At 28.7% G+C, this 72,089-nt stretch overlaps 4 protein-coding genes and 1 long non-coding RNA gene across 8 annotated transcripts in view; 3 read left to right on the top strand and 2 right to left on the bottom strand.

Annotated features, from left to right (window-relative positions):
* Positions 1-2,519: 2,519 nt before the first annotated feature.
* On the bottom strand, positions 2,520-5,672 carry LOC107073084 (uncharacterized). The gene is made up of 3 exons (XR_001476686.2): positions 5,246-5,672; positions 4,977-5,164; positions 2,520-4,816 (listed from the first exon to the last, which is right to left on the bottom strand). It is a non-coding gene; the product is annotated as an uncharacterized LOC107073084 (long non-coding RNA).
* Positions 5,673-9,509: 3,837 nt separating this feature from the next.
* On the top strand, positions 9,510-11,297 carry LOC149032799 (uncharacterized). Its single transcript, XM_089171831.1, has 2 exons — positions 9,510-10,002; positions 10,660-11,297. The coding sequence occupies exons 1-2, from the start codon at positions 9,708-9,710 to the stop codon at positions 10,695-10,697; spliced, it is 333 nt and encodes a 110-aa protein (XP_089027957.1). The 5' UTR covers positions 9,510-9,707; the 3' UTR covers positions 10,698-11,297.
* A 3,446-nt stretch (positions 11,298-14,743) lies between these two features.
* On the top strand, positions 14,744-27,519 carry LOC107073083 (nose resistant to fluoxetine protein 6). The gene is made up of 11 exons (XM_089171681.1): positions 14,744-14,835; positions 20,016-20,275; positions 20,346-20,516; positions 20,647-20,740; positions 21,051-21,170; positions 21,290-21,455; positions 24,243-24,418; positions 24,517-24,646; positions 25,174-25,491; positions 26,262-26,443; positions 27,047-27,519. The coding sequence occupies exons 1-10, from the start codon at positions 14,744-14,746 to the stop codon at positions 26,385-26,387; spliced, it is 1,653 nt and encodes a 550-aa protein (XP_089027807.1). The 3' UTR covers positions 26,388-26,443; positions 27,047-27,519.
* A 12,430-nt stretch (positions 27,520-39,949) lies between these two features.
* Positions 39,950-42,362, bottom strand: LOC149032800 (uncharacterized). Its single transcript, XM_089171682.1, has 5 exons — positions 42,002-42,362; positions 41,611-41,805; positions 41,201-41,395; positions 40,879-41,080; positions 39,950-40,162 (listed from the first exon to the last, which is right to left on the bottom strand). Exons 1-4 carry the CDS (start codon positions 42,360-42,362, stop codon positions 40,881-40,883), a joined length of 951 nt encoding a protein of 316 aa, XP_089027808.1. The 3' UTR covers positions 39,950-40,162; positions 40,879-40,880.
* Positions 42,363-49,766: 7,404 nt separating this feature from the next.
* LOC107073328 (uncharacterized) overlaps positions 49,767-72,089 on the top strand; it is a 70,058-nt gene continuing 47,735 nt past the window's right edge. Inside the window, exons 1-2 of one of the 4 annotated variants that reach the window (XM_089171725.1) lie at positions 49,767-50,223; positions 50,950-51,354. The gene's annotated coding sequence lies outside the window, so the exon portion shown is untranslated. The remainder of the gene's footprint in view (positions 50,224-50,949; positions 51,355-72,089) is intronic. The other 3 variants (XM_089171726.1, XM_089171727.1, XM_089171728.1) reach the window with 3 other exon arrangements.

The following is a 72,089-nucleotide window of genomic DNA, read 5'->3' on the forward strand; positions in this document are numbered from 1 at the left end:
AATAACAAATTGCTTTTGAATGAAAAGATTATGTAAAAATGTAACTATTACAGTTGCTAACTTGATTTTTTTGGAAAATGGAGTCAGGTCACTTTGAAAACAAACTTTTTCATCGCTTCATTAATCAGCAAATTTTGATGATTTTGTAATATATTAATAACAAGTTGCTTCAGAATGAAAAGATTATGTAAAAATGTAACTATTACAGTTGCTAACTTGATTTTTTTGGAAAATGGAATCAGGCCACTTTCAAAACAAACGTCTCATGTATTGTGGTTAATTCAAAAGTATTCAAGTATTATGTCAAGTATGAAAATTGATTTACACCACTTTTAAAATGAGTCAATCGTTACAGTCGTTTACTTTTAATTTTGAAAAATCAAATATCAAAACAATCCTGTAGTGTCTACAGGAAACTCTGTTTTCTTTTTCTATGGAAATTGGACTTTGCTACACTTTTATAATTTATGATTAAAAAATTAATTTAAATATACAAACTTATATTCTTATATGCTGGATTATATCCTGCACCTCCTCTTATTTAGAGGGAAAGGAACATTTCTTTAATAAAGTTTTTTAATTTGTTATGGTTGAATGAAAAGAAAATTCCAAAGTAAGGTTATAAACTGTGAACTAATAATTCAAGAAATTTATATTTTTGAAAGTGGTGCACAAGTACATTTTTTGCTGTTTCTTTGAGAAAATTAATTGGTTATATGTTCTGGTCAAATTAAAAGTATTCAATTATTAATGTTAAGTTTAAAAATTGATTTACACCACTTTTAAAATTACTCAATTGCTTAAATTGTTTGATTTATATTGGAAAAATTAAACATCAAATATCAAAATAATCCTGTGGTGTATGCAGGAAACTTTATTTTATTTTTTCTATGAAAATTGGACGTTGCAACACTTTCATAATCTATAATTAATACTAGACATACCATCATTTTCAGTATACTTATTTCTACCACACTAGTCAGAATGACTGGTGTATAAAAAAATGCTTTTTGAAGCTTTCAATCTTTATTTACTCTTTAAAAATAACAAAAAATATTTAACAATAATAATTTTAATAGATAAATGGATTTATAGACATTTTAAAATTATTTACAGAAATCAAATGTTACATGAAGTAGACATTTTGAATTAAAATGACCCGACTAGTCAAAATGACTGGTCTGCTATATCTAGTGTTAAAGAATTAGTGTTAACAATAATAATTGTAATAGATAAATGGATTTATAGATATTTTAAAATTATTTACAGAAATCAAATGTTACATGAAGTAGACATTTTGAATTAAAATGACCCGACTAGTCAAAATGACTAGTCTGGTATATCTAGTGTTAAAGAATTCATTTAAATATCATTTAAACTTATATTCTTATATGCTGGATTAAATCCTGCACCTCCCCTTATTTAGAGGGGAGGAAATATTTCTTTAATAAAGTTTTATTAATTTGTTATGGATGAATGAAAAGAAAATTCCCAAGTAAGGATATTAATGATGAAATAATGATAAAGGAGATAAAAAATAATAATAATAATAATAATATAAAAAGACAGAGTAGTAGGGTAAAACGCTAGATAAAGCTCAATTTAGCTTCCATAATGGATTTCTACTATATACGAAAGATAGTAACCGCAGGGAAAACTAAGTTATGAGCGCTCATGCAGATTTAAAGCCCCACATCCGAAGGGAAAAATGAATCTTTCATCGAAAATATACCTTCAGGGAATTATCTTTTTGCTTTTAAATTGACGTAAAAAATCTAGAAAGATGTTTTGAAAAAAAAAAACACATTCTCATCATCATCATCATCATCATCATTAACAACAACATTAGTATTATTAATATTAATATTATTATTGCATACTTATTCATAAGATGTAGATTTAAGATTACCATAACGATTTTATCCCATGACTCTGACTCCGAAGAAATAACAAATAATGGTAGCACTTAGAGAAACAGAAGCTTTACAGTGTTATTAAATACATTCGAATAAGCTTGAAAGTTTAAACTTAGTTGCAGCCTAAAGTAAATTCTCTTCTGTTCAAGAGAAAGTAGTAAGTTCCTACGTTAACGATAATCGGCTTATGCAACTCTTTATATTTTTAAGTTCTGTTAAAGGTAAGATTATTAGCGGAAGGAAAAAGATAAGAATACGTATTAAGAATAAAGAAGATAAATAAATTCGAAATAAAGTTTTTCATATAATTCTTTATTAAATAACTTTTTAATAAAATAACAAAGAAAAGAATATATATTATCTTAGTTATCAATTTTAATTATATTATATATATATATATATATATATATATATATATATATATATATTAGGTCGTCCCAAAAGGTTCTTCCTTTTTTTTAGATTAAATAATTGAAAATATAGAAAAAGGTAAAATAGGTTAGAATCGATATTGTTTAATAAAATAATATAAAATACAACAAACAAAGTATATTACGTATGCAACATTGTTTAACTTGTCATCAAAAAAAGAACGACCTAATATAAAATAGAATAATATATTATTTATGTATATTATAATAAATACATTATTTATATTACAATATATAATATTTTTGTTAACATTTTTTGAATCGAAAAAAGTTAATTAAGGTTATTGATTTCTCGTTTGATTTTCAGCCACGACAAGTATTTTTGGGTTTATGCTTGCCAAGTTCGTGCGATCGACAATCCTTGACTTCGATGTTAAGAGCCAATGCAGATCGAGTCGAATTAGAGGGTAACTTTACATATCGATCGGTTGGCCCGAAGATTCACATTTTCACGGTGAAACCAGTGCCGTTAAGCGACTACACCGTTTGGCAAGACCCCAAATTTTACGTGCTAACGTGAGTGATGTTAATAATACTCTTTAGTGTGATACCTAACTAACAAAGTTGTTTGATATTGTTTAGTACAATGATAATCTTCCTTGGATATTAGTTATTCCTTAAATTTAAATTACCCCTTATATCCAAAGTAAGATTATTCGAACAAATGTGATTCATTTTTTGATATTTTATAATAATATCAAATTATTTGAATATTTATTTATTATACGAGAGTTATTATAATTGCTTATTTGAATAATCCTTTATTGAGATTACCTATCAATTTATATTTTTCCTACATCGCAAGCAATAAATTTTGTAGATGCAATTACAGTAGTCACTAATTGATTGGTTCTATATACCTGAAAATTATTACCGATCGTAATGTGCATTAGTAACACGTGCTCGTTAGCTTCGCTACACTTTCTCTTCCTAATTATTTTTACAATCAATCCAATAAATTTCTTAATAATAAAACAGATAATCTTATTAGCCATTGACATATTTCGTAGGAATTCGATACTTGGACTATTATAAAATGATAAATTAATGAGATACATAATTATGTTTAACCATTGATTGACGTTTCATTTCATCAATCATATTTTATAACAGGGTTATTGAGTAATTGGATAACCCATCATCTCTTTTATTTTTTTACCCTCATTGGAAAGTTATTTTAACGATATCGGAAAAATGAAATAATCGTCTAACTTGACCGATTTTTATAATTAATGACTACGGTTAATTTTATTCAACCAAAAGTAAAACAATTCTTCATTTACATTAAGATAATTCAATTAACTTTTCATTTTGTTCGTTTCTAAGTTTATCTTACATTGTGTTGCAACTTGCCGGAGATTGTAATTACATTTTCTATGAGTTTGCATATTATGCATATTAGATTACCGCAATTATTAAAAGAGAGAGAAGTCAGAAACTTTTCTAATAAATATAAAGTCTACTGGAAATTTTGTCAGTTCAAACAAACATTAGTTCAATTTTTCGTCACTAGGGGGTAAGGCCCCATTTCTTAAAATGGAATATATACAAATTGCCACCATGTTGGCAATAGTTCAAAAGTAATTAAATTAATTAACACTATGCCGTCCGCACGTCTAATCTAGATTTTTTCGTGTCGCGCTGGTATTTATATTATTATATATTATTATATATATATAAGTATATCGCAGTTACGCAATAATTTCTGAATAGCACCAAAGTGGAGCCAGCGGCTCTTATCCAAAAGTTTTCGAATGGCACCAACGTGGAGCCACCGGACGCCATAGTATTAATTGTTTAAATGATGAATAATTTATTATTTTATTTCATTTTCAAAATGGACAGTATTTTCCAGTAGATCTAATATAACAATGGCACATGTATTAAAACGAAATCTTTCAAATATTATTAAAAATAACTTCCAAACTATATTCTAAAGTAATTCGTGTGCTTATCTTTCTAATCTTACGAAATCTAAATAGACATTTTAATTTTGCACACATCCCGAAAAACTTCTGCATAAACAAATTTAAAAATAAGAATTAAACTTTGGTGTAAAAATATACAATCGCTGGAAGTGTCACCTAGTACCAGACAGATTTCACTTCGAACAACTAGCACCGCAAATTTTTAAATCATCCGGCATCGATCACATATGATGAACATTCAGAAATGTCTGCACATGCTTCATGAGCTTACCAATACCAGTTGTAACGCTGTATACAGTCTTCGTCGTAGTTCGCTAAGCACACTACGCAAATAGTTCTTTCAATTTCAGATATCTCAGACAGTGGCTGTTTTTTCTTATCTCTATCTCCACTTTTTCCCTCAGCTTTTACTCCTTTGACTTGTTTCCCCTCTAGTTCACTTCTTCCTTTAGCCTTCACGTCTTTGGTTTGTTGCTCGTACTTTTCTTTTGCTATCTTCAATGCAGTTTTCACTGTCCAGCGTTAAGGGACTGTTTTTCATCTGTACAAGGAGATAGGATGATATCAACATTACGTGAACTATACCTAATTCATTTTGAAAATCAACAAAAAATTCATATACAACGAATAATAATAGAGTCCTTTACAAATAAACAAATATCATAAAGACTTAAACACAGAAATGTAGCTGTAAAAAATACCTGAATCTTGGAAGATGCAGTGTTTTCCTGCCGAAACAGAAATCAGCTGGTCCTGATATTGCCTTAAACGTCATTGATAAACTGGATCGTATGATCCTGTACCACACGTTTCATCTGTTTTGGATTATTATTTTTTAAGATATATGAGTGGCTAGTGCTAGGTGCCGTCCGAAGTTAGTGAATTCCTCCTATATATTAAATATAGTAATAATATATATATATAGATTACTGTAGTTGGCATTAGTGACAAGTAGACGTCGAATACATACATTATAAACGGCTTGAAGTACTCTTTAACATTTTGTGATCATAACTTGATAGCATCAGTAGTTGACTTGTGTTTACATCATATAGTTATTTCAAATTAGAAACGTCAGATTATAAACCAACTACTCGTCATTGGCGGGAAGTGTTACTTTATTATTTTAATAGTAAAAAATCAGCCGGTGAGGCCCACCGAATACTCTCATACGTTTATAGAGTGGATATTATATCCCGTCAAACATGTTATAAATGGTATCAAAGCTTCGAGAAAGGTGATTTCAACTTAGACAAACCTAATGCAAGACAACTAAATAAAGAACGGGTAATTGAAGAATTAGTGCGTTTGACACTTGAAGACCCGGGTATTACTCGAGAAGAGATGGAAAGAAAAGTGAAAATAAGCCAAGTTAAAGTTTCACAGTACCTAAGCAGTCAGGAATTTCAAAACAAATTAAAAGAAAAAGAGCAGGAGCAAAGTTCTATACCTCTTGGTAATATATATATATATATATATATTTTTTTTTTTTTCATGTATTTATTTTTTGGAAAAAATTGTAAAATTCAAGAAACAAAATTTAACGATTGGAAAAATGTGTGATATTTAATATATATATAAATATATATATATATATATATGTGTATATAATAAAAATAATATTTTTTTCTCGAAAACTTTGAGACGTCAGTCAGTTTAAAATGAGAAGAATTTAAATAAAAGTTTTATTTTGTTGTTTGTCTGTTTGTTTGAAACATATTTTGAAACTTTTATGATCATTGTCAAAGTTTATTTATGATTTATTTCTTCAGTATATAATATTATATTAACCGTTACTAAACACTGCAAATTATATTGATTTACGAATATTCGTTTCAAAGAATTCATTTTAAATTTGACGTACCGGATACAAATGATTTAATATACGTAATTTCTTTTTTATCATTTATTTGAAATAATATATTTTTCTTAGAATAAAATATTCTTTAGAAAGTAATAAAATATATCTCAATCTATTCATTAAATGAATAAATAATTTTAAAATAGATTTTCCGTTTATTGAAATGAATTTAAATTTGAAAAGACTGTTTATCAACTAATGTTTATAAACTGTGTCCTAATGATATATAGAACAATTCTGTGCCTCACTGTGTATATAAATATTTGACCTTATTTTTCTGTTGCTATTTTGAATTTAGATTTGAATTTAAAGCGTAAAAGGACTAGTTCTGATTGATACTAAGGGACAACATAATAAAAACATTACGTGATTAATATCTAATCCGTTTTGAAAATCAAGACAAAAATTCACATATAACGAATTATAATGAAGCTTTTTATAAATGAACAAATACCACATTGACCTAAGCACAGAAATGTAGCTGTACTACTTACACGAATCTTAGACGATGCAGTGTTATCCTGCCGAAAACAGAAATCAACCGCTCCTGATGCTGCCTTGAGCGTTACTAGATAAACTGGATCGTATGACCCTGCACCCCTTTCACCTGTTTTGATTATTATTTTTAAAAATATTTGAGTAGCTGACGTTAGGGAAAAACTCGAAAGATAATTTGATTTTTTTGTCTATGTGTGGAATCACGAGTTTTCCATATTTTACCTATCTAATGAACACATCAACCGTTCCCGTATCATTAAAGTATCATTAAAGAAGATTTACCTACTGTACAAATATTTTTACGTCAAATAATAATAAAATAATTTCTTGATACTTGTCAGGGTTTCATAAAATTTCACTGTACATTTAAATGTACCTCAAATATAGATATGCTTATCATAAAATCTTTGGACAAACATAATATTATCATATCTATTGTAAATTTATTTTATAAATTGTAACAATATTTAAGTGATTTCTTGACTGTTTGATTATTATACTTCATTTTATATATATCTAAAATATAAATTATGTTAAACATTACTGTTGTTCTATTAAATATCTTGTTTATAACTGTCATTAATTTGCACATTACTCAAATATAATTTGCAGAATAAATGATTTCCTCACTTATATTTTGTTACAACAAACATAATGATATTTCTTTTTTCATTATATATATATATATATTTGTTATATATTGATTTGTGTTATTATTAAAAAAATAAATTACCACCTCTGTTAAAAGACGATCAGTCGGCTTATAATCTGACGTTTCGAATTGGAAACAACTATATGATGTAGGCACAAGTCAACTACTAATACTATCAAGTTATGCTCACAAAATATTGAAGAGTATTCCAAGCTGTCTTATATATATGTATTCGACGTCTACTTGTCGCTAATGCCATCTACAGAAAAGCTATATATATATATATATTATATATGTATATAAAAAAAATGTTTTACTCTTATTGAAACTTTGGAACATCGGTCAGTTTAAAATTGGAGGAATTTAAAGAAAAATTTTATTATTCTTTTGTTTGTTCGAAAAATATTTTGAAACTTTTATGATCATTGTTAAAGTTTATTTAAGATTTTTTTTCTTCAGTATATAATATCATATAAACCGCTACTAAATATTACGAATACTATTGATTTCCGAATATTCGTTTTATATTTGATGTATTGGTTACAAATGATATAATATACCTAATTTCTTTTTTTTTTCATCATTTATTTGAAATAATATATTTATTTTAGAATAAAATTTTCTTTTGAAAGTAATAAAATTAATCTCGATCTATTCATTAAATGAATAAATAATTTTAAAATAGATTTTCCGTTTATTGAAATGATATGAATTTGAAATGAATTTGAATTTGAAAACACTGTTTATCAACTAATGTTTATAAACTGTGTCCTAATGATATATAGAATAATTCGTTGCCTCACTGTGTATATAAATATTTGACCTTTTTTTTCTGTTGCTATTTTGAATGTAGATTTGAGTGTACAGCGTTAAAGGAATACTTTTGTTCGTTACTAGGAAACATGATAATACCAACATTACGTGATCTATACCTAATATGTTTTGAAAATCAACAAGAACATTCAAATATAACGAATAATAATGGAGCCCTTTATAAATGGGCAAATACCATAAAGACTTAAACACAGAAATGTAGATGTAACATTTACCTGAATCTTAGACGATGCAGTGTTTTCCTGCAGAAAACACTTGAGCGTCACTGATAACCTGGATGGTATGATCCTGTACAACACGTTTCATCCGCTTTTGATTATTATTTTTTAAGATATCTACAGTTTATTTTGAAAGAGGTCAAAGTCCCATTTCTATTGTAAAAAAAAAAAAGAGTAAAAATATTTGCTATATAAATCACAGGATTATTATGATTTAATAAAACAATATAAAGAAATAATAAATTCATTTTACATGAAATGAAATGAGAAAATTTCATTAAAAAAAAAAATCTTCAAAACACAATCAAAAAACAGATAAGAAGAAACACTAATGAAGAAAAGGTTAATTGCTTGCCAATATGATGGATGAGGTTTATTAAAATTGTACCATATACTATTTTATTTAAAACATCGATTAAAAACAAAGAATTTAAAACTGTAAATTATCTACATATCCTAAAACATCGCTAAAATTGGAAAAAATAGCCGTGGCGGCTTTGTACCAAGACGTTTGACCTATTAGTTAAGAAAAATATAAACATTTCAAGTAGTTATTACCTTATATACCTCCTGTGTATCATAAATATTTCAAAAAACTCTCATATACAGAGAATAAGTAAATACTACCAATATATTGTATTTTTTACAATGTAATTAACGTCTAAAATTAAAAATACTACTTCCATTTTATATTTTGTCATTATTGGGATACAAAATTTGGTTAATATAAAACAAACTTTAAATGATATTTGATTTTTCAAAATTAAAATTAAACGATTTTCACAATTGTTTCATTTAGAAAGTGATGTAAGTTTAATGCAGTAAGTAAATATACGTTACTTTAGTCAAATTCGCGTAATACAAATTTATATAATTAAATGGCATATTGATAAATCTGTAGAAATATTGGCAGACTTCATATAACTAGCCTAAATTTTTTAATTACCAGATATACAAACCTTTAATTTTCTCGAAAAAAGAAAAAGTGGATTAACATCATTTTGAAAAGAAACGGTTAATATATGAGTTATCGGCGCTAGGTGATGTTAAATGTTACGTGAACTCCCCCTACATATTACATAAATATAGTAGTAATATATATTAGGTATGGACATATACATATGTATATAGATTACTGTAGATGGCATTAGTGACAAGTAGACGTCGAATACATACATATAAGACAGTTTGGAATACTCTTTAACATTTTGTGAAGATAATTTGGTAGTATCAGTAGTTGACTTGTGTTTACATTATATATAGCTATTTCAAATTAGAAATGTCAGATTATAAACCAACTACTCGTCATTAGCGGGAAGTGTTACTTTATTATTTTAATAGTCAAAAATCCGCCCGTGTGGCCCACCGAATGCTCTCATACGCTTATGGAACAGGTATTATATCCTTAACAACATGTGTAAGGTGGTATAATTACTTCAAGAGTGGCGATTTCAACTTAAACAAACGTATTACAAAAACACTAAGTAGAGAACAGCAACTTGAAGAATTAGTGCGTTTGAAGCTTAAAAACCCGGGTATTACTCAAGGAGAGATGGCAGCAAAAGAGAGAATAGGCAGATTGAAAGTTTCAGAACTCGTAAACAGTCAGGAATATCAAAACAAATTAAAAGAAAAAGAGCAGGCGCAAAGTTCTATACTTCTTGGTAACATATATATATTAAATACTAAAATAATATAATATATATATATTTTTTCTTGCATTTATTTTTCTGAAAAAATTGTAAAATTAGAGAAATGAAATTTAACGATAGGAAAAATGATATTTCATTTATATATATAATAAAAATGTTATTTTCTTTTTGAAAACTTTAAAATAAGAGAAATTTAAAGAAAAGTTTTATTCTTTTGTTTGTTTGAAACATATTTTGAAACTTTTATGATCATTGTCAAAGTTTATTTGTGATTTATAATTCCAGTATATAACATTATATAAACCGTTAATAGGTATTACAAATAATGTTGATTTATGAATATTCGTTTCAAAGAATTCATTTTATATTTGAAGTAGCGGATACAAATGATATAATATACCTAATTTATTTTTTCTTATCATTTATTTGAAATAATATATTTTTTTTAGAATAAAATATTCTTTAGAAAGTAATAAAATTGATATTAATTTATTCATTAAACTAATAAATAATTGTAATATGGATTAACTGTGTATATGAATTTGAAAAGACTATTTAAAAATTATTGTTTATAAACTTTGTCAATAATGATATATAGAATAATTCTGTGATTCATTGTGTATATAAATATTTAACTTTACTTTTTTTCTGTTGCTATTTTGAATGTAGATTTGAGTTTAAAACGTAAAAGGACTAGTTCGGATTGATACTAAGGGACAACATAATAAAAACATTACGTGATTAATATCTAATCCGTTTTGAAAATCAAGACAAAAATTTACATATAACGAATTATAATGGAGCTTTTTATAAATGAACAAACACCACATTGACTTAAGCACAGAAATGTAGCTGTAACACTTACCTGAATCTTGGACGATGCAGTTTTTTCCTGACGCAAACAGAAATTGACCGCTCCTGATGTTGCCTTGAGCGTTACTGATAAACTGGATCATATGATCCTGTACAACAGGTTTCATCCATTTTTTAATTGTTCACATTATTATTTTTTAAGATATATAAGTGTCCAGCGTTACGTAAACTCCCTCTATATGTAATGATAAGAAAAGTTTGAAAATTGCTATCAGTATGCAAGAGTTTCAGGACGTGAGACAAATTTCTTGAGTTACAACTTTATTACGCGAGTGAAATTTACATAATGGCAAATACTCGAAGGCATTAATTTCAACTAACTTAAATATAATAGATACTTTTAATAATTGCACATTAGAAATGAAAATGCAAACGGTATTAGTAGAATTTAAAAAAAAAAAAAACCATCTTATCGTCTCTATGTTCTTTTATAACACATAATAAATATTATATGTTGAAAAGAAAAACAGTATTGCATACGCTTACATTCATAAACATACATAACATTTACATTCATAAAACATACATAATATTACGCTTACATTCATATCCGTTTGATCGAACAGGTCATACGATTTCTTTTATTTTTATTTTTTTTTTTTACAATACTTACGAAACGATAATATTACTTTTATAGCGTGCAATCGAGTACACGTATGTCTTCGAAGTGTTTTCTTTTCAAAAAGGTTCATGCACTATGACGTGTAAAAAAACAAAAAGATATGACGCGCATGATATAACAAGAAATAAAATGATCGTGTATTTTTTATGTTCGTATGCAGATATAACGATTACTATTGGTACTGCTAATTAAGCTTTTATTTTTACGGTTAATTATCACCTTTTGATCCTTCGAATCATATGATTGCAAACCTATCCCTTTTTAAATAATTTAATTATTAATGATGATCGTGTATTTCGTACTACGTTAGAATGCAGATATCACGATTAATGCTGGTACTACTAATTAAGTTTTTATTTTTACGATTAATTGTCACCTTTTGATCCTTCGAATCATATGATTGCAAACCTATCCCTTTTTAAATAATTTCTTTATTTAATTTAATTATTAATGATTATCGTGTATTTCGTACTACGTTAGAATGCAGATATCACGATTAATGTTGGTACTACTAATTAAGCTTTTATTTTTACGGTTAATTGTCACCTTTTAATCCTTCGAATCATATGATTGCAAACCTATCTCTTTTTAAATAATTTCTTAATTTAATTTAATTATTAATGATGATCGTGTATTTCGTACTACGTTAGAATGCAGATATCACGATTAATGTTGGTACTACTAATTAAGCTTTTATTTTTACAGTTAATTGTCATCTTTTGATCCTTCGAATCATATGATTGCAAACCTATCCCTTTTTAAATAATTTCTTAATTTAATTTAATTATTAATGATGATCGTGTATTTCGTACTACGTTAGTATGCAGATATCACGATTAATGCTGGTACTACTAATTAAGCTTTTATTTTTACGGTTCATTGTCACCGTTTAATTCTTTGCAATCATATGTTTACAAGCCTATTATCCTTTTTTAGATAATTTCTTTATTTAGATGAGAGTTAACATAAACAGTTTGCGTCATTTATCTAATTCCCAACGTAAAATCTCCTAATATGTATTTAGAAACCTGTTCTTTCATAGGTTTGCCAATTTTACTTTATTTATTCGAATGCGAATTTTAAGATTGAAATTGATTTATTTAAACATTGTTATTGGAAAATAAATTGTAATGAAAATGTTTCGTTAGTTCGTTTCCAATAATTTATGGATAGGGTTAACAGTTGAAAACGAAATAATAATCCAAACAAAATCGTGTAACTTAAATTATAATCTAAGCAACGTTATGATTCTAAAAGTTTTAAACAGGGGTGGGGTGTCTCATTTAAATATTCTTTTTTATTGGAGTTTCACGCTAATATTTACGAAAGTTCTTATTCGTGCGTTATATTTGGTACACGATGGTACGAGAGAGAGTTGAAAATTGTTCGAATAATTCGTCTTTAATTCCTGTTGAGTGTTAGTTTGGAAAATTTGAAATCAAGAAGTATATGTACTGAAAATTTCTCAACGAACTTTCCAATTTTATTTTCTGTTTTTTTTTTTTTTTTTTTTTTTTTAAATATTAAAATTATAAACGAGAAAAACATCGCATCGGTTGGTGAATATTTTTAGAGTTTATTTCTAATTGGAATTCGAGGAACGATGAATTTTCTAATAATTAATAATAATAATTTTTATCCTTTTATCCTTTTTAAACCCTTTCTCCTAGTTCGTTCAATTACGTTTTGTTGGTAGTCGTGTAATCGATCGTTTAATCTTCCTGACTATTTCACATTTTTAATAAACGCTTATCTCTTTGATTTTATATTTTTTTTTTTCATTTTCTCTTTTACTCATCACCATCGACGTGCAAAAGCGTTCGACCATTTTTTTATCATTATTATTATTATTATTATTATTATTATTTATCGTTCCATTTTTTTTCATTAATAAACGACGATTAATAATCCCGTTTATCTTGGAAAATACACAAATGAACGATTTCATATTCTCGTATATTCCGTCGGATTAATTTTAATCCTATGAAAATTTTAAATTACGTTTCATCACTACACGATACTCTCAATTTTCTATGAAAACACGATCAGTTCAAATTTATATCTAAATTTATTTTAAACTCATGGATTTATTTATATCAAACATTTATCAATGATAATGAGAAATTAATTTTAAAAATACGAATTGTCGAACGCTAAATTTGCACATTGAAGTGTTTTATTTAGTTAATAATTCAATTGTAATTCTTAAGAAAATGGAACTTAATTCGAATTAATTGACGAAGAAATATTTATTCTTATTATTAAACTTATTACAATTGATTACTATGAAATGTCAGATTTTTAAATGAATATATGATATTACATATCTTTTTACAAAAACTGTTTATTTAACCCTTTTATTAACCAGCAACACGAGACGATTTCGGCCAAATTAGGGAAACATTTAACATGTACTTTAAAATCATTGATAAACAAATAAATGTATACAAATAATCAAATTTAACAAATTTATTTATTTTTATATCATAAACAATAAAATTTGAGAAATATTATACTCTGTAATTAGTTTTTGTATGATATTTTGCAAACCAATATCCAAGATGCATCCTAGGTTTATCAAGACACGTATCATACTAAAATGTTACTTCCTTCCTACTTCCAGGTGTATTACAATCAGAGCAAACCTTACAGTCCCTTTTCGGCCCTTTAAGTATTATCTTTAAGTATATCTTAAAAGAAATATCTTATCACATATCGTAAATAAGCAGATAGATTAACAAAAGACTTCAAATCAGTCGGGCGCCGTATCAGCGCCACTCGAGTTGTCACTTAAATCTGCCGGGCGCTAATTCATCATTAATCAAAATATGCTCCATTCGCTTCAATACACTTTTTCCAACAAAACTTTAAAGCATAAATGAATTTCTTAATTAATTTCTGATCTTTAGAATCAATAAACTCTGATATTGCATTGTTTAGCCTGTAAAAACAGTTCCAAATGATTCACAAAATGATAGTCCGGTGAATAAGCTGGGTGCGGCTAAATTTCATATTTCAATGCATTTAATTATGCAATTGTTTTTTGCTATATATGCGGCCGAGCATTGTCATGGAGAAGTAATGGGCCTTGCCGATTAACAAGTGATGGAAGTTTCATTTTCAATTTTTCATGAATCTGATTAATGTACTGGCAGTACTTTTCTGACGTAATTGTCTCTCCTGTTCGAAGGAACGATTAATGAACTACACCAGTCACATTCTATCAAACTGTGATTCAAATCTTCCGTGGATGAAGTGATGGCCTTGGAGTATGAGCACAAACCTCATCCCTATCAAGCCACCGAGCACACCTTTTTCTGTTGTCATAAAAAATCCATTTTTCATCACAGGTAATAATCCGATCGTAAAACGGCTCTCGATGAAATCGGGTTAGTAGTGACGAGCATACGTTCAACCGATCCAGCTTATTTCGTGCGGTATCCACTTATCCATTTTTTTCACCTTGTCAATTTCAGAAAGGTGTCGCATTATCGTTATATGGTCAACTTTCATACTGATAACAAGTTCTCTCGTGGATACAGTTGGATTCACTTTCACCAATGCCTTCACATCATCATTTCTCATGATCGTTTTGGGTCTTTCTCACGGTTCGTTTTATAGTGAAAAATCACCAGATAGAAATTTTTCAAACCAATGCTGCACTTTTCGATTGTTAATTGTATTCTCCCCAAACGCCATGTTTATGTTTCATGCAGCTTTTGCAGCATTATTATCAAGTTTCTACTCATACAAGAATATTACACAAATTTCAGTACAAAATTCAAAAGAAATAACAAGAAGGAATACTTTAGAGAAAATCTCCTATGTTAAAATGTTACTCCGGCAATGGACAGTACAACTATAAAAGAGGTTATGTCAAAAACAAAAGCCTAACGAAAACATGGAGAGAAACGTTTGCATGTAAAAAAAGAAACAACATTTTATATGTACCAACCTAATATTATTATTTATCATCATTTCCATCTTGAATTTAACATCGCATGAAGCATCTTGGTAATATTTTATTATGTATAAGTATTTGTACTAATCATCAATAAAAAAAGACTAACCTAAAAATGAATTGACCTCAACTCTACACGTGGCATCGTTTCGTTACGAAAATGAAAAGTAGATTTAAGCGTATTAGGATCAAGTTCGTTTTGCAAGTGAATGTAATTCGAGAAAAAGATTGATTTAAGTCTCTTCGATTATACCATACCATACACGATTATTTACACTGGTCTCTCTTGCATTTTCTCGCTTGCAGCAGTAACAGTAGCACCACGGTAACAGCAATAAGAGTTAAATATTACGTAAGATTGTAGAAAGCCTTTAAACATCCAACTCGTGAAAGTGCCACGTTTATCGTTTGAATTCCATTGATCTTATATGCGTTTTTTTATGAGATCGAATTGTATTTTAATGTAGTCAAACGTTAAATTAATATGTATGATCAATTAAACACCATTTTTATTTAACTTTCAATTATTTTCTTAATTTTTTTTTAACATACAATTAAGGTGAACTAAAAATTCTTACCTTTATTACGTTATAAACTGTATAACGGATTGTTTATATAAAATTTAGTTAAATAAAACAACCACACAGGATCATTTAATTCACCCTAATGTTAAAATATTGAAGAAAGTAATTTTTTTTTGTGCGTTTCTACTTTTAACTTGTCAATACATTTTTCAAGCAACGTTGCAATATGAATTTGCTTCCATTAGCGGGTTAATTATGGCACGGTGATGCATAAATAACGATAGTACGGGATATCGATTATCGAAGATCAATCTTAAAAAGATTATTAAGTTAAGAAAAGGAAACATAAATATCTATGGTAGATATATCGTAATAGTTTTCGATCGTTAAAGAAAATGGGTTAATCGAATATTATTCTTTAACCTTGGACTATTACCTTATTGCGTGTCATACTTACATTAGACTAATTTTCTTATTTTATAGTATAATAATCGTAGATATTTATTATTCAAGTCTTCCAATCAAATAGAATATTTCTATAAAATAAATTCGTTTTCGGATACAAGAATATTTAATCGAAAAGATAAATTGAGAAATTGTTTTAATAAAAAAAAAAGGATCGTTTGTATATTTTTAGTTTTAAATTTCTATCTGAGTAGAAATTTAATAATTCAGCTTTTTTTTTTTTATTGTAATAATACGTTGAACAAAAAAATTGGATTATCAAAGTTTTAAAATTGTCTCCAACAAGTGGAAAATATTTCAATCGAAATTTTATTCATCCAATCATCTGGTGAAAGTAACTCGTACATTTACAATGAAAGGTAATTTTGCGAATTGAGATGCTGGGATTTTATCTCTCTCTCTCTTTCTCTCTCTCTCTCTCTCTCTCTCTCTCTCTCAGGTAACACTTCTAATTTGGTTTCCATCTGTTTCTCCGCAACGATGCATAGGATACGAGAAATTTACTGTATAACGTAAATTGCATCTTACCGGATCTTTCTTGAGACTCTCCCAAGAGAATGAAAGAGAGTGAGAAAGAGAAGAGGAGATTGGGTGGGGGATTTAAACAGTTGAATCCAAGGAAAATCTAATACAAGTATGAAACAAACACTTTCGGAGAATATTAATGAAAATCTTTTGCCATTTTTCAATGATTTAAACAATTTATTACTTTTTACAAATTACAAAAATTCATTTCATCACAAAAATGTATTTATTCATTATTTTTCAACGGTATAAACAAATTTATCATATCGAGAGTTAAAAGAAATAAAAACAACAAAAAATATACACCGTAAATACTCGTTGAATTTAAAATCAAATTTTATTTACAGCTTGAAATATTCATTTCGTTTTCTTAAACAAATTTGTTATACCTTTTATAAAATGATTACACAATATTTGAAAATGTGAAAACATTGATTTTTACAATTAATTCATGATATCGAATTATTTGAAATGTGACACTGGGTATATGGCGTGGTTTATACAAAAAATATAAGAAAAATGCATTCGTCTTTCGAAATCAACGATTTGCTCTCTTGAAAACAAGAAGTATTCTTACTTTTCGATTTTTCATTCTAGTACTTCCGAGATATAGATAAGAACTAGTTCTAGTAAGTAATTGCGAAGGTCGACTTACAGTAAAACGTTCACCTACCTATCTACCGAGTGAGAGTTTTATTTCAACTTAAAAGGAAATTCATGTTAGTTCAAATATGGTACCATGAATAATTAATTACAAATCATTCGAACAATTTTTACTCGAAATTATTTGTTTACATTTTTTCGAATACTTTGAAGTATTTAATAAAATTCAATTGCAATTGATACCACGAATTATTAATTACAAATCATTCGAATAATTTTTACTTGCAATTTGTTTCAATATTTTCGGATACTTTGAACGATTCAATAAAATTCAATTGCAATTGATACCAGATACTTTGAACGATTTTCGAATCCTTTGAACTATTTAATAAAGTTCAATTGCAATTGATACCACGAATAATTAATTAAAAATCATTCGAATAATTTTTACTTGCAATTGTTTGTTTCAATATTTTCGGATACTTTGAACGATTCAATAAAATTCAATTGCAATTAATACCAGATACTTTGAACGATTTTCGAATCCTTTGAACTATTTAATAAAGTTCAATTGCAATTGATACCACGAATAATTAATTAAAAATCATTCGAATAATTTTTACTTGCAATTGTTTGTTTCAATATTTTCGGATACTTTGAACGATTCAATAAAATTCAATTGCAATTGATACCAGATACTTTGAACGATTTTCGAATCCTTTGAACTATTTAATAAAGTTCAATTGCAATTGATACCACGAATAATTAATTAAAAATCATTCGAATAATTTTTACTTGCAATTGTTTGTTTCAATATTTTCGGATACTTTAAACGATTCAATAAAATTCAATTGCAATTGATACCGGATACTTTGAATGATTTTCGAATACTTTAAACGATTCAATAAAATTCAATTGCAATTGATATCATGAATTATTAATTACAAATCATTCGAACAATTTTTACTTGCAATTGTTTGTTTCAATATTTTCGAATACTTTGAACGATTCAATAAAATTCAATTGCAATTGATATCACGAATTATTAATTATAAATCATTCGAATAATTTTTACTTGCAATTTACTTGCAATTGTTTGTTTCAATATTTTCGGATACTTTGAACAATTCAATAAAATTCAATTGCAATTGATACCACGAATTATTAATAACAAATCATTCGAACAATTTTTACTTGCAATTGTTTGTTTCAATATTTTCGAATACTTTGAACGATTCAATAAAATTGATTTGCAATTTGCGTTAAAAGAATTTCCACTCTTTGATATTTATGCAAATACTTTTCTTAAAGTATCTATTGAAAGTATCTACTTTAATGTAAGATAAGAGATTGCTTCGATCTAATTTTGTTAATAGTTTTTACGTGCATACATGGATATTGGAAAACGCACGTAATATTTTTCTCACATAAACTAGAATAAACTAAAATTCATTGAAAATGAAAAATACATTTTTTTTTCCAATTTACTCATGAATTTTTCATTCGTTCAACATCATTAAATTGTAATTCAAAAGTATTGGTAGTGAGATCATTAAAATTACTTCTAAAATAAATAAATTAGTATTCTCCGAAGTACGATCTTCATTTATTCAACTCGACAAGTAAAATTGTTAGTTTATCTTTGACCTAACCAAGTCTCGTATTATTCAAGGCTAATCGAAACGTTTTCTTCTTACTCAAACATACACACTCATACAAAATTTATGAATCCTGAAAAATATTCAAGAATAAAGAACAATACTCTCTACGAGTATTTGAAAACTTTGAACAAGTTAAAATATGAAAATCCTTTGATAAGTAATAGATTTATGGCAAGAGGTCAGGAGACATTAGGTGTGTCTCTTTAAGTGAAAAGAAAGAAAATCTGAAGAAACTTTCCCTTTCGAAATACCACTTGGAATAATAATAAAAACCTATGAAAATGAAATTTTATGTGCATGGTACAGAATATATAAGCAGTTTATTTTAAAAGTGACTTAACTCCATTGGTGTTGAAAACGAGATATTGAAGGGTTTGCATTGAAATGTGATTAAAAATATATTAACGAGTTATACTGCTTAAATGTATCTAAGGGTATTAAATTTATAGTTCCTATTAACATTATGACGTCCGGTGGCTCCACGTTGGTGCCATGCGAAAACTATCGGGTAAGTGCCGATGGCTCCACGTTGATGCTATTCGGAAATTATTGCGCAAGCGATATATATATATTTTATATTATATATTATATATTATATATGTATGGCAATTATTAAGTGAATAATATGCGTTTTCTTACCAAGAATGGAGTTAGGTCATTTCTAAAATAAACGGCTCATATTTAGTTTAAAAGTAACATTATTTAATTTAAATATTAATTGTACATACTTAATTACATAATAATAAATATTAATAATATTTCATTGTTTTTGTTTGTTTGTTTAATTTTAGTACCATCGGAGGAGGTATAGTTCTTTTAATGATATGTGCAGCAATTTACGAACAAAATATTGTCATAGAAAGCATTGATATCGAATCTTCAAGTGGAACGAACAATAACGAAAAAGTTATTAATTTTGTGGATAAAAATTTAACACAGGACAGTTGTATTTCTATAGTACAAGAAAATGGTGAAGAATTGATCGACAAAGTATCGAATAATATACAAAAAAAGGATTTAAATACTCAGATAAAGAATATTAACGAGAAAGGTTTGATTGAAATGAAAGTATTTTTTGAAAAACATTTTCTTCTTGTAATTATTGAAAATGATTTTTGCAGAATTTTGGGTGAAGTGTCTATTAGCTTTCAGTCCAACTATAAATGGTGGAAAAATTATCAGCACCGAACCAGCTGCCAGAGACAGTTTGACCTGTCTTCATGGTCTTCGAGTCTTTTCATTAGGTTGGGTCGTAATGGTTCATACGTATCTACAAGTTTTTGCTATAGCAGGTGAACCAATTAATTTTATCGTCGAGTCTATTTTCTAACACCTTTTACACATTTGTTTCAACTAACGTCAGCAAAATACTTTTTGCCCTTTTCTGTTACTTCTTTCTTTTTTCTCTTTCTTTTTTCTTAGATAATAAAACGCTGCGAACCATCACCGAGAGGAACTTTATGTTTCAGACGATCAGCAATGCTACTTTTTCGGTTGATACGTTTTTTTTCATCAGGTAAATATTTATTTTATTTACTGGATGAACCCATTAACACGTTGAGCGCCACGCGAATTTTTAGGGAAACTCTCGTCAGGCCACAGGCGTTAGTTTGTATTGAAAATAGCTGAACGTGTCAGTCATTTGTGACGGACGCGGCCTAAGCGGAAAGTCTAGGTGTCAGTCACCGATGACTGACATGGCGCTCAACGTGTTGAAGTTGAAGAAAAATTTGACAAAAATAAATGTCAGGTAAAAAAGATAAAATAATATTTACAAAAAGTTGAAATTTAACAAATAAAAAAGTTCACCTCATTTTATTCTACAGCGGTCTTTTGGTTACAATATTGTTCTACCGATCATTGGGTAGTTTGAAAATCGATAAAAGCGATTTCTTCAAAACTAGCACAAGCAAGTTCATCGTCATGATTCTTTACAGATTTGTTAGGTGAGTAGAAAGTATCCAATGGAGAAAAAGATAAAAATAAAGAGATGACTTTTTTTTTTCTTTTTGTGTCACGATTACTCCTCGACCTATATTACGTTACTTTTTCCTACTTCACGTAGATTGACACCGGCTTATCTCTTCGTTCTTGGGATAAACGAAATCTCTATAAAACAAGTTGTAGCAAGAACCGTTTACACACCGGAAAATGCTAATCATTTGAACTGCGAACAATTTTGGTGGAGAAATGCACTATACTTGAATTCACTTTATCCTAGAAAAGAGATGGTAAGTTTTTTCTTTTTTTTTTTTTTTTTATTATAACACAATCGATTACGTATAATAATAGTTTCGTCATTAAATAATTTTCGTCATAGGATTAACCGTAAGAAATAATAATAACCGTTTAATACGTTCTCGTAGATTTCGTAATAGATCAACCTGTTAATCTCATTACATTTTTTTTTATAACATATTGAATCATTTTAGAAAGGTATAACATTATCGAGTCTACAAAAAAAAAAAAACGACACGATACTTCAGATTATAATAACAATGTTGTAGAAGTAAAAAAAGAAAAAAAAACTCGATTACCTTGCAAATCGCATTGTGATCTAAAAAAAACATGGGTTAACGTTTAATCGATCGTTCCTATTTGCTAATTGTTATCTCGATCGATGTAATCCTTAATTGATTCGAACGAGATTATCGTTCTAGGTTAACATACTTATGTCAGGGTGGAAAATGATGTGGACCGTTTATTTGGAAATTGATGAACAAAGTCCATTTTCTGTTTTTTTCTAGAAAATTATATTGTTTAATTTATTTATTGGTTTATTGTTATAAATTTATTATTTATATCTCACAGATGACACATCATTTAGGTTATGTAACGTTCCCATTCAAATAGGTTCAATTATTAATTATATTAATTATACAACTTTGCTCCCGCAGTTTTCCTATAGATGGCATTAGAAACAATTAAACGTTAGAGATCCTATAGAAGGGTCGTATGGACGCATCCCTGTCGATATGGGTCGTAGGAGGGCGTATAAATTGTAAGGCTGAAATCGTGGGGGGACAGCTTCCGTTGCATCGAGCAGCCATGTTTATCTTTAGTATGTATTAATGGCTGTGGTTAGTTTAAGTTTGGAATATTTATAGTTTTTATTATGATATTTATGTTTAATTGTTTTTTTTTTTTTTAGAAGTTTTCTATAAATGTAAGTTTAATTTCTCATTTAATAATTACAAATATAAATGTACAAACCTAACCTATAACTTATCGTTTGAATTATTCGCGCGCAATCACGTGACTACATAAGTTCCTGTCCCCCAAAATTCTTTGGCGCGTCCCTCCTACAGAGTCCCTATTAAACATCGAATACAAACATTATGAATTTATAAATATATGCTTCCAATACTATTTAGCATCTAGTGAACATAACCTGATAGCACCAGTAATTGATTTGTGTTTACATACTCATTAAAAATGTCAGTTTATGAGCCGAATCCTCGTCCTCCTCGTAAAAAATCCAGCATAGTAGTGTAAGACCAAAAGTTTTTGAAGATGAGGAATTAGAGCATTTGCTCGATGAAGACTTATGTCAAAGTTAAGAGGAGTTGGCAGGATTATTGGGAGTGAGTCAACAAACAGTTTCAAAACGTCTAAACAGTCTGGGAATGATCCAGAAGCAAGGATATTGGGTGCCATACAAGTTGAAGCCGAGAGATGTTGAACGGCGTTTCTGTTTCTGTGAACAACTGCTTAAAAGAAAGAAACGGAAAGGATTTCAGCATCGCATTGTAACTGGTGACGACAAATGGGTTTTTTACAATAACCTCAACATTATGGGGTTATCCCGGCCACGCTTGTAAGCTGATGACTAAATCGATTATTCACGGATCCAAGGTAATGCTCTGTATTTGGTGGGACTAGCTCGATGTAGTATTTTATGAGCTGTTAAAACCGTCTGAAACAATCACAGGTGATCTATATCGAAGGCAATTAATGCGTTTGAGCCGAACATTGAAAGAAAAACGGCCGCAATACCTCGAAAGACATGAAAAAGTTATTTTGCAACATAACAATGCTCGGCTTCATGTTGTAAAATTTGTCAAAACATACTTGGAAACGTTGAAATGGAAAGTCTTACCCCACCCGTTATATTCTTCAGACGTTGCTCCCTCTGACTATTACTCATTTTGATCGATTGCACACGGCCTGGCGAACCAGCACTTTCGGTTTTATAAACAAGCCCAAAATTGGATCGATTAATGGATTGTTTCAAAAGATTATCAGTTCTTTCAACGCTAGATCCGATTGTTGATGGAAAGGTGAAAAAAGGTAGTGGGAAAACAATGGACAGTACTTTAAAACCTAAATGTAAAATCAGTTTCTTACAATAAAGGTTAGAATTTAAAATAAAAATTGCGGAAGCAAAGTTGTATTCCATAATAAAATGAATCAAAATAATCCTTTAGTTTATACAGAAAATTCTTTTTCCTTTTTATGTTCTATGGAAATTGGATTTGCACAATTTTCAAAATAAATGGTCCATATTGCGCAATGATATTTATTAAAATTTTTCGAGCAAAATTCGTTCGCAAAAAAATTCGAATGTGCGTGGTAGAAAATTTCTTGCTAAGCGCGAATAAATCCGATCGAATGCAACCCACTGATCGGTGGAACGTAGGAAATGAGGGGAAAGGGGTGGTTAGAGGCGCGTTTCAATCGTTTTCCAATAATTAATTCTATCGGTGATGGGAAAGTTTTGGAGAAACGAATGAGACACGATCTAACGTAACAACGAGTGATCACAACAAAAATCATCCTAACGAATAATCAATGAAGTAAAGTTAATTAGTTTCTTCTTCTCCTTCTTCTTCTTTCCCCCTCCCTTTCAATTCTTCGACAGTTTTGGAAGATATTTAAACTTGTGAATTCATCTTTTGAACTATTGTAACTTGAAACTTCTTGTACAGTTTCTATCAAAATTACGAAACTTTAATTTTCAAATAATAATAATAATAATAATAATCATCATCATCATCATTCTCATATTTAAATTTCAGTGTATGCTTTGGAGTTGGTATATGTCAAACGATACTCAATTTTACGTACTTGGTATAATACTTCTTTTGTTATCAGTGAAGTATAAAAAAATGGCAATCAGTTTGGTGATATTTCTGATAATATCTTCTTGCTTCACCACCTTCTCCGTAGCTTATACGAATGATTATGTTGCAAGGTAAATCAAAAAAATTACGTCACGTTTTATTTTTTTTCTCTCCTACCTTTCGATCGAATGTTTTTTTGTTCAATGGATTTAGTTATTCCTAAATGTAGGATTCAAGAACCGTTTGCACTGTTCGATGAACTCTACGATAAACCATGGTTAAGAGCTGGACCATATTTCATCGGTACGATTACGGGTTATTTATTGTTCAAGACCAACTGCAAAATCGAATTATCTTTGGTAAGTAAAATGGACATTAATAAAATTATTATTATTAATTTTTTTATAATACAATAATAATAAAAAGTAAAAATAGTCGAGTTTCAAAGTCACCCACATCATAATATCGTGAATTCTAATTGAAGACAATTCTATAGGAACTATTATTAAAAAAAAAAAAAAAAAGTAGAAAATAGGACATTGGTAGACAGAATATTATCGGGACATGTATTATGTCCCGTATGAATGGCGTATGCCTCTCTTCTAAGAGGACGACGGCACCAAACGTGGCCTCAATTTACCAAATCGATCTCTCATATTCCAACGACAATTATTTTCTATTCCATTTTGTTATAACATAAAATATTATAAAATATTATCAATGATCTTCTCAAATTTTTCTTTCACATTTCAATTTTTTAATCCATCCGAGTTGATGTAACCCATCAAACATTTCTCATTTAAATGAATGAAAAAACAAATGAAAGAAATAAAAATAAATATTATTATTATTATTATTATTATTATTATTATTATTTTATTTTCAGTATATTAAGTTGACAGGTTGGTTGCTGTCAGGATTGATAATGTTCTCAGTTGTGTACGGCTTATATCCAGCTAATTTAACGGTAGCGGTGAGTTCCATTTACGCGGCCTTGGGTCACACTGCTTGGGCACTTGCAGTGTCCTTCATCGTGATACAGTGTTGTACAGGCTCAGCTAAAATGATAGACAATCTTCTGTCCCTGAGGTTGATGTATCCTCTATCGCGACTAACTTATTGCGCTTATTTGATTCACCCTGTCATCATGATGATCACCGCTGGTCAAATGGATGGCCCGTTGCACCTTCATAATGGGATTGTGGTAAGACTTGTCTCATTATTTTTACATTTTTCTTTTATCTTTTTTCTTTTTTTAACCTAACTTAAGATATTTCTAAGAACAAATTTTCAGTTAAACCTTTTTATTTAATATAAATCTAATTTTTATTATTATAAAATTATATAAAATTATAAAATTATTGTTACGTTTTGATAGAAATTATGTTTCACCAGTTAACTGTGCATTGACGAGTATACTCGTCATGGAGAAGTGTATTGACGAGTATACTTGTTATGGAGAAGTAGCATGATTTTGTATATCGACGAGTATACTCGTCATGGAGATATATATTGACGAGTATACACGTCACGCGTATAATCAATCAACGCGCCTAATTGTCAATTTTACAAAATAAACCCATCTTTTTGATCCAATATTTTAGCAGTGCAACTTGCTTTGTGATTAACGAGTATACACGTCATGGAGAAATATATTATTGACGTGCATACTCGTCATTGAGAAATGTATTGACGAGTATACTCGTCATGCGTATAAAGTAGTGACCATTGGCCATTTCAATTGTAATTTTTGAAAAAAACAAAATATATTCTCAAATTTCAAGATATTTCAAGCGGAACTTACTTTGTGATTGACGAGTATACACGTCATGACTTGATTCTGGCGACAGTTAACTGGTTAAAATCTTTCAGAGTTTTTGTATGGGATGAAACTAAAGAAAATGAAAATCTTTTGATGTAAAAAAAAAAGAGCATATTAAATTCAGGCAAGGTTATACGTTTGTGCTTTTATAGCTCATCGTTTACTTTGGCAACCTTGTCGCATCCTACCTCGTGTCATTTTGCATTTCCATCGCTTTGGAGGCACCCGTTGTAAGCCTTTTGAAGATTTTCTTTACTGGAAAAAGACGGATGAGATAGAAGAGGGTCACATACAAATTTTATTGGTCGTCGGTCCTCGTCAGCTGTGACATTTGGTACGTTATTAACATATTATCGTCGAGAAAGTCGTGAGCTTGACTCACGCGTGTAGCGAGCAAAAATGAGCGAAATATGAAAGCAGTGCACTTTTTAGAAAACATGTTGTATCTTCACATCTAGTAGTAGGATTTCAATGAAATTTGAAAAATAAGTATCAAATAGTATTTCGAAGATGTAGAAAACTTAAACTCAATGCTATCAAAATCAATCAACTGAATTTATGCTACTTTGTAAGCACGAAACTTGCAGTATCAAAATAGCACATTTCATCAAATTAATAGTTTTTCTTAAAAATTAATAAATTTAGGACTAAACACTGGTCAGGCTTTACAAAAAAAAAACAACCAAAAACATCATTCCTGCTCAAAAATTAGTGACAATGAAAAAAAAAAACAAGCATTAGTAAGTGTTTTACTGAAACTTTGCTTACGTTCTGCATAAAACGTATTAATACGTGACCCGCCGACCAGTGCCAGTCTGTGGAATGGGTAGAAAAACCCGATCCTCCTATAGTGTGTTAACGAACAAAAGAAAAACATAATATTATAATAAAAAAATATAACTATTCTGTTGTTTATCAATTCATTTCAATTTTTCAGAATCAGAAGAAGAAAACGATGAAATAAAAAAAAGTGAACTGACGTATACTTTAACCCTTTGATTGCTATGGGCGAATATATGCGTCCAATAGAATTTCTTTTTCTTTTATTTTATTGAAATAAACTAAACATTAACAGATAAATCATTCCGTCTCAATGCGATTGCAATCGTCAGACGTGTTCCACATTCAAAGGGTTAAACGAAAGAAAGAAAATAAAAAACATTTCCGTCAGATGTTACAAAATAAACGTATCAAACGTTTATCGTTGAAACGTAAATGTCGAATGAACAGTTTTTTTTTTCTACGTCAACCGTGTATGTATCGTTAGCCCTTCGACACTCGTAAAAAGGGTTGTTGAGTTTCCAATGTATCCTGTAAATAATATATATATATATATTTTTTTATATATATCACAAGTTTATAACTGTAAAATAAATATGTCAAATGATCTGGAAGTATGAGTGAATAATTTTGGAGAACATAATAAAACGATAACAAATAAAAAAATGGTGAGAAAGAGAGAAAAAGAAATATTATTGCATTCTTCCCTATAACCCATTCGTTATTGTGTATCGATAAAAATAAAATGAAAGGAAGTTATATATATACTGTGACAAACAAGTCGATTCTTCGGAAAAGAACTACTCTCTTTTTTTCTTTTCTTTCTTTTTTTTATTTTTATACCCCATCCTGTGTGTTTCGTTATTATATCTGTCGATAAAATATAAACGATCTAGAAGAAGAAACATGTATAGGATACGTTCAATTAATACTTTTCGTTTATTTTAAAAGGTTAAAAGTGAAATTCATTTATCGACAGGTTAAAGTTTATTTCTTTGAAAAATTGAAAAAACATGGATAGCAAATAATAGACGAAATAGAATAGAAATGGAAATGTTTCTTTTTTTTTTTTTTTATGTACACTGGGATACGTTCGAATTGGATTTTTCACCCAAGAAATGGGATATGTAATAAAAAGGTTTTTTTTCTTTTTTATTGAATTCCATTTTTAAAATTTGAAGATTAATTTTTACAGCATTTTTTTTTTTTATAGATCATTCGTATAGTCTCAGATAAAAATGTTTCATCATTGAGGATTACTTGTGATATAGATGAATAAGATTTTATTAAATAATAAGATGGTTATTTCGTAAGAGATATACTTACACTTATCATTGTAACACACTTTTGAACTTATAAATCATGTCAATGCATTACATCAGAATAAATTATAATTCTCGGTTGAGAATAAATTATATATTCCTATATTAATAAAAAAACATGTGTGCATATCATACAAGTTAGAAGTGAAACCTTGAAATAAACAAGTTTCGAGAATAATTTATTATATAATACTATTATAATATTATTTGTACTTTTAATTTATAATTATTTATTTAATTATTAATTTAATTATAAAAATGCGCGCCTGTTGGTATGCAACCCTCCAGACACACTTTGAAAATGTTGTTTGCGAGCGTCATCTACTGAGACGACATTTTTTTGCAATTAAAACTGTTTATACACTTATGTATGACGGGTTGCTTAATTTTCGGGCAGAACAAAATTTCGTCTCGACAGATGGTGCTCGCAAGCAACATTTTCAAAGTTTGTCTGGAGGGTTGCATTCATACAGGCGCGCATTTTTATAATAATTACAAAGAAAGTAAATAATAAAACACTTTAAAAAATGTTTGCAAATCAAATATTTTTATAAATAATGATAAAAATTGAACTCTAATATTGTAATTAATTTATGCATATTTTTAGAATAATATTTAGTATTTTATATGAAATAAAAAGAAAAAATCATGCATGCAGTTGCACACAAACACACACATATACAACGCTAAATAGCCAGGAGTGTGGACTACGAAGCAGCGCATAAAGAGAAGACCAAGATAATAAGAAACATATGAATACTACTGTCTTCTATCTCATTCTCTCGAAGGTTCAATCCTATGTTTGTCTCTCTTTCGAAATATTTCGTCGCATTCTTCGTTACAGCGTTTCATAATTTTCAAATTATTCCAATTCTACAGAAATTTTTTTCATTTGAAAAATCATTGAGATTATGTACGTTGGATAATCCTGTTGAAATATTTTTAATAATTATGTATATATATATATATATTTAAATATTATATACGTGTAAACATACTCAAAAAAACGTATAACATTTATTGAAAATTGATTTTCGATGCTCCGACTATACACACACGAATATTTTACGTTCTTATATTTCTATTTGGTCTTATATATATATATATATATATATATATATATATATATATATATCACATTTTATGTATATTTTCTACGAGACAAACGTACCTGGAATGTAGCAACAGAACCAAACGATATTCTACGTCGATTCACATCGACGCTTATCGAAGATGGAAATATTGGTATATTTCATACTCATATATAAATATGTATATATATATTTATTTATTCTGGAGACAGAATATTTTCAGAGAAATAAAATATTGCTTCATGAAATGTCAGAATTTCGTTATTTTTATACGTAAGATTAAACGTCAAACTTTATAATTAATTTTCTTTTTCATTTTAAAAATAAAAAAAAAACGAATATAAAATTTCATCTACTATTATATCATGCAATCAACCTGCTACATGTTTTTTTAATCATATTTATATATACATGTATATATATATATATATATGGATCCTTGAGTGACGCGTTGTTTTCTTATATCCTTGACAATTTACTTGTCAAATAATGAGTATACATAAATGTATCGGATTTTCTGACAAGATAATAGACTAACTCAGGAAGAAAGTAAATAAAAATCGGAAATGAGGACTATCGATTTTACGTCTTCCTCTTCATTTTAAACGTCCAAATGAAAATTGATTTTTATAATATTTCCTCTCTCGAAGTTTTATAATAAAAAAAGACAACAAAAAGAAAAAAGAAGTAAAATGTTTCCATAGATATTTTTCAAGATCGAATAATGATATTCTATCTCTCGACACGGTTACACCGTTCTTAGATTATTTTTCTTATCTTTTTCTTCTTTTTCTTCGTTCTTTTTTCTTTTCTTTTGTATTCCTATGAAATTACGTTTCGATTCCAACTTAATGTAGATTTTCATGGCGTTCGTTCAAACGGAAATCCGATATCAGAAATTGATGTAAACTTTACAATTGGCTCACTTTTTTATCTATTTGTTTATCTTTTTCTATCTCTTTCCATTTATCTAATTATTCCAATTTGATGTCTTTCATTATTACATTCGCACGAATTATTATTATTCCCGTTAAATTTCATTGACGAAACTAACGATCTCCCACAGACAACACATCATTTAAATAATGTGATGTTACCATTTAGTTAGGTTCAAATTCAATCATTCTTCATTAATTCAATTCAATTATTATTTATATTAATTATACAACTTTGCTCCCGCAAGTTTCCTATAAATGGCATTAATGGCAAGTAGACGTCGAATACATACATTATAAACAGCTTCCACAATATTCTTTAGCATCTCGTGAACATAACCTGATAGCACCAGTAATTGATTTGTGTTTACATCCAAATTAGAAATGTCAGTTTTTGAGCCGAATCCTTCTCATTTACTGAAGGTTTTCATTTATTTTTTTAATATGAAAAAATCCGAGGCTGAGGTTCACCGAATGCTCTCAGACACTTATGGTGAGGCTGCTATGAGTGAAAGAACATGTCGTGAGTGCTTTCAATGTTTCAAGAGCGGTGATTTCCGCGTAAAAAATCCAGCATAGTGGTAGAAGACCAAAAGTTTTTGAAGATGAGGAATTAGAGCATTTTCTCGATGAAAACTCGTGTCAAAGTTAAGAGGAGTTGGCAGGATTATTGGGAGTGAGTCAACAAGCAGTTTCAAAAAGCCTAAACAATCTGGGAATGATCCAGAAGCAAGGATATTGGTTGCCATACGAGTTAAAGCCGAGAGATGTTGAACGGCGTTTCTGTTTCTGTGAACAACTGTTTAAAAGAAAAAAACGGAAAGGATTTCAGCATCGCATTGTAACTGGTGACGACAAATGGGTTTTTTACAATAACCTCAAAATTATGGGGTTATCCCGGCCACGCTTGTAAGCTGATGGCTAAACCGATTATTCACGGATCCAAGGTAATGCTCTGTATTTGGTGGGACTAGCTCGATGTAGTATTTTATGAGCTGTTAAAACTGTCTGAAACAATCACAGGGGATCTTTATCGAAGGCAATTAATGCGTTTGAGCCGAACATTGAAAAAAATGGTTGCAATACCTCGAAAGACACGATACAGTTATTTTGCAACATGACAATGCTTGGCCTCATGTTGCAAAAGTTTTCAAAACATACTTGGAAACGTTGAAATGGGAAATCTAACCTACCCTCCGTATTCTTCAGACGTTGCTTCCTCTGGCTACTACTCATTTTGATCGATTTCGCACGGCCTGGCGGACCAGCACTTCCGGTTTTATAAACAAGCCCAAAATTGGACCGATTGGTGGATCACCTCAAAAGGTTATCAGTTCTTTCAACACGGGATCCAATTGCTTATGGATAGGTGAAAGAAGGTAGTGAAAAACAATTGATAATACTTTGAGACACAAATGTATAATCAGTTTGTTTACAATAAAGGTTTGAATTTAATAAAAAAAAACTGCAGCAACAAAGTTGTATTCTTAAATAAAACAATGAAAAGTATAAATGAAAAAATATTTAATAATAGGTAATGTTAGAAATAAAATAAATCTAATTATAATTGAAAAAGAGGGAATAATTTATATCAGTGATAAAAATTAATGTGTAAAAGTTATCGATTAGGTTCATATCTTATTTTTGAAGAAAAATTCTTTATCGTTCGAGGATCTAGACAAAGGTAAGACATCCTTTATCGTACCTTTTACTTTTTACTAAGGTAGAAAATGTCTTCTTTTTTTATCTTAAAAGCAGATTTTCTTGTCAGGTCCGATAAGTTATTCTTTGTTTTATTTCTTTCGTTTCATTTTTTTTTTGTACGATACGAGTCTAGATTAGAAGGATGAAGACAAATGGATGCACAAAGATCTGATAATGACTTTGGTAGGAAAAGCTAAAGAACGTTGAAGGAACGTTGTTTTGATCAACTCGTTTGGTGAAATTAACAAAAACAAAAAAAAAGAAAAAAGAAGAAGAAAAAATGAGAAAGGTAAAGTTAATAACACCGTTGGAATATCAGTACCTATTAAAAGGTTTAAAGGAAAAATTACGAGGAGTAATTTAAAAGGTAATATCAGTGACGTAATTCTCCCTGTAAAAAAACTCACGACATAATTTGGAACATAAAAAAACTGATCAACGAATGACATTATCGTTACGTTTCACTTTTTTAACTAACCAACTTAAAGTAATCTCGTTATTATATTATTCCTCTTTGTCGTTTTAACTTTTCTTTCTACATATTTTTAATGGTTCGTCAAACAAATCGAAATATGTTTTAATATTATATACTGCGAGATTTAATTTTGTTAGAAGAAATCAACTCACCTTTGATGAGTTGCGTTAAATTTATAATGATTAACAGTAATACGATTTTAATTAAAAATATAATATTACGGTTATATAAAACTTTGATATCATATTTTGTTATTAAAACAAATATATATATGTTTCGTTAATTTCGAGAGTGGTGCAAAGTGCATTTTTTTATTATTAAATAAATTTATCTCATTGTTCTTGACACAAGTCACTATTATAATTAATCCCTGAGAACAACTTTTATTTAAGTATGAAAAATATTTATAAAATCATATTTATTTTGTTCCAAACAATATACAGACTTCAATTGAAAATGATTTTCAATTAATTTTTGATTTAAAATCACTTTCAAAATAAACGAATCATATATATTGTTGGAAAATATAGGAAAATAATTAAAACTCGGATAATGAATTACTGTGCAATTATTTAAACTGTGAGTCAAAGGGTAGAGAGATCGTATTCAGGAAGGAGACAAGTAAGTCCATTTTGGTCGTCTACCTAATTCGTGAAACCTTGCATGTCGGTGTTTCCTAAGCGACTGTTCTACGATGTCCTCCTCTCTTGACCTAATGGTTTCTGACACGTTTGCTTCGATAAGGAATTAGGTCCAATGTGCATAGTACTGTTTGTGATTCTCCCCGTTATCGAAATTCTCTATCCAAAATTCTTATAAAGGTTTTTTGAAGTAAAAACTTCTTTAGAATCGGGGGTGATTTGAAAAGGGATGTGACGAAAGAGAGAGTGAGATAGAATATAGTCTACAGTTTTTCCTACTCTCGATTTCCTCTTTGTGCAATGCTTCGTTGCCTCCCCACTACTAACTACTAGGCATTGTATGTATGTGTGTTTGTGTTCGACTGTATACTACAAAGCGTATTAATTACAAAATTAAAATTAAATTGTTATCATTATTTATAAAAACATTACGCCTGTAAGAATGCAATCCACTAGACACATTTAAAAATGTTGATTGCAAGTGCCATCTGTTGGGACGAAATTTGTTTTCTACTAAAACTGTTTTATACAATTTTGAATAACGGGTTGCCTAACTTTCGGACAAAAAAAGAAATCCGTCTCAATAAATGGCGCTTGCAACAAAAATTTTCAAGAGTGTATGGACGATTGCATTCTCAAAGGCGCGAATTTGTATAATTAATAAATAAATAATTACAACAAAAGTAAAAATAAAATATAATAATATTATATAATAAATTATCTTATTTCTGATAGTTTTCATTCATCTCATTCTTTCGAAATTTGCTTTTTGAACGTTTCACTTCTAACTTCATTTGTAACCTATTTGATTAAAATACAAGTTTCTAAAATAATATTGTTCAATGATGAATAAAAAAGCTTCCCGCTCCTTCTTACCCCATTCCCACCCATTTACCACCCTTTTCCTACATTTAATAAAACTATTTTTATAGAAGATAACGTGTCAGTCTGAAGATGAATTTCGAATAAGACCGTGCACAGAACATATATTCCATTCTGTAATTAACAATTATTTTAATACTCCAATGCACTCCAATTATATTTAAATAGTTATAGTACAAGAGTTATATACAAGGAGTTAAAAAATACCATTCAATATTTATATGGTATATAGAATATACTGTCGTGTATATTTGGAAGAAAGAAGAAGAACAAGAAACATTTTTGTTTGCTCATATACGATACTTTAATCACATGGAAAACGTTAATATGTACATTACTTAAGTAAAGTGCGAAAACTTCTTGATTTTGTACGTTAACAGAGATAATTATTTTATCTGCAAATTAATAAAGTTTACAAGCTTTAGTTATAGCATGTAGAGGGAGTTCACGTAATGCTAGACACTTATATATTTCAAAAAATAATTATGTGAACAATTCAAAAACGGGTGAAAGAGGTGTGTAATCATACGATTCAGTTTATCGGTAACGCTCAAGGCAAAATCAAGATTGGTCAATTTTTTTTTTCTGCAGGAAAACACTGCATCGTCTAAGATTCAGGTGAATGTTACAGCTACATTTCTGTGCTTAAGTCTTTATGATATTTGTCCATCTATAAAAGGGCTCCATTTTTATTCGTTGTAGATGAATCTTTTCGTTAATTTTCCAAACAGACTAGGTGTTGATCGCGTAATGTTGGTATTACTATTTCCCCTAGTACCGAACAAAGATGGTCTCTTAACGTTGTACAGTGAAACCTACATTCAAATTAGCAAAAGAAAAAAAAAGAAGACAAATATTTATATACACAATGAGTAACAGAATTATTCTATTTATCATTACTGACAAAGTTTATAAACAATAATTGATACACAATGTTTTCAAATTCAAATTCATTTGAAGTTCATATCATTTCAATGAACAGAAAATCTATTTTAAAATTATTTATTCGTTTAATGAATAAATTGAGATCACTTTTATTGCATTCAAAAGAATATTTTATTCTAAAAAGACTATATTATTTCAAATAAATGATAAGAAAAAAAAATTAGGTATATTATATCATTTGTATCCAGTACGTCAAATTTAAAATGAATTTTATGAAACGAATATTTTTAAATCAATATTATTAGTAGTGTCTAGTAACGGTTAATATGATATTATATACTGAAGTAAAAAAAAGCATAAATAAATTTTGACAATGATCATAAAAGCTTCAAAATATGTTAAAAACAAGCAAACAAATACACAAAATTAATAAAATTTTTCTCTAAATTCTTCCCACTTTCCACTTTCTGATGTTCCAAAGTTTTCAAAAAGAAAATAACATTAAATTTCACTTGTTGAATTTAACAATATTTTCAAAAAAAAAAATATATATATATGCATATTCTATAATAAATATTAATATTTATTGTATATACATTACTATTAGGTATAAGATTGCTCCTGTATTTTGTCTTCCAATTTCAATAGTATTTCCAGATTGTTTGTGCGCCTTATAACTGTAGATACGCTTATTCCCAGTTTTTTTGCCAACTTCCTTTGAGATATATCCGGGTCTTCATGGATCAAACGCACTAATTCTTCATCTTCCCATTCTCTACGTTGTGTTTTTGAAGTAAGTTTTTCTAAATTGAAATTATCTTTCTTGAAGCGTTTATACCACACACAACATGTACTTAAGGATATAATATCCTATATATATATATATATATATATATATGTATATAACTATTAGGTATAAAACTTAGCTTACGCTTTTTTTCTTTTAATTGGTTTTGTGTTACCGGACTGTTTATGCGCTTATTAACTGTACGTCGACGTATTCCCAATTGTTTTGTCAATTTCCTTTTATTTATATCCGGGTTTTCATTGATCGAACGCACTAATTCTTTATCTTCCCTTTCTCTACGTGGTGTTTTTGAAGTAGATCTTTCTAAGTTGAAATCATCTATACAATAGCGATTATACTACACACAACATGTACTTAAAGATATAATATCCTATATATATATATTAATTATATATCATTTTTCCAATCGTTAAACTTCATTTCTTTAATTTCACAATTTTTTCATAAAAATAAATAGAAGAAAAAAAAATATATATAAAACTATTAGGAATAAAACTCTGCTTACGCCCTTTTTCTTTTAATTTTTTTTGTATTTCCGGATTCTGTCTGCGGTTATAAAGTGTACGTTTGCTTATTCTCAATTGTTTTGCTAACTGCATTCGAGTTATATTCGGGTTTTCATGGATCAAACGCACTAATTCTTCATCTTCCCATTCTCTACGCCGTGTTTTTGAAGTAGATCTTTTTAAGTTGAAATCATCTATACAATAGTGATTATACTACACACAACATGTACTTAAAGATATAATATCCTATATATATATATATATATTAATTATATATCATTTTTCCAATCGTTAAACTTCATTTCTTTAATTTCACAATTTTTTCATAAAAATAAATAGAAGAAAAAAAAATATATATAAAACTATTAGGAATAAAACTCTGCTTACGCCCTTTTTCTTTTAATTTTTTTTGTATTTCCGGATTCTGTCTGCGGTTATAAAGTGTACGTTTGCTTATTCTCAATTGTTTTGCTAACTGCATTCGAGTTATATTCGGGTTTTCATGGATCAAACGCACTAATTCTTCATCATCCCATTCTCTACGTGATCTTCTTGAAGTAGGTCTTACTGAGATGAAATTACCTTTCTTAAAGTATTTATACCTCACTCAAAAACTACTTAAGGATATAATATCCTATATATATATATATATCGTTTTTCCAATCATTAAACTCAATTTCTTGAATTTTACAATTTTTTCAAAAATAAATAGAAAAAAAATATATATATATATATATAACTGTTAGGTATAAAACTTTGCTTACGCCCTTTTTCTTTTAATTTGTTTTGTATTTTTGCACTGTTTAAACGCCTATTAACTGTATCTACGCTTATTCCTAGTTTTTTTGCCAACTTCCTTTGAGATATATACGGGTCTTCATGGATCAAACGCACTAATTCTTCATCTTCCCATTCTCTACGTTGTGTTTTTGAAGTAGGTTTTTCTAAGTTGAAATCATTTCTCTTAAAGAGTTTATACCACACACAACATGTACTTAAGGATATAATATCCTATATATATATATATATATATATATATATATATACATTAATTATATATCATTTTTCTAATCGTTAAACTTCATTTCTTTAATTTTACAATTTTTTCATAAAAATAAACAGAAGAAAAAAAAATATATATATATAACTGGTAGGAATAAAACTTTGCTTACGCCCTTTTTCTTTTAATATGTTTTGTATTTCCAGACTCTTTAGGCGAATTGAAACTGTAGATTGGCCTAATCCCAATTGTTTTGCCAATTGCATTTGAGTTATATCTGGATTTTCTTGGATCAAACGCACTAATTCTTCATGTTCCCATTCTCTACGTTGATTTCTTGAAGTAATTTTTTCTAACTTCAAATCACCTATACGGAAGCGTTTATAGCACACATAACATGTACTAAAGGATATAATATCCTAAATATATATATACATAACTATTAAATATAGAACTTTGCTTACGTCCTTTTTCTTTTAATTTGTTTTGTATTTCTACACTGTTTAAACGCTTATTAACTGTAGGTCGATTTATTCCCAATTGTTTTGCTAACTTCCTTTTACTTATATGCGGGTTTTCATGGATTAAACGTACTAATTCTTCATCTTCCCATTCTCTATGTGGTTTTTTTGAAGTACGACTTTCTAAGTTAAAATCACCACTCCTAAAGTAGCTATACCACTTTTTAATTGTTCTTAAGGATGCAATATCAGCTCCATAAGCATATGAGAGCATTCGGTAAGCCTCAGAGACGGATGTTTTACTATTAAAATAATAAATTATCACCTCCCTCAAATGACGAGTAGTCGGTATATAATTTGACATTTCTAAATATAAATAACTATATGATATAAACACAATTCAACTACTAATACTATATCAAGTTATGCTCACAAAATATTGAAGAGTATTCCAAGCTGTCTTATATATATGTATTCGACGTCTACTTGTCGCTAATGCCATCTACAGAAAAGCTATATATGTAGGAGAGTTTTAAGTGTAGCAGAGGTAGACAAAAGCTAGTATTCAGTTCTTTCTGTAGATCTCATTTTATTTGAAAAAGAGAAATCTATCCAGATTAAAAGAAACGATTAGGTGGGCCATAAAACCATAAACGAACCTTGAGGGTTATTAGGCTATTGGTGTAATAAAAAACCATGTGTGCAGTGTAGGGACCCTTTGAAGAATTTCCGATATGCGATGCCATAAAAAGGTGTAACATTCCGATGTGCTAGATTAAGTTTCTGTATGCATAGTTCCCACTACCGAAAACCATAGGCTGTACCTGTCGGTGGACTATGGGGTGGATCCTTATGCTATTGGTCAGTTAGATTTGTAAGCTTCTTCCCTCTCAAAAAGGGGTGTAGGTGATTTCTGATATAAAAGACATGGAAAGGAATAAGAAAAGAGAGTCTCGGTGGTAGAAGCAATGGAGTGTCAGTCGTAGAAGTAGAACAGTAGCAGTCGTAGCCGTAGTTAGATATCAGTTGTAACAGTCGCAGTTTTATCAGTTGTAACAGTCATAAGAATTCAGTCGCTCATCTAAGTTGTAACCGTAAGATTGTGAAATTAATATTGTACCTTTTCTAATACCTGTTTTAAATAAATCTTATTAGTAGGATTAAACTGGGTGTATGTTCACCTCGCACCTCTCACCCTAAATAAATTAAATCCCTACATATATATATGTTCATGCAAAATATATTACTATTACATTTATTTAATGTGTAGGGGAGTTCACGTAACGTCTAACATTACCTAGCGCCGGCCACTAATATATAAACCGTTTCTTTTCAAAATGGTGTCAATCTACTTTTCCTTTTTTCAAGAAAATTAAAGATTCATATATTTGTTAATTTAAAAATTTAGGCAAATTTTATAAAATCTGGCAATATTTCTACTGATGTATCAATGTGTCATCTAGTTATATAAATTCGTTTTAGGCAAATTTGACTGAAGTAACGTATATTTACTTACTGCATTAAACTGACACCACTTTCTAAATGAAACAATTGTGAAAATCGTTTAATTTCAATTTTGAAAAATCAAATATCATTTAAAGTTTGTTTTATATTAACCAAATTCTGTATCCTAATAATGACAAAATATAAAATGGAAGTAGTATTTTTAATTTTAGACGTTAATTACATTGTTAAAAATACAATATATTGGTAGTATTTACTTATGCTCTGTATATGAGAGTTTTTTCAAATATTTATGATACACAGGTGGTATATAAGGTAATAACTACTTGAAATGTTTATATTTTTCTTAACTAATAGGTCAAACGTCTTGGTACACAGCCGCCACGGATATTTTTTCAAATTTTAGCGATGTTTTAGGATATGTAGATAATTTACAGTTTTAAATTCTTTGTTTTTAATCGATGTTTTAAATAAAATAATATATGGTACAATTGTAATAAACCTCATCCATCATATTGGCAAGCAATTAACCTTTTCTTCATTAGTGTTTCTTCTTATCTGTTTTTTGATTGTGTTTTGAATATTTTTATGAAAATGAAATTTTCTCGTTTTATTTCATGTAAAGTGAATTTATTATTTATTTATATTGTTTTATTAAATCATAATAATCTTTTGATTTATATGGGAAATCCTTTTTCTCTTCTTTTTTTTTTACTATAGAAATAGGACTAAGACCTCTTTCAAAATAAACGTTCCATATCTATGAAAAGAATAATAAAAAACCTGATAAAACGTGTTGTACAGGATCATACAATCTATTTTATCAGTGAAGCTCAAAATAATATCTGGAGAGGTCAATTTCTGTTCTCAGCAAGAAAAACACTGCATCGTCTAAGATTCAGGTAAATGTTACAGCTACATTTCTGTGCTTAAGTCTTTATGGTATTTGTCCATCTATAAAAGGGCTCCATTTTTATTCGTTGTTGATGAATTTTTTTGTTGGTTTTCAAAACGGCTTAGGTGTTGATCGCGAAATGTTAGTATTACTATTTCCCCTAGTACCGAACAAAGATGGTCTCTTAACGTTGTACAGTGAAACCTACATTCAAATTAGCAAAAGAAAAAAAAAGAAGACAAATATTTATATACACAATGAGTAACAGAATTATTCTATTTATCATTACTGACAAAGTTTATAAACAATAATTGATACACAATGTTTTCAAATTCAAATTCATTTGAAGTTCATATCATTTCAATAAACAGAAAATCTATTTTAAAATTATTTATTCGCTTAATGAATAAATTGAGATCACTTTTATTGCATTCAAAAGAATATTTTATTCTAGAAAGACTATATTATTTCAGATAAATGATAAGAAGAAAAAATTAGGTATATTACATCATTTGTATCCAGTACGTCAAATTTAAAATGAATTCTATGAAACGAATATTCGTAAATCAATATTATTTGTAGTGTCTAGTAACGGTTAATATGATATTATATACTGAAGTAAAAAAAATCATAAATAAATTTTGACAATGATCATAAAAGTTTCAAAATATGTTAAAAACAAACAAACAAATAATAAAATTTTTTTCTCAATTCCTCCCACTTTCCACTTTCTGATGTTCCAAAGTTTTAGAAAAGAAAATAACATTATTATTATATACATATATACATATATATCAAATAAATATCATTTTTCCAATCATTAAATTTCACTTGTTGAATTTAACAATATTTTCAAAAAAATATATATATATATATGCATATTCTATAATAAATATTAATATTTATTGTATATACATTACTATTAGGTATAACATTGCTCCTGTATTTTGTCTTCCAATTTCAATAGTATTTCCAGACTGTTTGTGCGCCTTATAACTGTAGATACGCTTATTCCCAGTTTTTTTGCCAACTTCCTTTGAGATATATCCGGGTCTTCATGGATCAAACGCACTAATTCTTCATCTTCCCATTCTCTACGTTGTGTTTTTGAAGTAAGTTTTTCTAAATTGAAATTATCTTTCTTGAAGCGTTTATACCACACACAACATGTACTTAAGGATATAATATCCTATATATATATATATATATGTATATAACTATTAGGTATAAAACTTTGCTTACGCTTTTTTTCTTTTAATTGGTTTTGTGTTACCGGACTGTTTATGCGCTTATTAACTGTACGTCGACGTATTCCCAATTGTTTTGTCAATTTCCTTTTATTTATATCCGGGTTTTCATTGATCGAACGCACTAATTCTTTATCTTCCCTTTCTCTACGTGGTGTTTTTGAAGTAGATCTTTCTAAGTTGAAAACACCTATACGGAAGCGTTTATACCTCATACATCATGTACTAAAGGATATAATATCCTATATATATATATATATATATATATACATTAATTTTATATCATTTTTCCAATCGTCAAACTTTATTTCTTTAATTTTACAATTTTTTCATAAAAATAAACAGAAGAAAAATATATATATATATATATATATATATAACTATTAGGAATAAAACTTTGCTTACGCCCTTTTTCTTTTAATTTGTTTTGTATTTCCGGATTTTGTCTGCGGGTATAAAGTGTACGTTTGCTTATTCCCAATTGTTTTGCTAACTGCATTTGAGTTATATTCGGGTTTTCATGGATCAAACGCACTAATTCTTCATCTTCCCATTCTCTACGTGGTGTTTTTGAAGTAGATCTTTTTAAGTTGAAATCATCTATACAAAAGCGATTATACTACACACAACATGTACTTAAAGATATAATATCCTATATATATATATATATATATACATTAATTATATATCATTTTTCCAATCGTTAAACTTCATTTCTTTAATTTCACAATTTTTTCAAAAATAAATAGAAAAAAAAATATATATACATAACTATTAGGAATAAAACTTTGCTTACGCCCTTTTTCTTTTAATTTGTTTTGTATTTCCAGACTGTTTAAACGCCTATTAACTGTAGCTCTGCTTAATCCCAATTGTTCTGCCAACTTCCTTTGAGATTTATACGGGTCTTCATGGATCAAACGCACTAATTCTTCATCTTCCCATTCTCTATGTGGTTTTTTTGAAGTAGGACTTTCTAAGTTAAAATCGCCACTCCTAAAGTAGCTATACCACTTTTTAATTGTTCTTAAGGATGCAATATCAGCTCCATAAGCATATGAGAGCATTCGGTAAGCCTCAGAGGCGGATTTTTTACTATTAAAGTAATAAATTATCACCTCCCTCAAATGACGAGTAGCCGGTATATAATTTGACATTTCTAAATATAAATAACTATATGATATAAACACAATTCAACTACTAATACTATATCAAGTTATGCTCACAAAATATTGAAGAGTATTCCAAGCTGTCTTATATATATGTATTCGACGTCTACTTGTCGCTAATGCCATCTACAGAAAAGCTATATATATGTTCATACAAAATATATTACTAATAAATTTATTTAATTTGTAGGGGGAGTTCACGTAACGTCTAACATCACCTAGCGCCGGCCACTAATATATAAACCGTTTCTTTTCAAAATGGTGTCAATCTACTTTTCCTTTTTTCAAGAAAATTAAAGGTTCATATATTTGTTAATTTAAAAATTTAGGCAAATTTTATAAAATCTGGCAATATTCTACTGATGTATCAATGTGTCATCTAGTTATATAAATTCGTTTTAGGCAAATTTGACTAAACTAATGTATATTTACGGGCTGCAAATAAACTTACATCACTTTCTAAATGAAACAATTGTAAAAATTATTTAATTTCCATTTAAAAAAATCAAATATAACATTTAAAATATGTTTTATATTATTCCAATTTTGTTTACAAATAATGACAAGATATAAAATGGAAGTATTATTTTTAAATTTAGACGCTAATTACATTGATACAAATACAATATATTGGTAGTATTTACTTATGCTCTGTATAGGAGAGTTTTTTCAAATATTTATGATACACAGGAGGTATATAAGTTAATAACTACTTGAAATGTTTATATTTTCCATAAAAAATAGGTCTGATACCTTGGTACAAAGCTGCCAAGGCTACTTTTTCAAATTTCAGCGATTTTTTAGAACGTGTAGGTAATTTACAGTTTTTATTTCTTTGTCTTTCATCAATGTTTTATATAAAATCGCGTATGGTGCACTTTTAAGAAACCTTATCCAACATTCTTGACATCAATTTATCTTTTGTTCATTAATGTTTCTACTTATCTGTTTTTTGATTGCGTTTTGAATATTTTTATGAAAATGAAATTTTCTCGTTATATTTCATGTTAAACGAATTTATTATGTTTTTTATATTGTTTTATTAAATCATAATAATCTTTTGATTTATGTGGGAAATCCTTTTTCTGTTCTTTTTCTTTTTTTACTATAGAAATAGGACTAAGACCTCTTTCAAAATAAACGTTCCATATCTATGAAAAGAATAATAAAAAACGAATAAAACGTGTTGTACAGGATCATACAATCTATTTTATCAGTGAAGCTCAAAATAACATCTGGAGAGGTCAATTTCTGTTCTCAGCAAGAAAAACACTGCATCGTCTAAGATTCAGATAAGTGTAACAGCAGCATTTCAGTGTTGAGGTCCTTAAGATATTTGTTCATTTATAAAAGGCTTCATTAGAACTCGTTATGGGTAAATTTTTTTCTTGATTTTCAAAACGGATTAGATATTAATCACGTAATGTTTTTATTATGTTGTCCCTTATTATCAATCAGAACTAGTCCTTTTACGCTTTAAACTTAAATCTACACTTACAATAGCAACAGAAAAAAAAATGAATATTTATATACACAGTGAGTCACATAGTTATTCTATATATCATTACTGACAAAGCTTATAAACAATAATTGTTAAACAGTCTTTTCAAATTCATATACACAGTTAATCTATATTAAAATTATTTATTAGTGTAATGTATAAATTGATATCAATTTTATTACTTTAAAAAAAATATTTTATTCTAAAAAAAATATATCATTTCAGATAAATGATAAGAATAAAATAATTAGGTTTAATATATCATTCGTATCCAGTACGTACAATATAATATGAATTATATCGAAAACGAAAACTCGTAAATCAATATGATTTGTAGTGTCTATTAATGGTTAATATAATATTATATACTGAAGTAAAAAAAATCATAAATAAACTTTGACAATAATGATAAAAGTTTCGAAAAATGTTTTAAACAAACAAACAAACAAAAAAATAAAACTATTCTTTAAATTCCTCTTATTTTAAACTGACTGATATTTTAAAGTTTTCAATAAAAAAAAAACCTTTTTTTATATATATATAAATGAAATATCATTTTTCCAATCGTTAAATTTTGTTTCTTGAATTTTACAATATTTTCCGAAAAATAAATAGAAGAAAATTAATATATATTATATTATATTAGTATTTAATATATATATTACCAAGAGGTACAGAACTTTGCTCCTGCTCTTTTTCTTTTAATTTGTTTTGATATTCCTGACTGTTGTGGTATTTCCAAACTGTTGATACACTCACTCCTACTTTTGCTGCCATCTCTGCTAGAGTAATACTCGGGTCTTCAAGTCTCAAACGCACTAATTCTTCAATTAGCTGTTCTTTATTTAGTTGTTTATCAGTAGTTCTGCTTATGTTGAAATCACCTTTCTCGAATCTTTTATACCAATTGTAACATGTTGTTTGTGATATAATACCCTGGCCATAAGCGTCTATGAGCATTCGGTGTGCCTCAACGGCTGGTTCGATACTATTAAAATAATAAAGTATCACCTCCCGCAAATGACGATCAGTCGGCTTATAATCTGACATTTCTAATTTAAAATAACTATTTGATGTAAATACAAGTCAATTACTGATTCTTTCAAGTTATGTTCACAAAATGGTAAAGAGTATTCCAAACTGTCTTATATGTATGTATTCGACGTCTACTCGTCACTAATGCCATCTACATGATAGCTATATATATATGTCTATACATAATATATATTACAACTACATTTAATATATAGGGGGAGTTCACGTAACTTCGGATGGCACCTGGTGAAAGCCACTCATATATTTCAAAAATAATAATCAAAAACGTGTGAAAGGGGTGCAGGGTCATACGATCCAGTTTATCAGTGAAGCTCAAGGCAACATCAGGAGATTCAGATAAGTGTTATAGCTACATTTCTGAGTTTAAGTCTCAATGGTATTTGTTCATTTATAAAGTTCTAAATTTCGTTGTATATGAATTTTTTTGTTAATTTTCAAAACAGATTAGGTATAGATCACATTGTGTTGGTATTATCGTGTCTCCTAGTACAGAACTTAAATAGTCTCTTAATGCCGGACAGTGAAGACTACGTTGAAAATTGCAAGAGAAAAGTACGAGCAACAAACTAAAGACGTGAAAGCCAAAGGAAGATGTGAAGTAAAGAAGAAACAAACCAAAGGAGTAAAAGATAAGGGAAAAAGTGGATATAGAGATAAGAAAAAGCAACTACTGATTAAGATATCTGAAATTGAAAGAACTACTGGCGTAGTTTGCTTAGCGGACTATGACGAAGACTTTATACAGTGCTCCGGTTGCCATAGATAGGCTCATGAAACATGTGTAGACATTCCTGAATTTTCAGACCTCTACATATGTGATCAATGCAACTACTACGACATATATCGTGATTTCTTCAAATCCCTTTCACACACGCTAAATGTAAATGAGCAGTAAATTGTTTTGTAATTGTTGTAATTAACAAATGTTTTGAATCTCATAAATTATGTTTCTGAAGTGTTTTAGAGATATGTAAAATAAATTGAGTATTGTTTTTTTCAATTTGAAGCATCTTAAATTATGTTGAATGGACTCGGGCTCCTTCAAATTTTACAATGAATCTGGTTGTTAATTTTGAAAGTAGCCTAACTCGATTTTTGTTAATAAAACGCATATTAATTGTCACTATTTTAATAGGAACTATAAATTGAACACCCTTAGATACACTTAAACATTATAATTCATTAGTATATTTTTAATTGCATTGAAACGCAAACTCTTCAATATCTTGATACATAAATGAAACTCCATTCTCCAAACTCGGCCAGTTTCAAAATATGCAACTTAATTAATGATATCCTTTATGTGAGTTTCTCTGATACTTAATATACACATTTGTTTGCATTAGAACAACAGCAAATTCATGACACATCATTACGAATACCGACTAATCTACCATTAAAACCGATTATTAATTACAGTAGATAAATACAGATTATCCATACTTCTATTTCCTACTCACAACAAATATGTATGAATTTGTTCATGCTTATGTGTGTATATGGGTAATGTGAAGTTTTTTCAATGTCGACCTTCTCTGATGTGAAATTTTTGTGGTACGTAGTCTCTTTGTAGTTCAATGCATGTATGTTAAATATATGTGTGTGTATTGTATATGGTTAAACCGCAACACACATATATGTCTATTATCTGACTTGTTTTATGTGTGTACCGAGTAGCCCAAATGTTTGCTCGACCATGCATAAATCATTTCGTACAAATATGTTTGGTCAACTTAACGGCCCAACCGAACTGCCAAGATTTCATTTCGATGAATCATCTTTAATAAGAAAACGATTTTGAATGAAGATGGTAAGAAAAAAAAAATTTCTAAACGCACATATGAGTCTTTAGTCAACACAAATTATTTTCATTAGAGAGATAGCATTCAAAAGATTAAATGACTTAGTCGACAAAATGATATCTTCTAAAAAAAAAAAAAAAAAGTAAGAAAAACTTTTATCGTTGGTTGGTTTTATTTTCTTCCGGATCATGATACATTTCAGTTTCCTTTATCATCATCTTCCTCGACATTCTTTCCTCCAGATACATTCCCATGCAGATATAGATGTTACGCAACGGTTTTATGGTGTTACGTGGATTATGTTAGGATTATACGAGCATATCGTGTATTGGGAAAAAAGCAAAAGGGTAGTAGTAACATTCGAAATGGTCCGGAAACTGTGTTCAACCACATTTTGTTGGGGAAAAAAAAAATCTATTCAGTATAAAGCCACCGATTTTTCGTACGAGATAAAATGTAAAATGAAAAATGAAAAATGAAATAGCTTATATACTTGTATACTAAATCCTATAAATCTATATTGTATATGTTAATAAATAGAAAGTATAAAACATATATTTACATTTACATATTGGACGTTATACGTGATATTTCAAAATAGTTTATATTGAAACCACGAAGAGCCATACTATGCGAAGGTATTCTAGTTGATGGACACGTAGGAAAGTCAAATCATGTTTCGTGTACTTTCCACAAAGTTCGACCAGTATACTACACATAGAGACCTAAAGTAAAAGAGAAAGAGAGAGATAGAGAAAGAGAGAGAGAGAGTGAGAGGAATTGATATACCTTATCTGTGTATATTATAAACGAACTTCCTTTTACGGTAAAATCTTCACTATTTTGCATCTTCAATTTTCCTGGTTATGTATACGCGTTCTAAAACGAGCTTAACGTAACCTACTTTCCTTTCCGGGAGGTTGAGAAAAGGTTAAGAGCATAGAAAGGTAGTGGTGGTTTCCTTGAAATTAGTAGACAGCAATACGTATCACGATGCTTTACTCTTTTTCTTTTTTTTTGGGTTGGAATACATCACACACATACATAGAAAGAGAGAGAGAGAGAGAGAGAGAGTAGATTAACATTTCTAGTTAGAACTCAAAGTAATAATATTCCTGAGTTATTTGACATTCCTGTGCCTTCGTAATTATGTTTGCCATTTTCTAGGCCACTTTGTTCCACGAATATATTCGATATGTCGTTAATATTTCAGTGACATTTTCAGCTCTATTGTTAATCTTGAAGTTTCACTTAACAAAAAATATCAGACACTTAAATGTTATTGATGAGAATCATAAGATTAATTGCTGCTTCGTTTTTATTTGTATGAATGGAAATAGGAAAAGGAAAAACTGTGAACCGATTAAATTGTCAGATGGTATAATGATCTCTAAAAACAAGAAATCAATTAGAAGGATAATGGTACAACTCACGAATAAGTTGTTAATTGTGGTAAGATTAAGAACACCTGTGGTATGAATTATTATATTAATAAAGATTTTTAATCAGTTGATAGTACTAAAAGTTAAAAGATTCATTTCTTTGTTTTAATTGTAAGTGAACAGTGAACCATAGATGAATTGTTTCCTAAAAGAAAGAAATCAATTAGATGGATAACTGTAGAACTCACGAATAAATTGTTAATTGTGGTAAGATTAAGAACACCTGGTAGGATTTTTATTATTAATAAGATTTAAAATAAGTTCACAGAACTCGAAGTTATAAGATTAATTGCTTCGTTTTAATTGTAAGTCGGGAAAAGTGACCCAAATATTGAACCATAGATGAATTGATCCCTAAAAGAAAAAAAATCAATTAGAAGAATAACTTGAATGAAATATTAATTGCGGTAAGACAAAGAACACCTGATAGAATTTTTATTATTAACCAGTTAATTATGGAGCCCTCATTTGAGACCGCGCACTGTTTTGTGTCGCCAGAATAAGGCCATGACGAGTATATTCGTCAATGAAAAAGTAAGTTATGTTTGAAACATATTGAAATTTGAGTATATGTTTTGTTTTTCTCAAAAATTACAAATTTAAATGGCCAATGTGGTCGTTACTTTATACGTATGACGAGTATATTCGTCAATACACTTCTCTATGACGAGTATACTCGTCAATTACAGAGTAAGTTATGCTTCAAACATATTGAAATTGGAGTATACGTTTTGTTTTTCTAAAAAATTACAATTTAAATGGCCAATGGTGGCTACTTTATATTCACGACGAGTATACTCGTCAATGCACTTCTGCACTCGTACATCACAGTAAATTGATTAATAAGATTCCGAATAAGTTGACAGAACTAAAAATTACAAGATTAATTGCTTTCTTTTTAATATTAACCTGTTAATCGGGTGGGACGTATAAATACGTCAAACGTATTGTTTTAAAGCTAAAAGTACAAATCTTTGTACTTAATATATAAATAAATGAAAAAATATGTATTTCCTAGTCTTTTCATTTATTTTAAGCATAAATAATAATAAATAATAAAAAAAGGTGCGTAATTAAAAGGGGTTTCCCCGATTAACACGTTGAGCGCCACGTCAGTCATCGGTGGCTGACACTAGACTTTCCATTTAGGCCGCGTCAATCATGGATGACTGACACGTTCAACTATTTTTTTAATACAAAGTAACGCCTGTGGCCTGACAGGAATTTCTCTAAGAATTCATGTGGCGCTGAACGTGTTAATAGGTTGAGAATCGTAAGAAATTAATTAGAAGGATAACTATAGCACCTACGAACAAGATATTAATTGAGATAAGATATAGAACACACACACACATATGTACATGTACATAGAAAAACGTGGTATGATATTTATATATAATTAAAAAGATTTGATATATAAGTTGACAGAACCTAGAATTGAATTTTTTTTTTTATCTCGTTTGTCCTATTTCTCGAGTCAAAATTTGATTCGCGTTTTTATTCAATATGCGCATGTGCGCGAATAATACCGTGGCGCGCAGTGAAAGACCGCGAGAGTGGTCTTTCAGGATTTCGCAATCAGTCGGCCAAGAGCCGTCATTCGACGAACATGCGATTTCATTTTTAAAAGAAGACGAAATAAACAAACGCGTTGCGAAGTAACGTGTGTCCCATCAACCAACCAACCAGCGTGATTTATTGTTCGTTTGCAAACATTGCAACGACTATTTTGTTTATTCCAACCGTATCGACCGTAACAACGACAATGTGTGTTTAAAAAAAAAAACAAAAAAACAAAACAACTAAACTCTCTGTCTGTTCTTCTTTCTCTTTCGTAGTTGATTGAGTAAATCGTTCGACGAAATTAAAAAAAAAGAAAAAAGAAAAATACTTTCAAAGGGGGATGATCGTACGAGTCAAAAGGTTTTAGAAAAAAAAAACAAAAAACAAAAACAAATACTAGACAAAAAGCTTGAAACGAACAAAAAAAAAATACAAAAAAGACAAATCAAATAACGCGGGTACAAAAGTTCGGTAAACGTGTGCGTGTATGTAGCAAAATAAAAAAACACAAAAAAAAACATTGCGTTCGTGTGAAAGTTTCAACAAAGCTAAATTAGATAATTCTTTCGTAAAACGTTCGACAAAATAATTTAGAAAGAAACAAAAAAATCAAATACGGAGTTCCTAAAGGTGGAAGAAAATTTGGTTCTTTTTTTTTTTCTTGAAACAACTCGGAAAACTATACGATTCGTTAGTGAGAAGAAAGTGTTCGAAATAAACTTGTTAACCTTTCTTTTTATTCGAATTTTTTTTCGCGGTTTTATCGAGTAGGAAATATTTTTCAAAATGTTTTCAAGGTTTCGTGATTAATCCGACCAAAAGATAAAATACAAGGATAGTTTTCTTCGCGGTCGTTCAAATTTCCCAAGTTAAATAAAAACGAGAGAAATAATAAAAACGTGACTAGGATTTTGATAAAGGGTTGTTGGATTTGTGCGTACACATATGAATCCTTTTCTTCGTACCTGACTCTATTTATATTGACCAACTCTGAACGAACGTGTAGGACCGATTTACCTCAACTAAAATTATCGGGAGTAACACACGTGTGCATTCACGCACACATTTGGTGCCTGTTGTTAATCGAATACGACCAATAATCGCATTAGATGGCATACTATACGATGAGGACGATTTTAATCGAATAATAATATCGATAACAACATATTGTTCATAATAATTCAATTCTCAAATTCAACTATTATATTTAGGAATATAATCAAAATCTGACAAAATAAGAAAAAGGAAGAAAAAAATGAAAGAGAAAGGAAACAAAACTAAGGGATGATGATCGATAATACGTGTTAATGTACTCGCAGAGTTTTCCCGAGTGTGAAAGGAAGGGTATTATACCTAACAGATGTTCACCTTTAAATGGAAATGGATCAGCATTAGTTACTCGCGACCTTAATACGAATCAGGATCAATTTTCGTACGTTCTCGGTGTTTAAACGTTAAATACTTAAACTGAGAATTAAGTGAATTCTAATTAAAAATGATTTACGTTAATTCTAATTTGGTGTTCATCAACTATCAACAACAACAACAACAACTACAACAACAACTTCAAGTGTTCCAGTAAAATCGTACGGATTTTGTGCTTCGTTAATTTTTAGGTATGCTGATCAATTTAAACCAAATTAATGTAACCAATGATAATTTTTTGTTTTTATTAATTATAAAATTTCTACACCTTGTCAATTATCAACAACAACAACAACTACAACAACAACTACAACTATAACTTGAAGTTTTCCGGTAAGAACGCACGGATTTCATGCTTCGTTAATTTTTGGATATGTTAATGGATAAATTTAAACAAAATTAATGCAACTAATGATAATTTGTATTTTTTTTTTATTAATTATAAGATTCTACACCTTGTCAACTATCAACAACAACAACTGCTGCAACTACAACTATAATTTAAAGTTTTTCAGTAAAAATTTATGAATTTTGTGCTTCGTTAATTTTTGGATATGTTGATGAATTTAAACCAAATTAATGTAACTAATGATAATTTGTATTTTTTTTTTGTTAATTATAAAATTGTACACCTTGTCAACTATCAACAACAATAACTACTGCAACTACAATTTAAAGTTTTCTAATAAAATCTTACGGTTTTTGTGTATGATTAATAAAACATTTGGGTTTGTTGATGATTTTAAACAAAATTAGTGCAATTAATTAATGATAATTTTTTTAATTTCTGTTATTATTTTTTTTTGTTAACAATAAAATTCCTATACCTTGTCAGCAACAACAACTACAACTACAACTTGAAGTTTTTCAGTAGAAACGTACGGATTTTGTGCTTTGTTAATTTTTGGGTACGTTGATGAATTTAAACAAAATTAATCCAACCAATAATAATTAGTTTAATTTTTTTGTTCTTAACTATAAAATTTCTACACCAATACGATCATAATACTATCCTATTTGATGGATAAATCTTTTGAATATAATGAAAAGTGAAAAAGTATTTCAAAGTGATTTTCAAAACGAGATATATTTATGAATCTGATGGTTCGGAAGCCAAAAGCTTTCTCGAACATCCGTAATTTGACGCACACGTTGAACACAATCTCGATGATAGGCATTTTTTCCATCTTTCTATTTTTTTTTTTTTTTTTTTTATATTTGCCAGCACATATCGGCTTTCGATACTCGATTTCATTCGCGAGTCACCTAGCCAAATGGTCCAGACGGGAAAGTACATTTCGTTTTCCTTCTTTTATATTCTCCCGTCCCACCCTTTTCTTTCTTTCTTTTCTTTTACTTTTTTTCTCCACTCTCCAATCTCACGTCGTCCTTCGACGATCGATCGTAAACGTTGTAGGGCCGTTATAAGGACGAATAACTTACGCTCCTGGTTACCATTTCTTTTTCATTTCGTTCGTATCAACCCTTTTTATCGTATGATAAGACGTCAACAAGGAGCAAAGATAAATTCAACAAAAGTTCAACAGTTTTATCTTTTAGTGATTCTATGGACGCATATATGCGCTTAGTAAAAGTTACCAGTGAGATTTTAATGATTGCATATTCGGGTTTATTAATATTAATGTAAAATAATGTTATGTTCGTCTTACTGTTGATAAGAAGTCAACAACAAGCAAAGATGAATTCGATAAAAATAGAATAGTTTAATCGTTTGACTATTCTATGGACGCTTATATGCGCCCGGTAACAGTTACCAGCGTGATATAATGATTGCATATTTGAGTTTATATGTTCGTTTTATCGTTGATAAGACGTTAACAAGAAGCAAAGATAAATTCGAGTAAAATTGAATGGTTTAATTGTTTGACTATTCTATGGACGCTTATATGCGCCCGGTAATAGTTACCAGCGTGATTTTAATGATTGCATATTTGGGTTTATATGTTCGTTTTATTGTTGATAAGACGTTAACAAGAAGCAAAGATGAATTCGATAAAAATAGAACGGTTTAATCGTTTGACTATTCTATGGACGCTTATATGCGCCCGGTAACAGTTACCAGCGTGATTTTAATGATTGCATATTTGGGTTTATATGTTCGTTTTATTGTTGATAAGACGTTAACAAGAAGCAAAGATAAATTCGAGAAAAATTGAATGGTTTAATTGTTTGACTATTCTATAGACGCTTATATGCGCCCGGTTAAAGTTGCCAGCGTGATTTTAATGATTGCATATTCGGGTTTAATAATATTAATGTAAAATAATGTTATGTTTGTTTGAATATTGATTATTGATTTTGAGTATTGTCAGATGAAAATTATATTTATTAAACATAAACTTTAATTATTAAATATTATTAATTATTAGAATCTATTGGATTGTTCGGAACGTAATTTCGTTTTAAATTTATCAAATTTAACTGTTTATGCTCACCTAAAAGGCCTAGGTTTTAGGTTAGGAAGCAAAAATTGTTTTCATTTTCACAAAAGAAAAATTCCGAACAATCCAATAGTTAATAATATCAATTCCACTAATAATAAATTATTTCATCCCTTTAAAACACTTCAGATAAAAGTATTCAGTATCAAATAGTTAATACAAGTAAATAAATTCGTTTTGTGCGAATAAAATAAAAATAAAAATAAAAATGAAAGAAATAAGATAGATTGCATTTGTTGCAATCTATCAAGCTTCAAAACGTTAAACTTATTTTATTGAAATAACGAGTCAAAGAATAAACGGATATATTTCCTCACGGGTAAAATTCTATCTGAAATTGATAACAACGAGGTCAACGGGTTAACGAGACGGGAAACTTGAACCTTTCAAGAATTCAGCGTTTTTACTTGTGGGTATCGTTCCCGTTAGGATATATACAGTGAGTGCAGAAAGTATTCATACACCGATCAATTTGATATAAAATGTTGTGAAATTAACTAATTTTTTATAAACAATGAATTTGTACATATTCTTGAGAGTTTCTACAATAGATATAATGAAATAAAAATCATGGTCGCGAGTCAAAAGTTTTTCGTAAATGAAATGAATAGGAAGAAAAGATTGGAGTTCGCAAATAATAACATTAAAAGACCAATGGAGTACTGGAATCGAGTTATTTTTACAGACGAGAGTAAATTTCATATTTTTGGATCAGATGGACACTGCACTGTATGAAGGAAACAAAATAAAGAATTGAAATCAGAAAACTTGCGACTCACAGTGAAACACGGTGGAGGTTCTGTACTTGTTTGGGATTGCATGAGTGCAACTGGTGTTGGCATGACCATGATACCCTTCATTTTGCAAAAAATTACGTACAGTACTAGCGGATATATCAATATTTCAATTATTTTTAAGATCTTCGACTATTTTTACAGCACTTGTCTTTGGATTCTGTTTTATCATTCTTGTGATGACTCGTCCAGTGTTCTGTTTAATTTTTCGTGAACGTCCATTTCTTGAGTTATTTTGCAGTTCTTTCTTAATTTATACCTATCAATGATACTTTGTATAGTAGATCGAGGTCTGTTTTCTAATTCGCAATATTTCTAATAAACTTTTACATTGATTATGTAAATTAACCCGTTGCACTCGGCAGATTTAAGTGGCAACTCGAGCGGCGCTGATACGGCGCCCCTGGCTGATTTGAATTGTTTTGGTACTCTATCTGCTTATTTACATTTTCTGTCTGTAATTTATACAACAAAATTATTTTTTGTTTCATTATATCTATTGTAGAAATTCTGAAGAATATGTACAAATTCATTGTTTATAAAAAATTAGTTAATTTGACACGATTTTATTTCAAATTGTTCGAGGTACGAATACTTTCTACACAAACTGTATACAGAGAAACAGAATGAGGTTAGAAGATGGGGAAAAGGAAAATAAAGAAACGTAAAAAGATTGGTTTGAGTTAAAATTCCTAACAATAATCTTATCTTGACTTTATTCAACAATCTTTTAACGCGAGATAAAGTAACAAGGAAGGAAAAAAGTATTTAAAATTTAATCTCGTTTAAACGTTTCAGTTTCACGTTGGAAATTCCTTTCTCCTTAGAGAGAAAGAGAAAGAGATAGAGAGAGAGAGAGAGAGGAAGAAAGAGAAGAACAAACAAAAAAGGAAAGAAAAAATAAAAATATCTACCAAAAGAAGTTAACTGAAAAAAAAATCCTCCTTTTAAAGAAATTGTTTATCAAAACTTAACAAATATTGATCTAACGTATCGATATCGTGTATCTGCAAAAAAATGAGCTTTTATTTGTCAGAGAAGAAACAAAAAATAGGAAAAGTTAGACTCGTTTTTTTTTTCTCTTTTTTTATCTACGTACGATGAGTCGACCCTTATCATCAACGACGAACCAAAATCCCTGTAAGTAGTAGTCTCTCTCGTTTTCTTTCTCATTTCTGTGACCTTCTTCAATTTCTACCTACCTAAGGCTACTATCCTTAACTACGATTCTCATTTTCTTTACGACAAAATAAAATACGAGATTTTGATGATAAAATTAAAATAATAACGTAATAAGAAAAATAATAAAAACAAGTCAAAAATAAAACAAATAAAATAATTAAAAAAATAATTATTCAATTTATATTATTAATATAAATAAACCAATCAGAAAATAAAGTAAAATAAAATAAAATGAAATAATAATAAGAAAAATTATTATTCCATTTATATTATTAATATAAATAAACTAATAAAAACAAACAAATAACAAAATAAAATAAAATAAAATAAAAAGAAATAATAATAAGAAAAATAATTATACCAATTATATTATTAATATAAATAAACTAATAAAAAAAAAATAACAAAGTAAAATAAAATAAAATAAAATAAAATGAAACGATATGACGAAGTGCAGATTAATAATTAATCATTTTTCAAGTGTAAAATATAAATTTATAAAATGAACGAGTTGTACAAATTAATTATTTTCATCGTTAATTATTTCGTAGAAAAATAATAAACGTGTACTCCCATCGGTAATTATAAATTATTATGAATGATTACAAAATTATACGAAATATATTTCTGTTCTAATTTCATTTTTTTTTGTTCCAGTGAATATTTTTAATTAACGCCGTAGTTACATTAGTATAAAGAAAATGACGAGGACGTTAAAATATCGTTCCATTATCTAGCAATAGCTGAGAAAATACGAGAGTTTAATCGTCGCAGCATGGCACTCTTTTTAAAAGCTCATTTTTCCTTACTCTTCATTTTCCCCAAGAAAGAAAGAGTTTTTTTTCGCATTTTGTTGTTTATAATAATTTGCGTTAGTTTTCTTTATATTCTGTATATATAACACGTCACTCAAAAAGTCTTCGATCTAACTAGGAAAAACAAATTTTTTTTTATAGAAATTCCATTTTATTCATCAACATACTCTCCTTCTAGAATGATACATTCATTCCAACCCACCTCAAACTTTTCGATGCCCTTTATGTAAAACGACTTGTCTTTGTTCTCAAAATAGTCCTCAGTTTCGGCAATTACTTCTTCATTTGAGCCAAATTTCTTTTCCTAGAGCATGTTTTTCATGTCTGCCTAAAGCCAGTAGTCGCTGGGGACCAAATCTGGAGAGTACAGTTGGTAGGGAAGCAATTCAAAACTTAATTCATTCAATTTAACCATCGTTAACCCGTTGGTGTTTCTGGTCCGGTGTGAACAAACGCGGCACCCACTTCGAAAGCAACTTGTGCATACCCAAATTTTCATGTCAAATTGTAAAAACACTACTTTCTGATCTCTTTAAAGTGTCAGCTATCTCACACAACTTCATTTTGCTGTCTTTCAAAACTATTGTGTGGACATTTTTGATGTTTTCCGGAACAACTGCCGAATTTAGGCGACCAGAGCGTTCAGCATCATCTGCGCTTGTACGACCGCGTTTAAATTCAACATACCAGTAAATAATAGTTGATTTCCCTAGTGCAGAATCCCCTTAATGCTTATCAAGCCACTGTTTGGCTTCAACAGTATTTTACCCCATCAAAAAACAGTGTCTAATCAACACACAAAATTCCTTGCTATTCATGGTCTTGAAAATTACAAAACTGGGATCACTAAAACGACCGTAACTTCTAAACTAGTGGTCAGAATGCCATGTAATTTTAACAGGTTCTGTTCGAAGGTTCGTATTACACGAAAATTACGTGGGTTTTTCAACAGTGTTGCCATAAATATGTCAGACCAATGACTTATTGAATGACGTGTTATATATCGTTGAAATAATAAAAATATCAACAACGTATGAAAATAAAATGAAATAAAAATAAATGTGGAAAATGATACTCTCGGTAATTTATTTGTCGAACACTGTTTTACTCTCTCTCTCTTTTCTCTCTCTCTCCATTATTTTTCTGTGATTTTAGAGATACTCGAGCGTATATCAACGCCGTGTGAATCAACCGTATCAATTATTTCGTGTAAAAGCTACCGAAGCGTGATTATTTCGAGTTAACAAAGTGGCAATGATTTGTCAATGAAAAAAAAAAAGAGCAAGAGATTAATTGAAAAAAAGAATAATTTGTTATCAGGAAAGCAAAATGTTCATTTATTTTCTTACTTCACTTTTGTTCTTTTTGAAAATGGGTTTGTTAAAAGGAAAAAAAAAAATCAATGGTAATGGAAAATAATGAATGAAAGATCATATTGATTTTTCTTACCATTCGTAGAAAGTGTCTAACACACACAAGAAAAAGAACAAATTTTGGTAAAAAAAAAAAAAAAAAAGAAAAGGGTTTCGTCAACAAGAGGGATGGTTTTGTAGTAAAAGATAAGAAAAAAAAGAAGACATTTGGAGGTTAATTTTGGTGAACTACTTATCTTCTCTTCCGGTAAAAACTCTGACACGATATTGCTTTCGAAAAGGTTTGTTTTTCTTTTCTATTGTAGAAACAAGTGACAAAAGAATAAAAAATATCACCACCAGTAAAACTCTAAGATGCTTATATACGATTGAGTACTCACGTGGTGAGAATAAACTTGATACTTCAATGAAAACTTTTTTAATTGTTTTCTCGTGTCTTCAAATAAAATAGATGAAAAAAAAAAAAAGAACCTTGGTCGACAAGTTTTTTTTTCTTTTCGTATAACAAAAGCTAGCCCAACTGAAAGAGCATTGAAATTACAAAGAGTTTTTCTAAGTAACTAGGAAAAAAAAAGATAGAAAAAGACAGACAGAGAGAGAGAGAGAGAATGAGAGAGAGAATATGTGGATTAGTCTGTTTGGTATTCTTGGCTTTTTGCGATTAGTTCATTCACAGCAAGGATTCAAAGGTTCTTTTTCTTTGTTTTGTTTTGTTTTGTTTCTTTCAACTCAGCCTACTTTATTTTTGTCATTTCCTTTCGATTAAAAACCATCTGCATAGAATGACAACATTATTTTCATACTTAACATAAATATTTATTTATTATACAATTATTTCATTTATATATATATTTAATTATTTAATTAATTATTGTATAACGTTGTCAAGTATGAAATTTGTAATTATTAAAATGTATATTTTCTTTAACATATTAAATGTGTGTGATGTTTAGTAACATGCATGTATCGTAAAATATAATTAATTGAATTGAATTAAATTAAATAATATTTGAAAAAAGTATTAAAAATTCTATCCCTAGTAGCAGAAAATATTGAAAAATATTGAATACATGAATACACACGATAATAATTAAATAATTAATATTAAAAAGATATTTAATGTTTTTTTAATATTAACACGTTCAGTGCCAAGCTCTTTTTATTTGACTTGTCATTCAGGCTATTTAATTTTGCTTTAACAAAATCAACCGTTACACATATAATTATTAATTATTATTTATTAATTTATAAATTAATTAAAAATAATTAATTCATAATTAATTATTATATAAATAATTATTATTAAGTGTTATATATAACAATTAAACAAACTTATGTGCTTTGTTTTATACTGCATTTTGTAATAATGCATCAATATTTTAATAGAAATATTCTATTATAAAATTAAATTTGTTATAAACATATATTTTCAGTGTATTAAATAAATATGTCTAATGGTAAGTGTACCATCTGTGGTACACGTGGCCTGAAGAACAAGCTTAACGTGTACCACCGGTGGTACACGTGACACGGAACGTGTTAAATACACATTGATTCAATATTCTTCAATATTTTGTACTACTAGGGTATTTTATTTGTATGTCAAAGATTTTCTCTTTGTTTTATAACTTTTTTTTATTTTATCCAATAAAATAAAAGGTTCGTATCTATGAACTTATAATAGTTATTACAAATACTTGAGAAAAGCTCGAAAAAGATTAGAACTCGGTATAGGAAGTAAAACTGTTTAAACTGAGATGAATAAAATTCAAAGGAGAATCAATCTATCTTCTTCTATCTCGCTCTCTTTTTCTCTATCTCTCTGTCTCTCTCTATCTCTCTTAATATCACTCTATCTATCTCTTGAAACTGTCGATTGAAAAGAAACAGATAAGTTTATCTACTTTCTTTTCACTTAGGATATGATTAATTCCAAGTTTCTCAAAAGACACACTATTGAATCTTTTTGAAGACAGAAATAACATTTCTTATCGATAATGATTCCCGTGAATTTAATCTATTAACTCTGATTGACGAGTATACTCGTCATGAAGAAATATATATTGACAAGTATACCCGTCATGAAGAAATATACTTATGGGTATACTCGTAATGAAGAAATATATACTGACGAATCTACTCGTCATGAAGAAATATATATTGACAAGTATACCCGTCATGAAGAAATATATATTTACAAGTATACTCATCATGGAGTAGTGTATTGATGAGTATACTCGTCACAGAGAAATGTATTGACGAGTATACTCGTCATGCGTATAAAGCAGTGACCATTGGCCATTTAAATTGTAATTTTTGAGATAAACAAAAAGAAAAGACTATGAAATATATATTTTTTCATTTATTTATGTATAAAGTACAAAAATTTGTACCTTTAGCTTTAAAAAAATACGTTTGACGTATTTATACGTCCCACCCGATTAACAGGTTAATATTAAAAAAGGAAGAAACATTAATCTTATAATTTCTAGTTCTGTCAATTTATTCGAAATCTTATTAATAAGTTAATTGTAATTGACGAGTACACTCGCGTCATGGAGAAGTGCATTGACGAGTATACACGTGATGAATATAAAGTAGCTAGCATTGGCTATTTAAATTGTAATTTTGGATAAAAAAAAAACATATTCTCAAATTTCAATATGTTTCAAGCTCGACTTATTCTTTGATTGACGAATATACTCGTCATGGAGAAGTGCATTGACGAGTATACTCGTCATGCGTATAAAGTAGCTAGTATTGGCAATTTAAATTGTAATTTTGGAAAAAACAAAACATATTCTTAAATTTCAATATGTTTCAAGCTCGACTTACTCTTTGATTGACGAATATACTCGTCATGGCCTGATTCTGGCGACACAAATCGGTGCGCATTCTCAAACGAGGACACCACAGTTAACTGGTTTATAGACATTCTAAGAAGTAAATACTACTAGAAATATACTTAATCGAAAAACTATCAAGAAGAAAAGTAAATGTTTACATTAACCTCGTTTTTTTTTTGTTCTATTTTTTCTTCAAAAACGACTTTACTGAGCTTTACAACTTCTTATTCCTTCTTGTGACGACACCAACTTTCTTCTTCTCTATAGTGAACTATACTTTTTATTTTACTACACAGTACGTACTTACGAGAATATCTCACGAAAAAGCTCTGTATCACGCTTTTAAATGTATAAAACGATAAAAAAAAAGAATAACAAAAATGTGAAGTGGTAGTACACAATGGAAGTATCACAATAGAGAATATCGAGTCAAGTGTAACGGCTGAAAAAAAAATCTTACAAGATAACCAACCATTTTAAAGTAATCATTTTATCTATAAAATAAATAAAAATAATAAAAAAAAATACTTTCAACGATATTTCTCGTACCAAGGATTATAAAAAAAATAAAGTTACCAGATATCAAATCATTTTACTGTATAAATAAATAAAATAAATCTAACTTATACAAAAACTTTAAAAGATATTTCTCACCCTGGGGATTGGTAAAGAATAAAACTTATTAGATAACAAAAATCATTTTAAAGTAATCATTTTATTTAAAATATAAATAAAACTAATAAATTTAAATGATATTTTTCACGTAGAAAAGTTGGAAAAGAGCAAAAATGACAAGATAAACACTTTGAAAGAATTAATGTTCTCTTCATAGAAAGATAATAAACGTCACGTGTAAGAAAGCTCTTAAATTATGCCACTCACATTATATTAACGTTCTTAGAAACGATACCGCGATATTTAATAAGCTCTTAACGAAATAGTCGAGTTACACAAGAAGTGTCTTGTTATACCACCTGTTACACTGTCTGTAAATGTCTATATGTTTTCTACAAACATAACCTATGTTTGAACAATTTCCTACCTAACCTCACACATGAAACAAAATACACGAAATAATAGAACAAATAAAATTTCAAATTGAATATACAACAAAAAAAGAACATGTGTGCATATCACACAAGTAAGAAGTTAAACCTTCAAATAATCAAGTTACGAGGATAATTTATTATATTATATTATTTATACTTTTAATTTGTAATTATTTATTTAATTATTAATTTAATTATAACAGTTCGCGCCTGTTCGTATGCAACCCTTCAGACACACTTTGGAAATGTTGCTTGCGAGTGCCATCTACTAGGACGGTATTTTTTTGCAGTCAAAACCGTTTATACACGTATGTATGACGGGTTGCCTATCTTTCGGGCAGAAAAAAAATTCCTTTCCGACAGATGACGCTCGCAAGCAACATTTTCAAAATGTGTCTGGAGGGTTGCATTCATACAGGCGCGCATTTTTATAATAATTACAAAGAAAGTAAATAATAAAACACTTTTAAAAATGTTTGCAAATCAAATATTTTTATAAATAATGATATGTTTGTCTCTTTTCTTTTTCTTACTTAGTATTAAGGCTGTTTTTTTCCCCATTACATCACCGCGTTTCATTTTTTCAAATCACACCCATTCTAAAGAAGTTTTCACTTCAAAAAAAAGGTATTTAAAGTGAATAAAACGATCTAGGAACAATGGTGAAAACGATCGAATTCAATTTCCATTTTGAATCGTTAAAAACCGATTGAGAATGATAAAAGGGATCTCGTTAGATGGATAAAGGATGAAAGCAGGTAAGAAAGAGTGTTAAAAAAAAAAAAAGATAATGAAGAGACTCGAATAAGAATAATCGATCACACTGAGAAAAATGATAAAAGGAACAAAAAAGATAAGAAGAAAAAAGGATTCTCGTAAGTTGCAGGACGTTGAAGACAATATTATTACGTCATTCGAAGTTTCGATCTAAAACGAATGAGTTTAACTTCATGAATAGTTGAAAGAATTTAGCGTGAAATGCTTCAAAATGATTTCTTATATACATATTATATACATGTATATAAAAAAGTACATAATATATATGTATCACTAGTGACAGAACTACGTGGGAAGCCAAAAGTTGGTCGTTCTTTTTGGTTTGTCGTTTAAATCTTTTTATTTTTTTTTTTTTTGTATTTTTTTCTTTCTTTTTTTTTGAAGAAATAAGAGGAAAAAAAAATAAATGGAAGGAAGAAAGGAGGAAAGGAAAAGCAAAGTTCTCGACAAAATTGTGAATGCAAAAGGAAAAGAATGAGATAATGGAATCATTCTAGCGTGGATTTACGACTTATCTTGTTTCTTTTTTTTTTACCTTCTTTTATTTTTCTTTTTTTTTCTTGTTCAACTGACGAATATATTTTTCGTTTCTTCTTCAAGATTTCTTTTCGGATATGTGTGTTTTATTCTTTTTTCTTTTATTTATTTAGTACGTTTCTCAATAGTCTACAGAACCTGACGTGCATGCAAGATTAAAAATTGGTCAAAAAAATATTCTTCCTTTTTATCGTGAATGAAAAATTGACGGAAGTAAAAAAGAAAAAAAAGGAAGGAAATTCAATCCAGAATTGATTTGAAAGGATAAAATATGAGAATCGAAAAAATGTCACTAATATTTTATATTTAGGATTATTAATAATACCTTTCATCATATCATATTTGAATTTTTCCTTTTTTTTATAGAAGTTTCATGAGATTGCATTAAAATATTTGAATATTTCTTTCTTCTTATATTTTTTTTTTAAATTTAATAATATTATATTTTAAAAAAATATATTATAACAATCAAAAGTAATAAAAATTTATCTTATTATAACATATTTTTTAAATATTTTATATTTTAAATATTAAAAATTGTATATTTTAAGAATATAATAAGGTAAATAAATTATATTTTATTTTATTTTTATTTTTAATTTATATTTCATATTTTAAATAATCAAAATTTTATATTTTTAAAATATAATAAAGTAAATAATAAATTAAATTAAAAAAATTTTAAAAAGTAATTAAAATTTACCTTATTATATTTTTAAATTTTATTTTATATTTTATTTTTAATAATATTTTATATTTTAAATATTAAAAAATTTATATTTTATAAATATAATTAGGTACATAAATAATATTTTATATTTTATTTATATTTTTTTATTATATTTTTGTTTATATTTTTTATTAGATTTAATATTTTAAATATTAAAAATTTTATATTTTAAAAATATAATTAATTAAATAAATTATATTTTATATTTTATATTTTATATTGTACATTTTATTTTATTTTATATTTTGAATATTACAAATTTTATATTTTAAAATTATAATGAAGTACATAATCAATTTTATTTATTTATTTTAAGAATATATTTAAGGTAAATAATATATTTACCTTATTAATAATTAAATATATAAAAAAATAATATATATATATTTTATTTATATTTTAAATATTAAAAATTTTATATTTTAAAAATATAATAAGGTAAATAATTTATATTTTATGTTTTATATCCTATTTTATTTTTAATTACATTTTATATTTTAAATATTAAAAATTTGATATTTTAAGAGTATAGTAAGGTATAATAATAATAAATGTAATTTATTTATTTTTAAAATAAATTTACCTTTATTACTATTTTTAAAATAATAAATTTATCTCAAATAAATTTTAAAAATCAAAATTAATTAAAATTTCTTCGATGAATACATTCACATTTAATTTGTATCAATGAAAAATTAAAAAACTCTTTTAAAAAATGAATTTAACAATTTTCTTTAATAAATTAATGTTTTTTTTTGTCAGCAAAAAATTTTGATTACTTTTCAATCCCCCTAATATTAAATTGTTACTTTAATAGATTCAACAAAAATAAACGTAGATACAATTTTCTTTTTTTTCTTTATCGTTTAAAGGAATTATTTGAAAGATTTAAAATGAAATACTTCGTTTGAAAATTCTGATACCATTGAATAAATTTAATGGAAGGTTTTATTGTCTACAGAATCGATTACAACAAAAAACTAACAGTTCACACAGATGAACTTTACTCGATGTCCAACTTCCATTTAACGCGGAAATGTTGGTTTGACGATTATCGAAAACTTTTCTCTGAACAAACTTTAATAAAAAAAAAAAAAAAAAAACAAGAAAGTAAAAATAGATCTACTAAAACGTATTAGATAATAAAAACATACTACCACGGTAGAAAACATAAATTCGTGTCGCAGGTGTAGGAATTTTTTTCAAAGAGAGAATTAAAGTAGACAGAAAGAAAAATAAAGAACCGTGTTGATGAAAATATACGAGCACTCAACTGAAGCTTAAAACTTCGAACAGGACGACTATGACGGAAAAGAGTCGAGAAAATTTTTTCTCTTTTTTTTTTTTTTTTATCCCGACATTGTTCACAAAAAGAAAAGAAAATGGATAGAAAGAAAACACTTCGATGATCCCCTCCAAGTGGAATACTTTTGTATTGTTTACCGATAAATAACAAAAAGGAAAAATATGGAATATTAACACGTTGAGCGCCATGTCAGCCATTGATGACTGACATTAGACTTTCCGTTAAGGCCGTGTCCATCACAGGTGAATGACACTTTCAACTATTTTTTCAATACAAACTTCAACTACACCAAGAACTTCATAAAATAATCAATTAAGGCAATGTCAATAAATTACTCAGCTCACGATTGCAGTCTAGGCGCTTCAAAATTAAGATGTGCAGGACAATCATCCTACCTACTCCTTTATGGTACCGAAACATGATAACTTAGAAAAAGATTAAGGCTTTTCGAAAATAAAGTTGTTCGTAAAATGTTCGGTACAAAACGTGATGAGGAAACGGGTGAATGGAGAAAACCCCATAACGTAGAAGTACACCGACTGTAAAACAAAACCGGACATCATTAACGTCGTAAAATCACGCCAATTAAGATGGGCAGGTCACGTGGCGCGCATGGGGGTGGATCGAATGACGCATAAAATACTGATCGGTATACTGAACGGGAAAAGACCACTGGGTAGACCGAGACGTAGATGGAAGGACAATATTATTTCGGGATCTTAAAGAAATTGGCTACGAAAACCGCGAATGGAGGGGTCCGCGCTCAGGGACGAGAACACTGGCCGGAATTTGGTATTTGCGGCAATGAACTTTCGAGTTCCTAATATCAATTAACCCCTAGCACTATTTTCACGAGTCTGACTCGTGATGAAAGTTTTAGGTCAGACTTGAATATCACAAGTCAGGCTCGTTATTAAATTTCATGTTAAACGTGAATATCACGAGTCTGGCTCGTAATCGATTGTTTCGGACCAAACATGAATATCACGAGTCGTATTCGTGCTCTTAATCTTGGTAAAGTATGAATGTTGAGTGAGATCTTATTCTTCGATATAGTTTAATTCTTTTTGAAACTACAAAAGCAAATTCTAACACATAGCAACTGTCGTAATCGTAAAATGTCAAAATTACGAGTAAGTGAAAATTCCATTCCTCGATAATACAAAACGTCTAACAGTCAGTCTGAAATACATAGACGGTTGCTTCTCACGAAGATATCACACGCTACCTTCGCTAATTGTAATTTTCATTGAAACGAGGAAGAAAGCACGCGAGAAATGTTAAAGAAAGAACGAAAGTAAATGAGAACGGAAAGTATTAATGAAACTAGAACGAACGTTAAGGGATGAAACTATAGTATTTTCAAGAAACAAATGGTGACTTGTGATATTGTAAAAACGTGCCTATAACTTCTATTATTCTTTTTCTTTTTCTTAAGATGAAGATGAAGTTTTTTTTATTTTTTTATTTTTTATTTTTTTTATTTCTAATTTTAAAACCAGCATTTATCGATCCTTCTACATAAATTTACTGTGTCAAGGTTCGCCTGAAACATTTAAACGTTTTGTGAATAAAATTACAAAATGACGTATTAAATCGTGCTTCGTTTGAATATTAAAAATAAGAAATAAAATAATGATATTATATCAGAGTTCATCCATTATTTCTCGATGATGATACTCCTGTTATTCGCAGTAATATAACATAAATTGAATTTGATAACCCAAGTAATATCGATTGTCAAGAGACTCGCACACGTGATGGTTTATGCTCACGAAGACCTACTTTTGAATGAGCACGAAGACCTCGAAAACATTTTTTTTTTTTTAACAGTCGAACGAGTACTGAATTTAACGAGAAGTAAGAGCAGAAGAAGAAGAAGAAATTAAAAACCAAAATGATAAAATAAGAAAAAAAGGGGGAACGAAGATATCTAACAATGATGATACCAACGCGAAAAATAAAACGAAATATCGAAATAAAACAACCCTCGAGCGTGGGTTTTTCCCGTTAACGAACCCCTTTTCCCATATTTCTTTTTTTTTTTCATTCTTTTATCTTTCTTTCATTCTTTTCATTGAAAAGTTTTTCGTAACTACGATTTCCTATAAAAAAAAAAAATGGGAAGTTGGTAGAAAAAATCATAAAAAAAAAAAAGAAATTCCATTTCAATATCGAACATCTTTGTATTGTAAGTTTTGTTATAAAAATAACCGTGTTCGATTAAAAATTTTTATTTTTTTATAGAAAAATCAAAAATTTTTACTTCATTGGATGAGAAAAAATAAAGAAAAGTAAAAAACTGAAGATAGATAAAGATACGATAGCATAAGTGTACATCTGTTGCGATAAAAATTTCGAATTTTGATCTGTCGCGACACTACGTCTTGCATTTCACGACACCCTTGGAATTTAATACCTCCGACATCCGCATTCTTCTTCCTCCTCTTCTTCCTTTTTCTCTCTATCCTTTCACTGGGATATTCCACGTAGAAGCTTGCTTTATTTCGAGCTCGTTCTATGATAAGGATATTGCAACCGATATATCGAGAAGACTTTAACGATGCTACACCAAAGATTTTATCACCAATGCTAAAATAATAATAAGTAAATAAATAAATCAAAACTATACTACTGTAATATATGTGTGTATTTATGTGTGATTGCATACTACGAAACGTATTAATTACAAAAAGAAACTTCAATTTTTATCATTATTTATAAAAACATTACGCCTGTAGAGATGCAACCCTCCAGACATACTTAAAATTGTTGCTTGCAAGCGCCATCTATTGGGTCGGAATTTTTTTATTGCCCAAACTGTTTATACAAGTGTGTATTAATGGTTGCCTATCTTTTGGGCAAAAACAACATTTCATCACAATAGATGACGATCGTAAGAAACCTTTTGAGGTGTGTCTAGAGGGTTGCATCAATACAGGCGCACATTTTTATAATTCTTAAATAAATAATTAGAAAAAAAATATCATGTGGGCAGATCACACGTGTTAGAAGTGAAACCTTCGAAAAACTAAGTTTCGAGAGAAAGAGACGACTGCAGAATATCAGGAGTAGGATAATTGTTGGGTTTATTTGTTATATTATTATTATTATATTCTTGTTATCACATTCAAAAATTATTATACGTTTTATTGAAAACACATATAAATAGATAACATATTACACAGCAAGCAAGTTCTCAATTCAAAGAAATGAGACGAGTTGCTTCTGGTAACTAAAAAATGCATGGAAGCTAAACACCTCTGTTAGTGTAGTAAATACCTCTATAGTAAGGTTTTTTCCGAAAAGTAGTGAGGTTTCTTCCGATAAGTTCGTAGGGTTTTTCCGATAAGTCCGTAGAGTCTTTCCGATAAGTCCGTAGGGTCTTTCCGATAAGTCCGTAGGGTCTTTCCGATAAGTCCGTAGGGTGTTTCCGATAAGTCCGTAGGGCGGTTCCGATAAGTCCGTAGGGCGGTTCCGATAAGTCCGTAGGGTCTTTCCGATAAGTCCGTAGGGTCTTTAGAAAAAATAGAAGTAATAAAGAAAAATAGAAAAGAAATGACACGTTTGGTAAAAAAAAAAACATACCACGCACCTTCTTTGTTTATGTCGACCGTCGCTTCGTTTGGACCTTATACTTTTGTCGCATACCTACGTGCTTATCTCTGTCTATTCTTTTACCCTTCTATCGCTTCTACCTACAAACATTTCGAGTATCGAAAGAATATGTGTGTTTACGCTTTGTAGTATGCAGTCGCACACAAACACACACATATACAACCAGGAGCGATAACTACGAAACATAGCATAAAAAGGAGACCGAGAATAGGAAAAAGTGTATAGCTATATTCTGTCTCATTCCCTCGCAGTCTAAATCCTATGTTTGTCTCTTTTTCTCTCATTATTTAGTATGGCTGCCGTTTCATAGCTTTGTTACATAGCTCCGTTTCCGTTTATCTACTTTTCAGATCACTCCCATTCTAAAGAAGTTTTCACTTTAAAAGTAAAAATAAAATTATAATAATATTATACAATAAATTATGCTACTTTTGATACTATGCACTCGTCTCATTTTTTTGAAACTTGTTTTTTTTGAAGGTTTCACTTCTAACTTGTATGATCTGCACACATGTTTTCTTCTTTGTTTGTTTATTTATTTATCACCACTTTTGATTTGTAAATAACTATGATACATTGGTCAACTTGTTCACTGGTTAGAAAAAAAAAGTTATCTCTCGTGAAGGCTATATATTTTGAATGGTAACGAGAATATAGCGTGAAATAACCAAAAGGATAGATACAAAAAAAAAAAAAGAAATAAACGAGAAGAATGTGAGGCAAAGTGAAATGCAAACTTTGAGAGATACCCAAGAGGATATTCTTCCGTTTTTAAGATCATCTTTTTCAATTTCACTTTACACTTTTCTTCGTAGTGGATCGTAGTGGATCGTAGAAGAAACGTACGTTAATTTGAGAAAATATGTTTTAACTTTACTTTATATAGTTGAATAGCAATGACAATATTTGTCTAAGAAAAATATTATATTTTACGTTTAGTCGAAAATACAAAAAAAAAGAAAAAAAAGAAGGAAATAAAACGTGTGTACTGTACCATATGCATGCACATAAATAATATCTACATATGAACTGATTATTATAAAAGTAACGTGATAAATTTCTAAATAAATTAGTAAAATGTTTAATTTGACAGCTTTAAAAATCCTAAAACATTATTCTACTTTCTGTAATCTGTTATCCATATTTTTAAATTTAATTTAACGCAAACCTTTCGATATTTCGAATCGAACATAAATGGATGTACTACAGTTTCCAAATAAACGGCTCATATATATGTTATATCGTGTAAGTTGAACATCTATAAATTTAGGTGGAAGGTAGGACAATTTATTGTTAAGTCAGGTAGAAGTACTGGCTTGCTTACTTGTTTGCTTGGTTCGTTGCTTGTTTGCTCGCTGGTTTGAGATTGTTTGGATAATACTGCTAACGGGCTCGTTCGGTATCCACATACCATACTGTCTAATAGCAAGGATTTTCTAACTATTAGAAACAGTAAACCACACGGGACTAGAAACAATTTAGAAAAGTATGTTTAACTCGATTTTATATCTTCTTTCATGAAATACAAATAAATGTTTATTAGTTGAAATGAAATATAAAATTGTAGGTAAGGAAAAATCTCTTCTACGATTGAAGATTCGATACATTAAAATATATTTCTGGAGAGTGCACGTTTCGTGTATTCACCATATTACAATTTCATCCACGATTTTTCATATTTTCTTTCATGAACATAAATCCTTTCCTCAGATAACAAGTCAACTAAATCGTATCATTGCAAACGGATTTAAAAAACATAAAATCTTCGATATTGCTTATAAAAGATATGTGGGGAATTTACGAAAGAATTCGAAACTCTATACAAAGAAAATACGAAATGTGTGAAGAAATGAAAGATAGACATAAAAAATCTTCTGCAAATATTTAAAATTTAGTAGTAACATTATAAATATTGTGAATGTACTTTTTTAACACCCTATATATAACTCGTATATAATAACTATTCTAATATAAGAAGAGGGCATTAGAATATTAAAATAATTGTTAATTGATCGCAGCAAGTGTAAATTGTTGTTTAAAAACACCAGGTATATGATCTATGTACGTTCCTCTTCAAAATTCACCTTCAGACTGAAGCAAAGTCCTCTGTAAAAATTCTTTTATTCAATGTTGTTTAGATGTCTTTCCGAATGTTGCGCATGTGTGAAACGGTAATAATATTCACAATTAAAAGGAATTTTAAATTATAAAGTTCAAATTTTACCATTTTTTCAATCTAATGTAGTTATATTTTATCGTTCCTACGCAGTGATTAAATCAAGGATTAAATTATTCTGTAATATAAGTACACCTTTTTCTTCACTTCATGCCGATCATTCTCATCCCTTTACCACCGTTTTTCAACCATTTTTCATACATTTAATAAAAGTATTCTTTTAGAAGATAACGTGCCAGTTTGAATATGAATTTCGAATAAGACCGTGCACGGAACGTATATTCCATTCAGTAATAAACAATTATTTTAATACTCCAATGCACTCTAATTATATTTAAATAGTAATGGTACACGAGTTATATACAGGGTGTTAAAAAATACCATTCAATATTTATATGGTATATAGGATATACTGTATTCAGTAAAAATGTTTTAGTAAAGATAGGAAATGTACAGTGTTTCTGAAACATAAACATTTTTGTTTGCTAATACAGGATACTTTAATTATATGAAAAACGTTATTAGGTACATTACTTAGGTAAAGTGCACAAAAATTCTTGATTTTGTATGTTAACCGAAATAATTATTTAATCTGCAAATTAATAAAGTTTACAAGATTTGGTTGTAGCATGTAGAGGGAGTTCACGTAATGCTAGACACTTATATATTTTAAAAAATAATTATGTGAACAATTCAAAAACGGGTGAAGGAGGTGTGTAATCATACGATTCAGTTTATCGGTGACGCTCAAGGCAAAATCAAGATTGGTCAATTTTTGTTTTCTGCAGGAAAATACTGCATCGTCTAAGATTCAGGTAAGAGTTACAGCTACATTTCTGTGCTTAGGTCAATGTGGTATTTGTTCATTTATAAAAAGCTTCATTATAATTCGTTATAGGTTAATATGATTCTTGATTTTCAAAACTGATTGGATATTAATCATGTAAAGTTCTTATTATCTTGTCTCCTAGTTTCGATCAGAATCAGTCCTTCTACGCTTAACAGTCAAATCTAAATTCAAAATAGCAAAAGAAAAAGAAAAATAAGATAAATCTTTATATACACAGTAAGTCACAGAATTATTCTATATATTATTACTGACAAAGTTTATAAACAATAATTGATAAACAATATTTTCAAATTAATATACACAGTAAATCTATTTTAAAATTATTTATTTATTTAACGAATAAATTAATATCAATTTTATTGCTTTCTAAAGAATATTTTATTCTAGATATAGATATTTTAGATATAGACA

The sequence above is a fragment of the Polistes dominula genome, unplaced genomic scaffold, assembly GCF_049000335.1.
Source record: "Polistes dominula isolate Pdom_NZ unplaced genomic scaffold, Pdom_raw_medaka contig_84, whole genome shotgun sequence".
Classification (NCBI taxonomy): domain Eukaryota; kingdom Metazoa; phylum Arthropoda; class Insecta; order Hymenoptera; family Vespidae; genus Polistes; species Polistes dominula.

What these genes read in the sequence shown, in the direction of transcription:
- LOC149032799 (XM_089171831.1), top strand. Translation starts at nt 9,708, where the DNA reads ATGCTCTCATACGCTTATGGAACAGGTATTATATCCTTAACAACATGT. An exon ending in GCAAAGTTCTATACTTCTTG is followed by an intron (nt 10,003 to 10,659) that starts GTAACATATATA and finishes TTTTGAATGTAG; the next exon opens with ATTTGAGTTTAAAACGTAAA.
- LOC149032800 (XM_089171682.1), bottom strand. Translation starts at nt 42,362, where the DNA reads ATGTCAAATTATATACCGGCTACTCGTCATTTGAGGGAGGTGATAATT. An exon ending in CAAATTAAAAGAAAAAGGGC is followed by an intron (nt 41,806 to 42,001) that starts GTAAGCAAAGTT and finishes GCTTTTGTATAG; the next exon opens with ATGATTTCAACTTAAAAAGA. An exon ending in CAAATTAAAAGAAAAAGGGC is followed by an intron (nt 41,396 to 41,610) that starts GTAAGCAAAGTT and finishes GCTTCCGTATAG; the next exon opens with GTGTTTTCAACTTAGAAAGA.
- LOC107073083 (XM_089171681.1), top strand. Translation starts at nt 14,744, where the DNA reads ATGGCCTTGGAGTATGAGCACAAACCTCATCCCTATCAAGCCACCGAG. An exon ending in ACGAATGATTATGTTGCAAG is followed by an intron (nt 24,419 to 24,516) that starts GTAAATCAAAAA and finishes TCCTAAATGTAG; the next exon opens with GATTCAAGAACCGTTTGCAC. An exon ending in ACCTTCATAATGGGATTGTG is followed by an intron (nt 25,492 to 26,261) that starts GTAAGACTTGTC and finishes GTGCTTTTATAG; the next exon opens with CTCATCGTTTACTTTGGCAA.